Here is a 72,089-nt window from a genome sequence, read left to right as displayed (position 1 = left end):
TTTAGTTCCCAGTTCGCTATTTCATAAAGGCTTGGTTAGAGTCCCTTCAAGTCGCTTCCTGAGCTGGGCAGGCGGGGCCTTTCGCCTTGCAGGCGGGGCTGTTCACAGACCTGGGAGGGTGGGGGCCGTTTGCCAGGCCGGGCGTGGACCCTTCTCGCCACGCCGGGCCGCGGGGGCCATTTGCAGAGCCCGGCAGGCGGCGGCCGGCAGGACTGGACCTCTGCGCCACGTGGCTGAGATTCTCCCGTCTGGGACAAGCTGTCACCTCTAATAAACTTACTAATTCCCGGCAGGTCTCCTTTTAGCGGAATTTTGCTAGAAATTCCTCAGCAGGTAGAATCTAGGCATATTAATGGGTCTTTCTGATCCCGTTCATGTGGAGATACTGAAAGTGTTGCTTCCTCGCCGGCTGCCATGTTGGGTCCCTCCCTTCTATTTTCATGAGGTTACTTGTTTCCCTTCTTCCCCTCTGACAGACACTTAGATGTCTTCCAAAAAGCTCATGTGTGAGACATTGCAAGATAGTGAAATATTTGATTTATGAGCCTTAACCCACTCAGTGCATTCACCCCCTGATAGGTATTAAGTGGCTGGTATGTAGGGTGTGGATGCAGGAAGTGGGTCTTGTGTGTGGGGGGGGTCTTTTAGGGTATATATTTTGTTCCTGGTGAGCTCCAGCTGCTTTCCTCTGCCACATTCTCTCACCATGATGTTCTGCCTCACCTTGAACTCTAAGGAATGGAGTCCACTGACTATGTACTGAGACCTCTGAAACCATGAACCTCAAAATAAGCTGGCAAAAAAGTTGTCTACATTTTCCCTATGTCCTGAGACTTTGTGGGCTGAATTTAAAGATGATGGACTTCTGAATCTGGTGGAAAAAAATTTCTAGGCTAATAATATTCAGGCAGTGGCAAGGATGTAAGGTCAGGCAGCAGCAACCAAAAGGAGGCAGATTTATAAAGGCTACTGAAGGAGGCTTTATTGAGATTTTGCTTCTGGGAGGAACTCTTAGATCCACAGAGTGGATAAGAAGAGGGTCTGAGGAGAAACTGTGCCAGGGCTGGACCAGACTGGAATTTTTTTATTTTTCCTTTTACCAGCCAGTTAATACCTTTTAAATTTTTCTTTGGGCTTAGGGCAGGAAGTGAGAGCTTGGGACAGGAAAGGGGGTTTTTAGAGTCCCTTGTGTTACTGGGGTAGGTCTGGGGTAGCTGGCTGAGATCCAGGATTGGCCAGGAGCCCCCAGCTCTTTGACAGGTGGTTCTGTAGGTGCCTGATTGGTGGTTCTTTCATAACAGTGGGTTACTTGGTGCTTTGTTCCTCAGCCAAATCCTAACAAAGGATATTGCTGGCAGCTTTTAGCCAAATTTATTGTGATAATCATGATAGCAAGCAAAGCACAAATATTTGAAAACCTTGCAGTTTGGGCTGAGAACTGCAACTAAAACAGAGCAAAGGAATATGTAGCTGTTAAAGACTTTATGGCCACTAAAGAAACACCAAAGACTTTGCTCAGAGACAAAAAGAAAGATGGCTTGAGAGCATCTCAGGAATTGATAAGACCACACACATCTCAAGGATGTAAAAGGAAAAATTCCCTTGTCCAGAGAGAAGTGGGGTACTCGCCTTGCACAAAGAGGACCTAGAAAGTTGTTTCACCATATTCAGCCACTTAGGCACTTGGAGGCTGCTGAAACCATGGTGTCTGGAAATTTGGCTACTGCTGGAGACGGGGGCAAACCTTGGCATCTACTATGTGGTGGTGCTGGTTCTTCAGGATTGCATTATGCTGGATGGGGTTTGGCAGTCATGGAGGCTTCCAACAAGATTTCAAAGGCCTGGGAGGCCAAGCAAAGTGCATCAGGCACAGGAACTGTTGAGACTATTAGGACTCTTGGAAATGGACTAAAGGTAACTTGCATTGCAAGATGGGCATGAGCTTTTGGGACTAGGGGTAGAATATTGTGATTTTGATATTTAGGTGTCCCCCAAGAGCTCCTGTGTTAGAGATGATTCAAGAAAGTTCAGAGGTGAAATTAATGGATTATGAAGGCCATAACTCAATCAGCATATTACTCTTCTGATAAGGATTAACTGGGTGGTAACTATCAGTAGTAGGATGTGAGTGGAGGATGTGGTCATTGGCGGGGTGTGTCCCTGATGATGAGGGGTCTCTATCTCTCTCTTTCTCTCTCTGTCTACCTTTCCTGGTGCCACACCCCCATCTCCAGCTGTTTTCCTCTTCCACACTCTTCCACCATGATATTCTCTCTCACCTTGAGTTCCAAAGAATGGAGCCAGCTCACTATGGACTGAGACCTGTGAAACCATGAGCCCCAAATGAACTTTTCCTCCTATTCAATTGTTCTTGTCAGGTCTTTTGGTCACAGCAACAAAAAAGCTGACCAAAACCAAGAGAAAACATAACATTTGTCTTTACAAGTCTGACTTATTTTACTTAATATAGTGTTTTGCATTTCCAAGCATGCAAATTGCACAATTTTATTCTTCTTTGTGACTTAATAAAACCCTACTCTGTGTGTGTGTGAGTGTCTGTGTGTAATTTTCTCTATCCATTCACCTGTTGCTTAAACACTCCTAAGCCTATTTCATAAATAGACTATTGAGAATTGTGCTACAGTAAAGATGAAAATACATGCATTTTTAAAATATATTGCCTTGATAAATTCTTAGGAGTGGTATATATCTGGATAATATAGTAGTTTCATTTTTATTTTTGAGAAACCTCCATAGTTATTTGCATAGTGGCTATACTAATTCACAAAACAGTACATAGAGGTTTCCCCCTCCTCCTCCTTCTTCTTCTTCTTCTTCTTCTCCTCCTCCTCCTCCTCCTCCTCCTTCTTCTTCTTCTTCTTCTTCTTCTTCTTATTATTATTATTATTATTATTATTATTATTATTATTATTAGGGCATACTGGGGATTTAACTTAGGGGCACTTGCCCACTGAGCCACATCCCCAGTCTTATTTTATATTTTATTTAGAAAGAGTGTCTTACTGAGTTGCTTAGTGCTTTACTTTTGCTGAAGCTGGCTTTGAACTCATGATCCTCCTGCCTCAGCCTCCTAATCCACTGGGATTACAGGTATGCTTCCCCATACCTGGTTATGAAAAACCAGCCTCTATCTCAGAGCAAAGCCTGTCCAAGGAAGGGACATGACCTTAGTCCTTGGAAAGACCCACAGAGCACTCCTAAGCACATTCCCACCCTGCTGAGTTGTTTACCTACAAATAACAGGAGAGATCTGCTGTGCTGGTTGTCCCTGACTCAGTCAGGCTAGGTGGGGATCCATAGCAGCCCCCTAACAGCCACCAATCAGCATGAGACAGGGAAATACCTGGGATGCCAGAGGTTTATGGTAATTGATAACAAGTTGGGAAACCATGTAGTTCAGCAGGTACACCCCTCTTGGCTCAAACCAATCAGTTCAAATGAATACCACTTTTGTACTGAACAATCACCCCTACCCAACTTGTTCCCGCCAGTGAATGTGCTAATCATGTTTTAGAGTTGTTATTTGATTTTCCTGCGGTGTGTGATGATTTGCTAAGGGATGCTATGATGTATGTAAAGTCCCTGCCCTCTCCAAAGAATGTATAAAACTGCTGCAAACCCTGGGCTCGGGGCCTCTCAGTGTCACCAGTTGTTGTATGTGCGTGAGGAGGACCAAGCTAGCTTGCAATAAACACCTCTTTGCTGCTTACATAGATCTTGGGTCTCTGGTGGTCTTTGGGGGTCCCGAATTTGAGCATAACAGTTATTATTTTTAGCAGTTGCAAAAATCTCTAATATTACCAATAAACATTCAAAAACACATTAAGAATATTTTTAAGCCCACTATCTCAGACACTTCTCTCTTTCCAAAAATGAGAGAAAATATTTCTCCAGCTGACACTTCCTCTTTGGCTCTTTTTGTCAGTGTGGAGTATCACATCATTTTCTATTTTAAACTTGTTTTCATGAGAATTTAGAAGGCAGAGGAAACACATTTTTTTTGTGGATAGTTTACCATGTTTCACAAATATTCCAATTCCTAAAGCATACATTTATTAGTTTTTTTTCACAGTACAATTAAATAAAAAGAAGAAAATAATAAAGCACATAATATCATCTCCAGATTATCTATTTGCATAAAATTATAAAGGACCACATTGCTGTAGAAGAATGGGGAACTGAAGCTCCAAACCTCTCTTCTTGTTTCACAGTGAGAGAAATTTTAATTTAATTTCAAGTCTGACAGTAAAGTGAAAGTAAAGTAAGTCTTGAGCAAAGAACGCTCAAGAGGCCAGGTAGTCTCCCAGCAGAGAACAACACAGGAAACAGAGATGCTTCCAGATTTATTACTGTTTGGTGTTTGTCAGGAGAACTGAGCTCCACCTTCTGTGGTGTTCAGCACAGATATTTATCTCCTTCTCTATGTTGGGCCAGGGAGTTTTTGACCCCTGCTGGTCCTTTAGGAACTGTCATGGTGGACATTCTATTCAGGAGTGCTTCATCTATATGTCAATCAATCCTATGTTTGTTAGGGTCTATAAACAAGTCTGGATGGCACCTGGCATTTTGCAGAGGGAGTGGTTTGTGAAGTAACACCAGTGAGCCACTAAGTGTGGAGATTCCTTATTGGTTGACTGCTGTATCTAGTTTATGTTAATTAAGATAAGCTGTGTGTAATGTATATATACCCCTCCTGTCCTACAATAAAGGGCTCCCACTCCTGCTGTATCACTGTACACAAATTGTTTGTCACTCCCCCCCCATTATTTTGCCCAGCCAGCTGGGTTGTGGCACATGTTAATATGGCTTCTGGGGTCCGTGGCCAGGTAAACATCATCCTGATGCATCTGAACTATTAATTAATTAAAGTTCAGAGACATAAAGAAACCTATGGCCATAAATCCAGACTTCACAATGACCTTAGTAGATCCTGTCAGGAGTTAGCCTCATTGATCTTTCCTTCTTGATATGTTTCCTAATTGCCCCCCCTTTGTTTCTCATTGTTTATTTTACTTGCTATTTTTTTCTGTTACTCAATCATTCATTATCCTTCAAAGCCATTTAAAGAAATCCTGTGACCCTGCCATACTATTGGTTTGTGTTCCACTGCTCATTCCTACTACCTTACAACATGCATAAGTTTTGAAAATTCAAACATTTAAAAAATGTGCCAAATGAAAAAGAATCTAATCAACATTTTTGTTCTTTGTTAACTTCTTAGAATTTCTCAATTATAAATAATATAATGCTGATATATACATATATATCTATTTCATAGGATGCTTAAATTGCAGAAAAAAATGACATAAATGCTGCTATATAACTTTCTCTTTTACAGAGTTAATACCTTGATTGTTCTCCCATAACAGCATTTACATATGAAGTTTCATGGTGTGAGCCCTCAGGAGTTGAGTGTTCTCAGCATAGAAATTAAAATGGAGACCACACCAGAAATTCATCTTTCAGGGAAGGTTAAAGCAGCTGGCAGTGTGAGAAGATGAGAGGAATGTGGTGATAGCCAATGGTGCAATTGAGCATGTGGCCAAAAGTTTGGGTGATAGTGAAGCCAGATTTAAAGTTAGGTAGTCAGTGTAGTTAGGTAAATAGGGTCTAATATCGAGTAAGATCCAAAATGGAGGCCATGTTGAGAATGAATTCCGGGAAAAGCTGAACAACTTTTGGAATGTTAATGAAGTCCAGAAACGCAGGATAACTCATTGAATGTTAATGTCCCCAAGGCCCAGAGCCCATCCCAAAGAAGTGTTAATGAAATAGCTCCCAGCAAACTTAAGATGCTGACTCAAAAGTCCTTCCTGCCCAGATTACTCCTTTGGCCCACCTGTGCCCCAAGCTTAATAGAACAAAGGACAGGAATGTGACAGGAATGCAAGAAGGCCTTAACTATAAAACAAACTGGGAGACAACTGCACTTCCCCGGATTCCATCTCTTGGGTCCCCTTCTTCCTCTGGGAGAAGTCTTTTCTGCTGTCTTTTAATAAACTTCTACTTTGCACTCTGACCTTGCCTCGGCGTGCTTCTCTGGTGTTATACTTCAACATTGGGGAAGCAAGGACTAGTCACCGGTCAACAGTGGTAACAATAGTAACTCAGAATACCCTTAGACTGTGACCAGTTTTCCCAAATGAGATGTAAAGAAGAACTCAAAACTTGGATACGTTCCTCACCATCATGGCAAATCTCAGAACCATAGATGACACAAAAGATTTCCTTCTTCTACCACCCATTCCAGATTTTTCCTTCATCCTTGCCAGCATTTCAATTGGTTTGGGTTATTTGCCTTGTGGGGTTTGAAAGGTTATAGAAAATAACATTTCTATAGAAGACAGTGGGTGGGGACAGATAAACAGTGCAGCTCAGGAGGAGGGAGGAGAAATTAGCCAAGCATTAACCTATCCCAATAACAATGGGCCTCAAACAATGGGCCCTGAAGGAAGGGGGCCATTGCTGAATGCTGAGCTCTGGACTTTGATTTTCTCTGTTACAAATTAGTCCTAAATGGAGACATAGTAAATATCAAAACTCTGGGAAACAATGAATCCCAGAGGAAAAAAAAGCAATTGGGAGAGATTTGAGTATTCATCCCTCTCCAGGTAACAATGAATTTCAACCTTTTCAGTACTGCCTTCCTGAGTTCAAGTTGTAACTCTCATGATCAGCCCCTGACTGAATGGCACGTCCACAGTTTCCAATGATTAAATCACCCTCACTGTACTCTATAAAACTAAAATCCTCTCTGTAACCTCTGGCCATTTTAAAGTCCAGAGAAACATGGATAAACCTATGGCCTATGGCTTCTCAAAAAGCCTATAATCCTTTAAGCCACAGGTCTGGTAAACAAAAAGGATCAAAAGAATGTTCACTTTCAGTGCAGTAGAGCTTACTCAAGTTGACTCAACCTTCCATTCAATTATTGGGCTCTAGGTCTGAAAATTTATTTAATTCTTAAACCATTGTGGGAGTGTAAGTGTCCGGCGAATGTCGGAGGAAGAGACCACCAAGAGACCGCGGCTCATGCAACAGGAAAAGGGGTTTATTGAGGATCCAATCCAGCAAGCTGGGGCTCCGTGCTCACTCAAGAAAGGAGAGCAGCCCAGAGCCCAGAGCAGGGGCTGAGCACTGCTTAAGTACACTTTTGGGGGAGGGCGGGGACTTTACATACATCACAGTCTCCTTCAACAAATCATCATACACCGCGGGAAAATCAAACAACAACTCCTAAACATGATTAGTTCATTCATTGGCGGGAACAGGTTGGGCGGGAGTGATAGGTCAGTTCTAAGGTGGGAGGTACATTTAAACTGATTGGTTTAGGCCCTGTGATGTCTACGTGCAAGGTCACACAGAGGGTCCTAGGTTATCAAACAACCAGGCGATCAGGGGAAATATTTACTGGGTGGTTTCCAAGCATTGTCTTAACAGCTACAGGAATTTCAGGTTTTGCGTGTAGCCTAGGAACTTAACAATACTTGGTCCTTTACATTTTAACTCAGGCCTTGCAGCTTAGAAACTTTACAATGCCTTGTCTTTTACACTTTAACTTCAATTTCTTTTACCCTTACAGCAAGAACCAATATTTGCTAATCCTTCTTGCCTTACCCCCCAAATACTATGATCTATTTGTTATTATCTTAGAGCTCTTTTGGAAAAGGCACTTGATTGCATTTCAGTCTTTCTGTCATTACTATGATCATACCCACCTCAACTCTTGAGAAACTGATGTGACTCTATTTTTGAGAAAACAGCCTCTAGCTCCGAGCAAAGCCTGTCCAAAGAAGAGGGCGTGGACCTTGTCCTTGGAAAAACCCACAGAGCACTCCTAGGCACATACCCATTCTGCTGAGTTGTTTGTCTGCAAATAACAGGAGAGATCTCTGGTGCCAGGTGCCCCTAACTCAGTCAGGCTAGGTGAGGACCCATAGCAACCCCCTAGCAACCACCAATCAGCATGAGACAGAAAAATACCTGGGATGCCAGATGACCCTCCCAGTGGTTGATAACATGTTGGAAAACCATGTAGTTCAGCACGTAATCCTCTCGTGGCTTAAACCAATCAGTTCAAATGAGTCCCTCTCTTCTACTAACCAATCACCTTACCCAACTTGTTCCCACCAGTGAATGTGCTAATCATGTTTAAGAGTTGTTTTATGATTTTCCTTTGGTGTGTGATAATTTGCTAAGAGATGCTATGATGTATGTAAAGTCCCTGCCTTCCACAAAGAGTGTATAAGACTGCTGCAAACCCTGGGCTCAGGGCCTCTCAGCATCACCAGTTGCTGTGTGCACAGAGGACTGAGCTAGCTCACAATAAATACCTCTTTGCTGCTTACATCGATCTTGGTCTCTGGTGGTCTTTTGGGGGTCCTGAACTCGAGCATATCACTGTAACAGGTTCAACCCTTCTATACCTGCTCTCCTAAAATGCCATGATTACCATTGATACCACAGAGCAAAGTTACAGGTGAGTATCATCATTTTTCATTCCCACCAAGCTTCTCAAAATCCTATAATTCTTTAATCAGTACATTTCATTCTATAAAGGAGGGTACAGAAGAATCTTCAAGAAAAGAGTCAACTTGTGGGGTTTCTGGTCTTAGATACATTCTCACAACTGTGCACCTTAGAATCTCTTTCTCAGCACTATGTCAGGGAAGCCCAGCATCTTCACTTCATTGAGTGGGGTTACTTGGGTAAGCGAAATAATAGTCCCAATGGTGGGTGTGTGTTCCTGATCTAAATCCTGGTAGCTGTGAATTAACCTGAAAATGAGATTTGCCCACAGTATTAGGTAGGTCCAACCTAATTGTGAGGTTCTTGTGTAAGGGTCCCGCGAAATGTCGGAGAAAGAGACCACCAAGTGACCACTCATGCAATTGGCAGAAGGGGGATTTATTGAACCAGCATGCTGGGGCTCCATGCCCACTCAAGAAGGGAAAGCAGCCCAGAGCCCCGAGCAGGGGCTGAGCACTGCTTAAGTACACTTTTGGGGGAGGGTGGAGGGCTTTGTATACATCAGAACAAATCATCATTAGGCACGGGAAAATTGAACAACAACTCCTAAACATGATTAGTTCATTCATTGGCGGGAACAGGTCAGGCTGGAGTGATAGGTCATTCCTAAGGAGGGGGTTACATTTAAACTGATTGGTCCAGGCCCTGCAATGCCTACGTGCGACCACACAGAGCCCTTATTAAACAACCAAATAGTCAGGGGAAATATTTACTGGGCAGTTCCAAGCATTGTCTTAACAGCTACAGAAATTTCAGGTTTTGCAGGTAGCATAGAAACCTAACAATACCTAATCCTTTACATTTTAACTGAGACCTTGCAGCTTAGAAACTTTACAACACCCGGTCTTTTACCCTTTAACTTTTACACTTTAACTTCAATTTCTTTTACCCTTACATTCCCCACTCCTTTTTCTGACTACTTTTAATCTTAAAAGTAATGCATCACAATTATTGAAGGGTTTCACATTTCATGAGTTGTTTTGTGTTCCCTGGGATCATTTTCAGCATGGCCTCCATTATAGATTCCACTTGGTATTAGACCCCGATTTATCTAACTACACTGACTACCTAACTTAAAATCTGGCTTCATTTCCCCCTCTAATTTGGGAACTCCTTATTGCTGTAAGGAAGGGGGGTCGAAGAGAATATTTCTGGCTTCTTCAGGCTGAAAAGGGACGGTGTGAGGCAAGCAGTTTGGAGTCCCCCTTTAAAAATATCGGGTCTATTGAGTGGTCCATGATAAAAGTCCAATTGAGAAGTATTAGGCTGGAGGGCCATTTGAGTGATAGGTGGTCTATAAGAGAAACAAGAATTCATTAATTTACTGGAACCATATTGATGCAGCAATAAATGTCACAGCACAGGAATATGCCAATGAGTATAATGGCCAAGACAGAGACTAACAATGTTTTCCACCAGGAAGTACCAAGAACCAGAAGCTAAGATATTGTTTCCACTACAAAGTTACTGAGGACTTGGCTTCTATCTAAGCATGTAAATCTTTAAGGATACTTGTCACCTTGCCAGAAATGTCAGGGATGTAAACACAACAACTAACATTTAGGTTTACAGATGTCCTTTTTACTAGTATGACCTATGTCTAATAGAGAAACCTTTAATTTTGCTACTTAGGGCTGGATAACCATACTAGCAAACACCAAGCCTACCTGTGTAGGTTAGGAATATCTGTGGGCCTTAAACTAAAAACTACTCTGGCAGTTCCTTTTAATAGTTATCAGGCATTCCTGTCTGAGAATCTCTTTTGTAGCCTCTAGTTTACTTATTTTTGGAAGTTACATTTAACTATTATTATCATTTAAAATGTCCAGGAACAGCTGTGCTTTGGCTTTAACTATCTTTGCTAAGTGTTTAAGATGAAGCAAGTCAAACTGACTTTTGTTCTTATCTATTGTCAATAGTCAGCTGAGTTTCCCTGGGAGTCCTCGGGGAACTTCATAGCAGCTTCTCAGTTCTGTTAGTGCCATTTACCTTAGGATGGGTCCAGGCCTTGCTTGACCATGTGGCTTCCCTCGGAAGCATCAGGGATGTCTCCCCTTTTTAATGACCCTCCTCTTTACAGCAAATGCACCGATTGGCTTTCTGTCCTCCACTGATCTCATTAATCTCCCTGCTCAGGAGGTTATGTGGCCTAGAGTTGCAGAGCCCTTTGGAGAAGTCCCCTACTCCCTGATTCAGACTGACTCAGAGGGCAAGAGCCAAATTTTTAATTTTAAAACTTAATCTTAAACATCCAGCAAATAAGTTAACAGCCTTCTATTAAGAGCACTGGGCTTTGATGTCTATCTCTCTATCCTGTAGGTGATAACTCCTTATCTTAAGTTGACCCAGGTTGTGAGTTCTTAAAGCAGTACCTCTTTAAAACATTAACAGGCAATCCTTAAACCATCTATAAGCAAACTACAAAACAAAACTAACTAGGGTAAAAACATATTTAGCTTACATAATGGCTACCTTGAATTCTGGCAGGGTTATACATCATAATTCCCTATTTGAGATCCTAGTAATCTTGGCAAAAACCTACTTTTGGACGCAACTTTAACTGTACTGAAATCTGGCTTACTTCTTTCATAGCCACTTTCACATGTAGTGAGATGGGACAGAGCCTTATCTCAAGTAAGGCAGGGCTCTTTATAAATCTCAAGTACTATAGTTCTGAAGCTGATCATTTTACAAAGTTTACATAAATTGTTGTTCAAGTTTACATGAACATTAGCTAACACAACATAATATCACATTTAAAACATGAATTAAAGGCTGAAAGCTTTTAACCTCTTGTAGAAAAGTAGTAATGTACTTTTGTGTTTTGCAATAAAACCTTCACACAGATTAGGCTCTCATTAACTTAAAAATACATAAATTGTATCTCAGAGTAGAAAGTAACATGGAACCGTACATATCTTATTGATAACAAGTCCAGTTGTAGAACACAAATGATATGAATAAATCTCCAACATGTTTTTTTTTTTCTTTTAAGCCTAAAATTACCATACAACTTTAGAACACCAGCTCGATATAATGTTCTTTTGAAGCTTCTACCTTACAGACTTGTATACCTGGAAGATATGAACACATTAACAGCACCATAATTAACCTTGTAAAAAGCTGTGTGCTTGTATAGAACTAAGGGGGAGATGGTAGGGCTTAGATAAGTGGCAGGCAACCCGTTTATTAGTAAGTTCTTCCAGATAGGAGCCAAGTTGGCGTTACCAGCACCTGAAGAAAATCAGAGCGAATAAAAACAGAATGAAGATAAAGATTAAAGCAAATGTCAATTTTTGGCAGAAGTTCCATGCTGGGGGACTGACAGAAAAGAGACCAAGGGCCATGAGGAAGCTCAGAAGGACATAAAGACTCATGAATCCAGGATGGCAGATTATGAGATTCTCCGAACTTGTTGTCTCCCACTGTCTGATGTCCGTTGCATTCCATCATGCTTGGTAGTGAGCTTCAGCACTGAGTGAACTGTTCTCTTGAAGATGCTAGGGGTTCATCGGTCGTCAGAGGCTGGTAGTGCCTAAGCAGAAGCTGGTTGAAAGTCTAATTAGAAACTTTCTGCAATTGGTTTTGGAAGAACATTATGCAGAGTAAGAGAGCACAAGAAAAGTACTGAAAAATAACAGTTGTTGTTTAACCATAGTTGTATAATATTTAATTTCTTTAAGATTACTTGCTCAAAAACTTACACATATAACCAACTTACGCAGACCTTTTTATCACTTATTTAAACCCTCTTAATTACTTAATCACATAGACTCTCTTATCCAGAAACACATTTTCCCTCTATTAAATCCATACCTAAAACTTTCTAGTTTTTCTTTTCCATCTGTTAACCTCCTTTTGTTCACACTTTAAAACAATATCTGTAAATTTCTGAATTTAAGCAGATTATTTTATAGACACCATCATTTTATCTGTTTACCCAATTTAAATTGAACCATTTGAGTCACGTGAATCAAAGATATTTGGATCCATTTTTAATTTTTTTTTTTTTTATGAGCGCTCCTCATCTGTCAATTGTCATATCACTGCAGGATATATGGACATACACACATAGAGACATACCGACATACAACACATAACACAAGTGTAACACCCTAGTAGTTTTTTCAGGTGAAATCTCCATTGCAATGTTTCAAAATTCCACAGTTGATCAGAAAAAACATTAACCTAGGTCTGTAGGACCAAAATCATGAGCTCAAAAAAATACAGAATCTAAGAAAAAGCAAGAGTCCTAAAAAAAAAAAAAAAAAAAAAAAAGATGACTGGCCAGTAATTAATAAACACCATATAATTTACTTTTTGGTTGGGGTCTAGTTTGAGTTCAGGTAAAAAGACACTTTTAACTCTTTTTTTCCCCTTGGGCCTGAAATCTGTCTCCTGCTGAGTGCCCCAAGCTTCTTCTATTTGCATATCAGCTTAAGTCCTGGCTGAGGTCTGGAAGGAACTGGGAAAACTGGAATTCTGAGCAGAAACCTCATGCCTAAGGCATTTTAGCTATAAGTCATAATTTTCAGGTTTAAGATGCAATTCTCAAAATTTTATATCTTTATATCTCTTTACATTACAAACACTTGCCCACACAAAACTGAAAAATAGGATCTTTTTCTGATAATATAAAGGCCACCATCAGAGGAAATTTCCTCAGGATCATTAAGCTGCTTCCTTTGTTCTGAAGTTCCTAAAGTAGTATTAAGTTTTATCATGTATATCCAAAATTAAGCCTTAAAAATTTCCAAGACTGTTGCTAATTAATGTCATTTCAATAAGCCAGACCAACGTTTTAATTTAGCACCCCCCTTTTTTCCCCCTGAATCTTACACACTGAGGGGAACAGATATCATATCATAATTTGTTATCTTTGCCCAAGTTAATACACTGGAATACCTAGTGAAATTTTCTCAGGCTACCCAGTTCAAAATTGAAACTTTCTAATTTTTTTACCCTAAGTATTTAAGTTTTCTAGCATGAACTATCTGAACTCAAACTAAACAATTGCTTAAACCCAACTTTTAACTGCAAGATAGTGCAATGCTTTAGAAACCCATTCAGATACCAGATTGTTACAATAAAAAAATTTATCTTTTAGATACACATTTAGCCAAGATCATCCCCAAGAAACAATCTATAACATCAACACATTACTGCATTTATTGTCTCATTAGTTAAGCAAACAGAGGTGGGGTAATCCCTAAAGTGCAGGTAAGGAAGGAGGAGACTCCCCAAAGCAAAATGGCTTTGGCAGCTGCTGGGAGCCCCTTAGTTCCACCTTTTATTTATAGGATTAGTTCCTCTGGCTTAGTCTGACCCCAGGCACTAGGCATTACTCACATCTCCTAACTTTTCAGTAGTCAGCTTCCCAAAAAGTTCATCTTCTGCTTGCAGTTGTTTCGAGTTTGAGAAAAGTTTAAGTGAGATATCAAAGTTTTTAGACCCCAGGCATTTCCCTCTGCAGTGGGCATGCTCAAGCCAACTACGGGAAGAAAAGAAAACACTGCTTCCCTAATCTCGCTCAACAAAGGGGGGTAAAGTTTATCAAAGTTCTTTAAAACACAGCTAAGAGAGGTGTAAAAGGTGAGAACAGAAAAGCTGGCGGTTCTATTGACTTTTGGTCCCTCACAGGAGAAGCATTAGGTTAAAATTTAGCTAAAGTTACTTCCACACATCTAAGGCCATTTGGAATTTGGGACTCTGCATCGGTCCAAAGTAAAACAATGCCATCACACTTAACAGAGACACAGACAAAATGACACACAAAGATCATCATGCAGCTCCCGTTCCTTCACAACCCCAAGATCTACAATCTTGTGACTCAAGGAGAATGGAGGGAAAAGGGGGAGGAGCAGAAGGATTGAGTGATAGGATCTTGGGGGAAGGGGTCGGAGTGGAGGCAGGGACCAAGAAAGGCTTCAGGGACAGAGGCGTGGAGTGGCTTTGTCCCATACTGGGAGTTACTCAGGCAGAGACAGGGACAATACAAACGTGACACAGAGACAAGGACAAACAGTAAAAGGTTAACACAAGTTTAGAGGCAAAGATTAAAGACAGACTGTGAATCCAATCTGAGAGAAAGAATTGCCGGCGAAACCAAACGGGTTGGCAGCAGAGTACAAACGAGGGCACTCTTGTCCCTCTACCACCTGGGGGCACTTTCGCCCCCCCCCCCCCCCCCGAATCCTCTAAGGTGTCCCTTAAGAGGAGTGGCCTGTGGATTAGGACATGTCTGTCACCACTGCCAGGGAGAATTTACACTCTCCGCTGACGGCCACGCTGCCAACCCAACCAAACCAATCCAAGCCAAAAACCAAACCTGAACCAAAAAGCTCTGAGAACTTACGCTCTCCACCGAGCCAAAAACCAAAAAGCTCTGAGAACTTACACTCTGCATCGAGCCAAAAACCAAAAAGCTCTAAGTGATCGCAAAGGAAAAACAAGAAGGAGAACAAGGAGCAGAAGAGAAGGAGGAAGAAGAAGAGGAAGAGGCGCCTTACTTACCCCCTAAAGGAGTCAGTTGGAGGTCTCCTTGTCCAGCAATGCGCTTTTCCCGGCCAACGCACCAAATGTAAGGGTCCCGCGAAATGTCGGAGAAAGAGACCACCAAGTGACCACTCATGCAATTGGCAGAAGGGGGATTTATTGAACCAGCATGCTGGGGCTCCATGCCCACTCAAGAAGGGAAAGCAGCCCAGAGCCCCGAGCAGGGGCTGAGCACTGCTTAAGTACACTTTTGGGGGAGGGTGGAGGGCTTTGTATACATCAGAACAAATCATCATGAGGCGCGGGAAAATTGAACAACAACTCCTAAACATGATTAGTTCATTCATTGGCGGGAACAGGTCAGGCTGGAGTGATAGGTCATTCCTAAGGAGGGGGTTACATTTAAACTGATTGGTCCAGGCCCTGCAATGCCTACGTGCGACCACACAGAGCCCTTATTAAACAACCAAATAGTCAGGGGAAATATTTACTGGGCAGTTCCAAGCATTGTCTTAACAGCTACAGAAATTTCAGGTTTTGCAGGTAGCATAGAAACCTAACAATACCTAATCCTTTACATTTTAACTGAGACCTTGCAGCTTAGAAACTTTACAACACCCGGTCTTTTACCCTTTAACTTTTACACTTTAACTTCAATTTCTTTTACCCTTACACTTGAAAGTGAAACAAGGATGTCCTGAGTTAAGTTCAGCGTGATCTCATAGACCTTCAAATTTTCCTAACCTCCTATATATATAAACTTTATCTGTTTGTTTTTGTATGATTATGAGTTATCATCTGTATGATTTTTAGAGGTTAGCTGAAATATGAATTGATTTTGGGTTAATTGTTCACAAAGAAAGGAATGCATTGTTGCTGTGTTTATTACTGCCCTAGCATGATCTCACACTGGTGTATGCCTTGTCCATTTGCCAGCATATATATAACCCTTGCTTCTCTGTCATTGCTACTTATTTTTAAAAAGACATGTTTCTTTCTCTTTCTCTCTCCCTCCCCCTCCCTAATCCCTGGGTAAAGAGGTTACCTTCCTGTTCTATTATAGGCGGAGTTATCTGTCCTTGAGCACACACCCATCATAGAAATGAAGTAATTCAGACTTGGGAATGTCACCAGAAGATCTCAGAAATGACTATCTCCCTGATTAACAAGTGAGTTACAACTCCAACAGAGAACATGTAAAATATAGCCTTCAAATCACCTTCCCCCCACCATAGGCAGAATGCCAGCCTGTGGAATAGTAGAAGATTAGTTCCCTGTGTTTCTCCTTTTCTAGCAAAGCAATAAACCTTCTTTTTCCTTTTTCTCAAAACTGTGTCTTCGTTATTGGATTGGCATTGGGATAAAAGACCAAGCTTCCTGCAACACTTTTTCTTGATCAACACAACAACCAATCTCAAGTCATGAGAGAATAACTCAATGTCAAAAATTCTTCAGTCTTTAGACTTACATTCATTCAATCTCTGTTAACACCTTCAAGATCCACTCCCAAGGTGAATCTCTCTTCTGGTACATGCCAGGACATATTGGCTAACTCCTACACTGTTCTCATATATATCACTTCCTCCTAGAACAAGGTTGTACTTTCCTGTTTCAACTTTCCTGAGACTTTTCCTGGTAGACTGTTTGGAAGCAATAAGTGGCATAGAAAGATGCTTGGAAGTAGACCAAATACTGCATTACAAGTTCTTCCAATAAGGCAATAGCACTGTCTAGGCAATGGAAGACATTTTTTTTTTTTTTCTTGAGGGAAAAAGGCCTGCTCTTCTTGCATCCAGAGGATGGAAGATAATTTCTCAGGTCATGGTTCTTACTCTTCTCCATTTTTATTCTTCCACTTTAGCTCTCAGATTCCCATTATTTCTCTATCAGAACACATTTTGATATTTCAATCAAAATATATGTTGAGGTTGCACATCCAGTCTTCCTGGCATCTTTATTACAAAATACTGTACTTGTTGGAGTGCAGTATATGCTTGCAGATGATTTGACAGTAGACATGGGATCTCCATGTGAAATGTGATTCCAGAAGACATGAGATGAAGTGTATCTAGAAAATCACTTAAATTCAACATACATTCTTTGCATAGCTTCCTTGTTTTAAATAAAATAAGTTATCAAGTATAACTCTTAATTGGAATCTACTATGGTGCAAATCCTGCAACGGCAAAACCAAACTGTAGCTGCTGCTGGGCAATGATAAGCTGCTAGAGATCGATTTCATATTGAAATTCACAGAATCTGAAAAGCAGTGATCTATACATGTCACTATAGTTCACTAAAGAATATATAGCTTTCTAATCCCAAACACAGAAATGATCATTTTCTCAAGATAAAGAAGGAAGTACTGGGCACTGAGGTGGAACAAATTTTATTGTAAGCATCTATGATTATGTCAAAATGAACTCACTATTATATATAATGGGTAATACACTACCAGAAACATTTTAAAAATTAAGCCACAGTAACATAAAATTAATCCACAGTAACATAAAAAAGAAAAAAAAATCTAAAATTTCTGGAATTAAAAAATTAATAAAATTTTGTAATTTATAAATAGAAATAGAAATAGAAATAGAAATGGAAATCCCCAGTAAACAAATGTTTAATGTTCTATATGGAAATAGACAAATAGAATAAATTCAAACATTATTAGAATTCATAATTTTAGAGGATGAGGTGTTAATAAATAATAACAAAAGGTGATATCTCTGCTGGAGTAATATAGTTTTTATCTAAATATTTCTTCTTGCATGGTAAAGCTACTCTTTTGTGTTGTACTGATAACTCACTTAAATGTTCAATAAATGTAATGTAACAACTTCTGTCTCAAAACCTAAAATTGTTCTCCAGGGTTATCACATTTTTTGTCTAACCTTATAATATTTTCTTTCTTTCTTCGTCTTCTTTTTTTTTTTTTGTAACAGGAATTAAACCCAAGAGCACTCAAGCAATGAGCTACATTCCCTTCCTTTTTAAAATATTTTATTTAGAGACAGAGTCTTGCCAAATTGCTTAGAGCCTCTCTAAGTTGCTGAGGCTTCTTTGAATTCACAATCCTCGAGCCTCAGCCTCCTGAGCTGCTAGGATTATAGTTGTGGGTCACTAGGCTCAGCAACTAAACTTGAATGTACTCTTCATTTCTAGCCAACATACATATTTTTACTTTAATTAGAATTTAACCTGCTACAATAATAACTGCCAAATATTATAAACATACTATTATAATCATCATGATTCAAGAAAGTTTATGCTCCCCAAATTGGAAAAAAAAATTAGGGACAAAAAGTATATTTTACAAAAAGAATCATTGCATGACTACAACCCCAGTAAGGAGAACAGAGCATTCCTAAGATCAAAGACTCTTTCAGAAGTATGAATTTTCTCTCCATATACCATCACGGTCTTAAAAGGATCTAGGTAAACACATGTTAGGTTTTCATTGTGTGTCCTAAAATGGGAAGGGAGTTTACCTAAAGTATATGTACTGTCCCTTAGAATAGGAAAACTCAACAGTCACTTGAATTTGGTACTTTTCACTGAGTCAGGAAGGAAAACTAAGTTGATGATGATTCCTGATGAGACCAAAGCATCTTACAAAGGAAACTGTTTGGAAGAGGGAAAACACTCCAAGCTCTGGATCTAAGCTTTGGTTACAAAGAAGGGTAACTACTATCAGAGAATCCCACATAGAGACTAAAACCTACACAATAAAACCATGAGTGATGCTAGGTTGTTTAGCAAGGACTCTAATCAGCAACATCAGAGGCAATGGGTCATATATACCTGTCTGTACCTCAAGATGCCTCTCTACATAAGAAATTAATTAGTGTCTGTATAGTACACTGTCTATAGAAAGAAATAATCCACAGGAGCTAAGGTTTTAATATATTAAGCAAACAATAAAAAGATAATATTCTCCATTTACTTCTTCCAGGTCAACACAAAATAACAATGACATTCATCTCATGTCATCAGAGACCAATTTCTTGCTCCACAACTTCCTCATGGCATTTTTCACTTCTGCATTCCTCAGTGTGTAAATCAGAGGGTTGAGCAAAGGTGTTCCAATGGTGTAAAACACAGCTATCATCTTATCTATGGGGAAGGTGGTTGCAGGCCTTGTGTATATAAATATGCAAGGTCCAAAGAACAAGATGACCACGATGATGTGGGAGATGCAGGTGGAGAGGGCCTTTCTCCTCCCTTCTGCACTGTGGTTTCTCAGCGAATGCAAGATGATGACATAGGAGAACATGAGCATGACAAAACTCACTGTACAAATGGCCCCACTGTTGGACACCAGGAGGAGGTTGGTCACATATATGTCTGTGCAGGCGAGCTTCAACAAGGGTTCCAAGTCACAGAAGTAGTGATCGATCTCATTGGGACCACAGTAAGGCAAACGCAATGCAAGAAAAATCTGAGCTAAAGAATGCACACAGGACCCCACCCAGGCCAAAGCCACCAACACACTACAGACCCGACGGCTCATGATGGTCATGTAGTGCAGGGGCTTACAGATGGCTACATAGCGGTCAACAGCCATGAGGATGAGGATGAAGATCTCCAGGCAGCTAAAGAAATGGAATGTAAACACTTGGATTATGCACTCACTGAAAGAAATAGTGGTCTTCTCTGAAAGGGCATCCACAAGTGTTCTAGGAGCTATGGAAGTAGAGAAGCAGGTGTCAGATAAGGATAAATAGAAAAGGAAGAAGTACATTGGACTGCCAAGTGCCCGACTGGTCTTGATGGTGGTGATAATCAGCAAGTTACCCAGCAATGTCCCCAAATAGAAAAGCAAAAATGTGACAAAAACTATTTTCTTCCTAAATGGATCTTGTGTCAATCCAAGTAGGATGAACTCAGTCACATTATTGTTTAACTTCATGATTCCATGAATTTGGAGAAGGGGTGAGTGTGAGATGGTTTTTCTGCAAAAATAAAGGAATTATTAATGATGTACTATGTGATGTTATGAAATATTTTAAGATATATATATATATATATATATATATATATATATATATATATTTTTTTTTTTTTTCCTCATCAGGGAAAGTCTGTGCTTCTCCCTTCTTTCCTTCATTTCTTCCCTCCTTCCTTCCTTTTGCTTTTCCATTGAGCTACACCCCCATTTTTTTTAATTTTGAGACAGGGTCTCATTAAATTGTTGAGGGTCTAACTAAGTTGCTGAGGCTAGCTTCAAACTTGTGATCCTCCTGTCTCAGCTTCCAGAGTCTCCGGAATTACCGGCCTACACCACCATGTCCAGCTGTCTAGGGTTTCTTAATAACTCACTTAAACACATGTTCCTCAATTTTAATGACTAATTCACTATATTAAAAATCTCAAATATTCTTATCTATCTAATGCTTTTCTATAACCTTCTTCAAATACAAATGCTGTTTAGTTCTGACACAATTCTGATCCATTTTTTGCCAATTGGATTAATGTAAAATTAAGAGGTAGGGATCAATGTAATAATGCCTTCATTTTTTCCATTGTCAGTAAACATCAGGACCAATGTTATACAGATATACCACTCAATACTGACTTGGGGTTTCATAATATGAATATAAAGCACACATCATTGTCCCCCTATATAAAAATTTCATTTGTGTTATATATTTTGTATATCATTATGCACATTTATATAAACATATTATTTGTGAATAGATAATATTTTCTACTCTTTGCACAACCTCTCCCAGGTACTTCAACTGGAAAAGTGAAATAGGAAACACAATCTCTTAGTAAGTTTTTTTCTATCCTTGAAATGTCCTTAAAATGTGTGCTACTTGATGTATAATGATTATTATATATGAAAGTTCTTTGTAATATCCAAATTTCTTATACTATTTTATTAGAAACTGCTTTGAGGATTTGGAGTCTTGATTACATTTAAATGACTACTCCATTTTTCATATTGTCCTCATTTAAATTTTTAACATATGAAGTTTCAAACTGGGGTGGTTTGGAAGGACATCACCTGGCAGCTGGTATAGGACCAGATCATGATTATAATACCCCCAGTAGAGTTTTTAATATTGAATCTGAATACTCCATGTTCTTGGAATAGAGCAGAAATCCAGAAAAGGAAAAAATGTGTTGTTATTCCGGTCTCTTGGTAATTTTTTTTTTCCTTCTCAATAGACTTGAAATGTCCAAAATCAAAAGTTTTTACTTTTGACTCCAAGGTCTTTGGAAAGGATCTTAAACTATAAAGGATCTGAGTTGATTATTACTCTTGCACTGTGTTAATCATCATAAGAAGCTAATTTTTTCTTGTATTCTTTTGAAAGATGTTTCCATCATGAAATTATTGTACTTGAAAAGTGTTAGGCCTTGGGGACATGAAAATGTAAAAGACTTTTGAACCTCCAATAGTCCATGATTTTATCCACTCCTTTGAATATAGCTTTTGGTTTATTTATTATCAATCCTATTAGAATATAAATTGTAGAAAAAGTTTGTTTACCTTATACAATTAGTCATGGATTTTGAAGATTAATTAAGAATCATAAACATGTATTGTTTAATTAATTTAGTAAAAGTTGTAGATCCTCATCATATATTTAATCAACAATTTAATCAATAATCAATAGACATCTTTCTTTCTGGAACTCTATTTCTAGCTATTTCAACCATCTTGAATTTACAAGATTCAACTTTAGAAAACTTTTTTTTTCAATGATGGCCTTATGATAAAGGAAAAATATTTTTGCTCTCAAAAGTTTTTACTCATATCTTTTCTTTTTTTTTCTTACACATAATTATGTATGTGCATCTCATTCATGGAATGAATATATTATAAATCTATGTGTTCTCAGGATATTATCTCCATTGTATCAAACTCAATATCTTGTCCAATGTTTTGTTTAAGTAGGTGTTCATTAGTGTTTCTAAATTGAACAGTCTTAATTTTTAAAATGTAATATGTATCTGATTATTTTAGTACTTCTCTGATTTCAAAACATCTTCACATCATTAATTTACTGTGGCTTTCTAACCACTATGCATGATAGAAAAAAAAAAAATAAGGTTCTATTTTTTTTTTTTTTTTAACAGCTTGAGAGCCAAATAACATGGTGAATCATCCTCACAACCTAGAGCAGAAGATGTGGTCTGTACAGTACCACATTTTATGAATGGCATTGGGACTCTGACACCCACAAAATGATCATTCATCTTCAGAATTTGTTGTCATTTTTTTATGAACCCATAGTCCTTAAGAGATGCAAGAAGAGAGGTGACATTTTTCATAAACTCTTGCTATTGAGGCACAGTTTCTCCCCACTCCCAGAAAATAGTGGTAACACCTTTCATCAGATTCTTGAAACAAACACAAAATGGATTACAAAGGTCTGAAGACAAAACAGCACCAGGGACATAACATATCTTCTAGTAACTACTGCACTTACCTCAATCCTTCAAATAAGATTATCCAAGTGTAGAGTGGCTACACTGTTCAAAACAGTCAATAGACAATGTGTTGATGTTGGAGATCATAAATGGTCAGGAGCTGAAACAAAGCCATCAAGAAAAGGCAGATTAGGGTGGGAAACCCATTTTATCCCTTCCAAAGCAAAAATTAGTGAGTGACATAATCTATCCTCCTCCAGCTCCTCCCTCTGTAACTCAGTCCCATTATTCCTGCTCTCTGGTCAAGTGATGCCCACCTGAGGATCAAGTTCCATCATAAATTCAGTGCCATCACCTACACTTTGTATATCTGGTGGCCATAACTGTCATGAAATTAACATTTAATGGTTCTTCTTTCCAAATCTTACCAGACAGAGAACAGGAGCATTATGGAGGGTGAGGGTAGATAAAGTGACATGTTAAACAAGTTGGGCAGGAGAAAATATTGAAGAATAGGGAAGAATTTTAGTCTAAGTATTTTCAGGATCACCTGTATTACATTTGTGGCATATTTTCTTTCACTTTCAGTATGTGTGTATGTGTGTGTGTGTGTGTGTGTGTGTATACATATGTAAGTCATATATATTTACATAAAGTATTATGCTATTATATATTGGGTTGTTATTATAATAAACTAAATTTATATTCTTATATTCATTACATGTAGTGTGTATTGTATTTAATCTCATTTTCGTATTTGCTCCAAACATTCTGAGTATTTAGCTTCTCAAAGTAAATCTTATATGTAAACCAATTACAAATTATGTCCTTATGTTGTCATTTAAGAAACATGCAAGGAGTAATATTTCTGTGGTGTGAGATACAGCACTGTTTTCAACTTTATTGGTTGTTATTTAAAAAGTGTGCATCTTCCAGAAAACTTGGCAAGGTCACTACTCTCTGTTAACCTTTTCTTTAATTGTTTATCAGGCACAATCATTTCCAAGATTCTGGTGCCCATAGTGCTAATTGAGGAGTTATTTTGCCCAGTTGCCTTACATTGAAAAGCATCTGGGCAATTTTGTAAGCTCTGCCATCTCAGGAAGCAGGAAGTTATGATAAATTTTAGCACATGGAATATATACTTCTCTTCCCATACAATCATGATATTTTTAATCTACCTTGTGCCTACAAAGTATTTGTTGAGTTCAAAGGATGATTTTTATCCTAATGCTTGTATTTCATTAGTTCACTTCCTTCATTAACAGTAGACCTGTAAAAGTTTCGGTTATTCTTTTTTCTTTCCTGTCTTACTCATGTGTGAATGATATGATTACAAGACTATGAAAATGCATTAAAATTGTATTAAATTAACATGTAGTAATGACTTTCTCAGCTCAAAAAGTAGAAATAATGTAATACTTACCAGTTAGAGGATTTCTACATCTGTCCATCCCCTTTTGAAAGCAACCTTTACACAGAATACTAAAAAATTTAAAAAAAAACAAATTTCTTTCTGCATTCCAGAGGGAATCATTAACCCATAATAATGTAATATATTACCATCTTAAAAAACATTATTCCTTAAAGTTTCTCTTATTTTGCTAATTAAAAGCATCTTAGACGCTATCATAAATTAACTTTTGTTTTGTCTAGCCTGTTAAGAAAAGCAATTCCATCCTCCTCATACCCAGTAACCACATGGAAAGAAGGATGTGAGGTGCCTCAGGCATATCAAAGATACCAGGGAAAGAAGAAGAATGGAAAGTGTGTGGAGGAGAGGGTGATGGAGCACGGGAAGATGAAAAAGTAATGCTATTGGCAAAAGAGAAATTGGCTCACCAAGAAATATGTCTTCTCCCCCAAGTGCCCTAAGTTACCATTGGCTGTGTCAGGAAACCATCTGTTCTAGATCCTGTAACACACTTGGAGCATATTGGCAAAGTTTCAACAAACAAAGGAAAGCCAGGTGGTGCCCCTAATTCAGAGGCTCTATTCCCTAAGCTACAAACACATCCTTCCATGGATTCTTAGACTTATATATAACCCATGGTCTGAGTATTAATATATATGCCAAGTTAGCACTGAATCTCATATTTTTAAAAAATTCATTTCACTCATTTTATTAACTCCTGTTAGTAAAGAAGAAAACATTTAAGGAATACATCCAATTGAGATAATTTTACTTCAACAAATATGTATTGACTACCTTTTATAAAATAGGCTTAGTGTTTTTGACATAAATTACATTTTTTTAATTTGTATAAATATCTCATGAGGTAGATATTAACAATAACATTTCATATAAGAGCAACTAAAATTTACTGACGATAATCAGGTCCCTCAGGTCACATGTTAATGAATTCAGTACTGATAGCTCTGCTACTGAGTGTTTTAATCTGTATTTTTGCCTCTTAACCTCACATTTTGCTTCTACCAGAATAACTTGACAACCAGAGAGTTCTAGATGGCAATGATGATAAGGCTCTTTCTGGCTGAATAGTGGTATCTCAGACTGAGGAACTTAGAATTAATAGTAAGGCTGCAAGGGCAGGTTGAAATTCAGCTAGCTACAAGAAACACAAGTGAAAATGTTTAGCAGACAGTTCAATATTTTTAATATTATTAAAAGTGTGAATTTAAAGTCAATACTGGAAAAAAATAGATTTGGAAACCATTATTTGTGCAGGATATATGTACAAATGATATATGTTATTTAATTGTTCTTGAACACTCCTTTTTAAATCATGATATATGTTTTTTGATTGTTCTTGAACACTCCTTTTTTATTTCAATATTTTAAACTCTCAAAACCTTTACCATTTAAGGATGCGAAGTAACACGATATACCCTTCCCTCAGCACCACCATTCAAGCACATTTGTCTAAACTTTACCATGTTCATGATATTTTATACTAGGAGATTAAATGAGGTCACTCAAAGAAAACAGAGATCAGCAAAGTGAGTCAACAATGAAACAAAGGGTTATGCCAACATTTAAAAGAATCCCTGAAGGAGCTCAAGAGTCATGATAAGACCATGAAAGTACAGCCACATGGAACCTAGAGAACTAGATTCTCAGGAAGGAGTACAGGAATTTTCTGTATAACACCACATAAGTTCTAGTGTCTAAAACACGCATGCAAGTCCTGACTGAAGTTGACCAATGGCTAGCAAACTTTAAAGCAGGACAATGCTGTGTAATGGCTAGAAATTAGGAAAGCATTCTTATTTCATTCCTCAAATTCTTCAGAAATTCTGTAAACTATAAATACTTATTTTTTCCAGCACCAAATTTACCATAGTATGCATTTATAAACTATAACTTACAGTAGGAAATTAACCAATTGTTTAGTCAGTGGAGGAATCAATAAAACCTATAAACCAAATTAAAACAAATTTACTGATAATTTACAATTACTTCTTTAGAAAAACTACTTTTGTAATGGTAAATGAAATAAACTCTTCTGACTCCAAATGGCACTAAGAATACTAATTTCGAAAGCAGCACAATGAAATGAGCTCATTTTTGGGAGACACCACAAATATTGCCCTTGAAATCCCTTTCAGATTTTTGACTTAGAAGCAAAATGAACAGCACTTGGTAATATAAAATGGGATATTGAAAGAGTTAGGTTGTTCCCATAGTAAAGTGTGATATTTTTCATGATGTCGTGTGGAAATGCAGAATCAATAAGGAAGACGAATTCAAATATCTGAACACTTTTGTAGAGGCAATCAATCTGCTTCACAGAGATGGGTAAAGACAAAGTGTTAAAACTCTCTTGGGCTGGGGATGTGGCTCAAGTGGTAGTGCGCCCGCCTGGCATGTGTGCTACCCGGGTTCGATCCTCAGTACCACATACAAACAAAGATGTTGTGTCCGCCAAAAACTGAAAAATAAATATTGAAATTCTCTCTCTCTCTCTCTCTCTCTCTCTCTCTCTCTCTCTCTCAAATAAAATAAAACTCTCTCACTGGTGTTTCCTTATAGTTTACATTTAATAGAAGTCCAGTTTCTTCTTCAATGGATGAAATCTGACTTTCCACTAAGAAACCACAATTTGTTCATATTCACTATATAGGTTAGGATCATATTATCTCAAAGGGTGGGAATATGACTCCTAATGACTCAATCAGAAAACATTTTTCCCAAGACTGTAAATCTAGTAGCAAAGGAGAATCAATCTCGATATTTGGTTTATTATGGAGAAAAGTCAAAAAGTCATTCTGGTCTCCCTCATTAATAGAGTTTCTGAGAGGACAGAGCAGAACTTCTGCCTACACTCTTACCATGAGCAGAAAGAGCTGATCACATGTGAAACCTCATGAGGAAGTAGAGCAACAAACCATCAGAAGAAACAGTGCTAACTTTTACATGTCTGTAAATATCAGTCATTTTCAAACTATTTTAACATCTTTATTTTACTTACTTGATATTGTTGATTTTTGTACATGTATTTAAATAATATAAAGAACATTTGTAAACTTAACTACCTATCCTAAAAATTAAAATATTACCAATTAAATCTGCATTTAGTCCTTTTTCTATCCTGCTCTGACTTCATCCTAAAAGGAACCAATACCATGATTTTTAATGCATAACCTTGATTCTCACAACAAGTTATCATATATTTATATCTTTTGAACTTTACCTAACTTCAAATGTTAATCAATTGAACATGCAGCATGCAGAATTAGGGGAATTTTTTTTCCACTCAAGATTAAGTTGTAAGGTCTGTATCAGAACCTCTGTATTGTTGAATGTAATTCTAGAATGTAGTTCTAGAATCACTTTCTCGGTAGTACCTCATGCCATTGTGTGATCATGTCAGCAAGTGTTTATCCAGTATCTTCTTAGTGAATATTTAACTACAAACTGCAATTACAAACATTTTAAACATCTCCTAGGAATGCAACTGATGGCTTGCAGGATATGCCAATATTCAGCTTTCCAAGACAATATACTATTTCCACAATTTATGAAATGTAATCTATGTACTAAACGAGGGGAGAGGGGGAGAGAGAGAGAATATTTGTGAAACAATTTAGTAACAGCTACACCATGAGAAGATAATTAATATGAAGAATCCTCTATATTTTGTTGTTTTAGTTAGATATATGGACAAAGCAGTAATCCCCCAAAACTTGAGCTTTTATTTCGAATGTCAGTTTCTAAATGTTGTTTGTTCTGTCTTATATTTGGCAGAAAATATTTGAACACTAAAATAAACTGATGTCCTTTATTTGTGTCATAAAGACTTACATCTTTTAAATACACTGAAATATGCAACCTAGAAAGTTAGACTTAGGGTTTATAATTATTCTATTACTTACATGCACATTTATAAGAAATTTCCTTCCACTCCTTCCATAACAATGAAACGTAACAAGGAAAAATATTAGAATATCATTTGAGACCTTAGTGTTCTTTCTTTCCTGAGCAAAACTTAGAATCAAAAGTCTAGCCAAATAGAATTATATCTCCCATTTGGAAAATGATAATGAGATGTATTGTCTTTACTCTTTTACTGATTTGTTATACAACTAAAAAAAAAATTAGATGAACTTTCAGAACCTTGAGTCTTACCTGCTACTTTCTAATAGAGGACTCTGTATGCAGATATTTTTGCTCATAAGAAATGACTTAAAGTGAATATTCAAAGTGGTTTTCTAATCAAAGATTTATCTTTATCCTGTTTCATAATTTAAAAGACCAAAATGATTAATTTGCTGATATATAGAGACTTGCAGGCATATGTCAAGTGTTCCTCTAGGGTGTAATTTCTTAGGGATATGAGCTATTCTGAGGGCATGACAATGATCCATTCTTTAGATCAGCCTGCTTACAGATCCCTTGAAACTCCAGCTTCTGCTGCTGGCTTGAGAAGCTGGGAAGGGAAAGGAGCATTCCCTGAGGGACATGGGAAGCTGTGGTCAATAGCTCCTTCCAACACAGTCCCTTGGTCTCCAAGGCTGATGCAATGCTCTAATTATTCAGAATATTTGCTGCCAGAACCATTTCTACACTAATGGGCATTGTTGTTTATCAATTCCCCAATGATAACTTCTAGCAGCCAACAGTTTTTGGCAAGAAGTTTTGGAGCCGAATCTGACTACTGAACTACTGAAAATGGCTCCTACTAGCAGACTCCAATTCCCTCAACCCAGGAAAAGATTCTCTGGAGTCATTACATCAGTGATGTCTAGCAGGACGTTTCTGCCTCCAGTGTCTGGTCTCTTCAAGAACTGTCACTAGGACATTGCTTTCCATTCTTCCTGACCATAAATTCATGTCAATTCTCTGCCTCTGCAAGAGTGTCTTCTTGAGATGACTTTTATTTTCTCACACCTTTATCCTCACTTAAGACTTATGTGTCCCTTGGGATTTTCCATTGTTTATATACATGACCTCAGAGAGCACCTTTGTAATAAGTAAACATTTTTTTTCTCAAATTTAAGTATTCAATGAAGGATTATAAATAGGGATGCTCTGAAGTTCAAGTTCATCTGTTTTTTTCCAATGAATCACTTTGACCTCAATATTTGACAGGCCAAAGAGATAAATGCCTACATGAGAGTTATTATTGTTATTTCTGCTCTGCAGTAATACAACTATATAGGTCACCATCATATCCAAGGTGCATAATGTCACTATTACTACTAGTCCTGGACATAAGATTCATTGGCAATATTCTCTCTCAAATACTGGTGAACATTCAAGATGTAACTTACAGAGAATATTTCCCTTTTTGTCTTATTTTCTCTGCTTCAATTTTCTTTTGAATATAAAACATTAATGAAAGGGACACTCCTATAATGTGAATAGTTACAACATGAACCTCTTTCTTGCAATGCAAAACCAGGCAGCATAGGATAGCCACAGCCACAACTGATGGTACATCACTTCAGGAGCAAATATTAACAGTCTCACACACAAAAAGAAACTGTGCAATCTTTTCTTCCTCCCCCCACCTTTTTTTTTTTAACTTAACACCGATTGCTACAGAATGGAAGCCTGTTTTATCTTTCTGTAATAAACTAATAAGATTATCTAGTAAGGCTTGCATAGTTCTGTTGTATCTCTGTGTGTGCTGCAAGTTGGAGCTGGTGACTCCCTCAAAGTCAGGTTTTAAGATTTGCTGGCAAGTCTGTGGCATTATTGGGAGGTGCTGGAACTTTTAGGAGGAGGAGCCTTGTGGAAATAAATTAGGTCAATGGGGATGCGCCCTTCAATGGAGTGTTGGGACTTAAGCACATTCCTCTCTTTCTTTCCTTTTGCTTTCCAGATACCACAAAATGCCTCATGTGCTCCTCCAGCACATGTTCCCACCATGACTTACCATGTCACCACAGGCTCAAAGCAACAGAACCAAGAAAACATTGACTGAAACCTCCAAAACTGTAAGCCAAAATAAAACTCTCCTTTGAATTTTTTTTAAGAGAGAGAGAGAGAGAGAGAGAGAGAGAGAGAGAGAATTTTTTAAATATTTATTTATTTTTTTTAGTTTTCGGCAGACACAACATCTTTGTTTGTATGTGGTGCTGAGGATCCAACCCAGGCAGCACGCATGCCAGGCAAGCGCGCTACAGCTTGAGCCACATCCCCAGCCCCAAAACTCTCCTTTTAAGTTGATTATCTCAGGTATTTCATCAAAGTAATGCAAAGCAGAAAGACAAAGTGCATGCACATATACCCATATGCACACACATACACCAATCCCCTAAAGCTTACAGATTTTTTAATATGAATAATATTTCATTTTTTTGCTTGGTTTGAACATATATAAAGAATGTTGACCATCAGAAGGAATTTAGAAAAATTATTCTAATGAGATATTGAAGTAATGTTTCCAGAATAGAACAGGGAAGATGAAGAGGAGAAAGAAAAGGTAGAAATATGATACTTGATGCTATAACAATATACCTGATACTAGGTATTTTATACTATAAAGAGGTTTGTCCAAGATTGGGTGGCTTTATTTTTTTGGCCTTTGATAAGGGCCTTATGCTAGATGGCATCACAATGGCAGAAGCCTATGCAGAAGAGATTATGTAATGAAACAAGAAAATAAAACGATTCATGTATCAGGCTTGTTCTCTTCCTAATAACTCATTCTCACATGATCTAACTCACTCTTCAAGATCAGCATTACACTTTGTAATGGTGGCATCACCATAACCTAATAACTTTGCTCCAGGCATTATCTCTTCAAGGCTTCACCACCTTCCAATACCTCCACAGTGAGGACCTAGTTTCTAGTTTGTTTGAGAGACAAACTCAAACCATGTACTGGATCAACATAAAAATGTACAGTCACTGGGAAGCTAGAAAATAAGCTCTTCATCCCTGGGATTTGTGGATGCTTGAAGTACCAGTTTTTACACAGTATCATTTTCAAAGTTATCTCTTTGGATTATTTTGCAGCAGAGGATGTGCAATATAAATTGATCTAGGCTTTTCAGCTATTGAGAAACTAAAAGTCTTCAAGAGTTCTGTTCTTGCTGTGTAGCAGAAGGGATAGGTGCTTGAGTACATAGGGAGATAACTGTAATATCAAAGGTATATGGTGACCCAACACAGTGTGTCTGGAGTCAGTCTGTGGAGCACATTGTGTAGACACTTACCCTCTGAGAACATGGGATCAGTGTCCCTCGTTAGGTCATAGGAACATATGGTAAAATACACTGTCAGTCTGAAGAGGACTTTGGATAGATACCCCTTCATCATCAAAGCTGTCAAAGAAAATAAGTTTGACTGGTTATCCAGATGTAAACCAAAACCACTTTGTCTTCAGAGTCATCATATTATTTATTTTGTTGAATTTATTAAAAAAATACAATTCACCATGTATTTTTTCATATATACTTTGAGTACTTTCTTGTTGCTGATATTTTTAGATGAAAGAGTAGATATTCTGTTTTTAAAATTCATCACTTCCCAATGATGGAAACTTCCAAATTGTGCTTGAAGGATTCCCAACACAAGTGAATTAAATAAATAAAATAACACTATTAAGGGTCAATTTTGTTGATTTTATAACTGCTACAAATAAAACTTATTTAAATATTTTTTACTTGTTCTAGCCACTATTATTCCCCTTGATTAAAAATATTTAAAAACAGTTTTCTTTCCCTTTTAAACTAAATAAAATTATTGGAATCCCTGCTGGGACCAGCAGCTGACACAAATGACCACTTCTGCACCTCAATTTTGCAACCCAACCTAAAATAAGATACATTCTATCCTAAAGTTTCAAGGAGGAAAAGTTACCTCTGAACAATGAAATTATTAAACACCTTGCATCATAGGAGGCTGAGCTCCTCTGAAAACATGAGGACTACTAACTTGATCTTTCATGTCTTCCTATAAAAACTCCTATGATGAAAATAAAGTGCTAAAATATAAAGCTGAGATCCTTCCTTTCATCACAATTTAAAGAAATTTTCACTTTGCTATGGTCTTTTTCTTTGTATCTGTCCTCGGTCTTTAACTTTCCCTTTCCTATAATGAAATATTCACTCCTAGAAGTCATCAGTAAAATCTTCTCTATTGCAAGGTTGTAAACTGAATTTGCTATGATCTCCTCTACTACACTTGTACATATTTTCCATTTATATTTGTATCTATTTTTTATTTGCCATGGTATGAAGAATATTTTCCTGGATAACAATACACCATTCTAACAAAATTTTTGAATAATGTATTCTTACAGCAATTTGAGATATCATCTGAACTTTATTCCAAAATACAATATCTACTTTTTCTGTTTTAGTGGTTTGTGTTCAGGTTCACTGTTATGTCTATCTGAGGGCTAATACCTGTGGTAATCATTGTAGCTTTTTTTTTTAATACAACAGAAAGACCTGTCTGCATTTTTTTTTTTTTGGTCCAAAGTTACCTGATCATATTTTGCAAATTTATTTTTCATTTTGAAAAAAATTATGTAGTTAAAAAGCATATGTTTGGTCATTTTACTGGAGAAATTTTAATGCATACGTTGACTTGTGGAGAGTTGGATGTTGATGTCTTTGAACACAAGGCAGGATTAGTGGCATGAAATGGAACAATGCTGGAGCTCACAAAGGACCTGGACCAGCCTGGGTTTCCAACCTACCAGGATAGAAAACCTCGTAATTCACAGTGCAGCAGGTAGAGCACTGAGACACGCTTGCCTTAGCTGCAGAACAAATAGTTGCCCTAAAATAAATACTGCTCTATCGCTGCTTAACAGAGCTTAAGAACACTTATAGGAATGAAAAATCTCCAGCAAGCGAACAGGGCAATATTCATCATACCTGAGATCCTAAAAAAACTAACAAGTATGTAAAGAAGCAAGAATATACAATCTAAAAAATCAACCAAGCAAACCAAACAATGATGATAAGGATTATAGAACTGGCAAACAGGAACATTAAAGGGCTTGTGATAACTATGTTACATATTTGCTTTTTCCCTGAGGATGGTATGTGGGGATACAGAAAATGCAAAATGTACTGAAGTTGAAATACTAATGATTAAAAATACAACTGAGATGAAAAACGTGCTGGACCACAGAGAGACAATTGGACACTGCAAAGGTTGATCACTGCAGCAGAAAAAAATGGTGAACATGAAGACAGCAATAGGAACCCTCTAAACTGAAGAACAAAGAGGTTAGAAGAGAAGGCTGTGGGAAAACTTTAAATATTCTAACACATGAGTAGTGGAGTTCTCAAGAATAGGATGAGAGAAGGGATAAAGAATATATTTAAAGAGACAATGGCTACTTGTATTCTTGATAATTGCCATTTTAACTAGAGATGAAATCTCATGTTTATAGCAGCTCAATTCAAAATCGCTAAGCTATGGAACCAACCTAGATGTCCTTCAACAGATGAATGGATAAAGGAAAGGTGGTAGATGTACACAATGGAATATTTCTCAGCCATAAAGAACTTTTGAAAACAACACAGTGAATCCTGCCATCATGGACTTCTACAGAAACAGGTCCAAACTAGAATCAGATGTATTCATGATCAAAATGGATTATGTTGTCCTATGTAACTGAAAAGAACCAATAAATAAAAACTTTGACATAATCTAGGAGAAAGAGAGGGGACACCAAATTACTTAAGATTAAAGTTTTGGTGGATGGGACAGATTCAATATAGAAGTTAAGTTGAATGATAGAAGAGTAAAGTTCCATATGTTGCATACCTGAAAACAAAAGGAGAAAGAATGGATAATTTTTTTTACCCCAAATTTGATGACAACTATAATTCCATGTATCCAAGAATCTAACAAATCCCAGCCCCTCCCCCCAAAAAAGACCAATAATGAAAACTACACTAAAAGAGATAGTGAAATAAATTGGTCAAACATGATGATAAAGACAAAATTTGAGAAGTATTAAAAAAGTAAAGACACCATATGTACCAAGGAAGAAAAAATAAGAATTAAGCAGACTTTTACCATAAAAAAACATACATGAGAATACAGTAGAGCAACATTTCTCTCTCTCTCTCTCTCTCTCTCTCTCTCTCTCTCTCACACACACACACACACACACACACACACACACACACACACACACTCACACACACACAATACTACAGGATCTTATGTGTGGAAATTAAGAGGAAAAAATGTTGAATGTACAAAGATGGAGAATAAAATGTACCAGGTGTGAGATTGTGCCTGGAGGAAATGGGGCCCTGAAGGAGAAAGGATACAAAGTTGCAGAGATGTAAGAAGAACAAGTCCAGAGAGCTACTGTGACATGAGGACCAGATTTCATAATATCTCATTATATTCAGGAGTTTTGTAAAGAGAAGAAATTTTAGGTGTTTTGGAAAAAAAGGGGAGGGGTAATTATGTGAAATTATGAATGTAAATTTGCTTGATTATACTAACCATTTTACAATAATTAACAAAGCATCCTGTTGTACATCTCAAATGTGGGAAGTAAATATTTTTTAAAAGTACTAAAAATCATCAACCTAGCATTAACAGCAAAAATATCTTTCAAAACAAAGGTGAAGTAAAAAGACTTTGCCATATGCAAAGGTCCAGGAATGTATCAATACCAGATTTTGCCATAAAAATATCAACAAGTTACTTTAGTGAGAAGAAAAATCATTCCAGAAGAAAAACAGAATCTATTGGATAGAATAAAAGACACCAACAGTAAATTGATGTGTAAATATAATAAATAAGCTAAAAAACTGACTTTGTTGTAAATTTTTAGGCCTCATGGGATATGAGAAATATCAGAAATTTATCAAAAAGAAACATCAGAAAAAAAAGGTAGTTGGTTTTAAGGATTAGCATCATACTATAGAATTTTGCTTTGGCAGATCTCTATCGGCTTAGGTGACTACTCTGTTCTCTGAGCTTGAAACTGTACTTCACAGAGCAAAAACTAATGAGCCTGCTGGGGTCCCAGAGTGTAAGTGACTTTAGCAATCTACTCCATGAAAACTGACTGGACCCACATTTGGAATGACAGAGAGGATTCAGTAGATTTCTACTAGTTGTAAAAACAGCTAGAAACAAATATTTGGGATAAAACCAAGAACAAATGATATTCAAGTCTATTCCTAGAGCAGCAGCAGCCCCCACCCGTACCTAGATTGCCTCCAAATTTAAGATGTTTTAAAATCCACATGGAAATAGTGAAAAATAGATCATCTGCAGACCTCCTGACCAAAGCCCAACAGTGTTCCGATCTCCCAGAGAAAAACAAGGAGTCAAAGCCTCTCAATCTGGAAGGAAAAGGAAAAGCTGTTTTTAAGAGATGACTCTGTGTGTGTGTGTGTGTGTGTGTGTGTATTTACATGTGAAAATTGTCACACCTGTGGACACCAAAGCTATTCCAATGTGATGATGAAGGTTCAGGTATAAATCAGCCTTGAGAACAATTTGATTTCATAAATAGTTACAGGAATAGACACATGCCTCTTAGACCCTGCTGGGTTCTGCAACTCTACCACCTCTATCAACTTGCCATGATGTGATTTGCCCACAGGGTGGCCCAAAAGGCAAACAGTTGGCCTGGTCACTGTCCTTCCAACTAATAAAGCTTTTCTTAACCTAATCACAGAAGATTTCATAGATTTCCCCTTGTCCTCAGAAAACGATAATGGATTGTAGAAAGGTTTCATCAACTTGTGCTTCAGTCTTCCAGTGTGCTACTGTGTTGATAAGCTTAATTTAAAAAATAAAAAAAAGGAGGAGAGAACGAAGGAAAGAAAGGAGGAGAATAACCAAACAGGATTTTTTGAATCCTGAAGTGATCTGTAAACCCCCCACTTGGCTACCTCTTTAGTGATTGTTCTTAATTGGAGACAGTGTAAGTCCCTTGGTAAATCAGAAAGGTTACTTCTTTATTAGGCTCATAGGTTCTTAAATCTTCTACTTTAAACCTTTGTATGAAAACAGTAGAAACTCTAATTCTACAAATTTAACCAGGATCACATAACTGGGTGACTCTTCCCCCATTTATATCCCAAGCAGCTTGTTTCCACAGTTAGGAGCAAGAAGTTTCAATAATTTCATGGAGTTCATGGACTCTCTGAATAAGTTTACTTCATGTGAATGAATCATGTGTGTCATAAGATCTCAGGTTGTACTGCAGATGACCTGAGAATCTTCAAACGTGCTTCACTTTTAAATGGCTGTGAAAACTAATCTCTCAGAATTATCTTTATTATTCGGTGAAATCCTTAATACATAGACTTTAGTAGTTGAATAGAATTATACTGTAGAAAATTACCCTCAGAAAAATATGGCAATTATTAATTGGTTTAATTATATTAATTGGCTGAGTACATACATATTGATTGGCATTAAACTATACCAATGATTTGCCTTCAATACTTGTTGACATTATCTACAAGCAACAATTAATCTCCAAATAAATGACTTAGCATGATGAACCAGAGTTTATGCTTGAGTTCTGACATGAGGTAGATCAAATTTTTGTTGATTTATGTTTGCACTATTCTGAGATTTTTTTTTTTTTTTAATTAAAGATATCAGTCTGTAGGTCTGCATGGAACTGTGGACCTGGGTCTCTGTTTTGCAGGATGGGGCTTGTTAAAGTTGTCAGGAACAAGAGCTACTTTAAGAAATATCAAGTGAAATTTAGAAGAAAAGGAGAGGGCAAAACTGATTCCTATGCTTGAAAACGTTTGTTGATCCAGGACAAGAAAAGTACAACACACACAAATACAGAATGATAATTTGTGTAACAGAGATATCATTTTCCAGATTGTTTATGCCCATATAGAAGGGGATATGATAGCCCAGCAGCATATGCACATGAATTGCTTAAATATGGTGTGAAAGTTGGCCTAACAAATTATGCTGCAGCATATTGAACTGGCCTGCTGCTGGCTGCAGGCTTCTCAATAAGTTTCGCATGGACCATATCTATGAAGGCCAAATGGAGGTGACTGGAGATGAACATAATGTGGAAAACATTAATGGTCAACTTGGTGCCTTCACCTGCTATTTGGATGCAGGCCTTGATAGAACTACAACTGGCAATAAAGTTTTTGGTGCCCAGAAGGGAGCTGTGGGTGGGGGCTTGTCTATCCCTCATAGTACCAAATGATTCCCTGGTTACGATTCTGAAAGGCAGGAGTTCAATACTGAAGTACATCGGAAGTGCATCATGGGTCAGAACTTTGCAGATTATATGTGTTATCTAATAGAAGAAGATGAATATGCTTATAAGAAACAATCCTCTCAGTATATAAAGAACAATGTTACCCCCAGCATGATGGAGGAGATGTATAAGAAAGCTCATTCTGCTATATGAGAGAATCCAGTCTATGAGAAGAAGCCCAAGAGAAGTTTAAAAGAAGAAGTGGAACTGTCCTAAAATGTCCCTTGCCCAGAAGAAAGATTACATTTGTAGTGCAAAAGAAGGCAAGCTTCCTCAGAGCTCAGGAATAGGCTGCTGAGAGCTAAACCAAACAAGTTTTTTTTCCCTGTATTTTTTTTCAGATAAAGATAATAAACTTATTTAACAACACCCCCCCCCCAAAAAAAAAATACAAGAAGAAAAACAATGCAATTTGGACATCTCCCAAGGTATGGCTAAGGGGAGATGTAATGAGGACTTTCAGTAAGGTCACCATTCCAGTAGGGTCACTTGGAGGGGCAGAGCATTTTGAAGATAGCCACTGGCTGTTTGAAGAGCAGAAAAGACATCACTGATGATCCTAAGAAATGGACATGTTCCTCCTACATCAAGGATTCTACAATTAGAAAAGTTAGAGATAATCTTGAAGAAGCTTGTGAAAAGGTCTCAAAGGGAAGAAAAATATAAATCTTTCAATATCTGCCAGTTTCAGAGACAGTATGCCAGTTTGTTAAGATACAAAGTCAAGTAGGATTTTTCTTCCTTGTCCCCCAGACTGTGCTGTCTGCTTTTCTGCTTTAGGCTCCCTGATTTCAGCTGAAGGTGAAGTGGGGAGGGATTTTTGACTGTTTGGTTAATGTCATGCACTGGAGATTTTACTTTTTGGCCTTGCCTCACATTGAGGGGAAATTGGGTTCTGTGTTATACAAAAGTGAGAAGAAAAAAGTAAGGAGAAAGTTTTGTGAGTTTTCAGTCAGGCAGATTAAAAAAAATCTCTCCACTGTAGTGAGTTTGAAAAAGTAAAAAGAGACAAGAATCAAATTTTTATTTCCATTATGCCTTGCTTACATAAGATCCAATTACACTTTAAACTCCATAGAATGAAATTCCAATGCTTTTAAAAAAATCATAAGCCAGAAAATAAGGAGAATTGTGAGTACTCATCTGAAGTGAGTGTAAACAAATGTGTCACTTGTGAATAGATCTGACAGCTTTGATGATATCCTTTTTGAATGCTGATACTTACTCTCCCTCTTCTGTAAACAAGTATTTGTAATTGTTGGTACAGTGTTGTGACATTTTGTGTTTGGTGGATGGAGCTCATGCACATAACAAAGTACATAATGTTTTCTTCTATTAACCTGTATCAATTCCAGGTATTACTTGGTGCCAGTGTAAGTAAACTCATAAGTTCAGGTACTGATACTCAAGTGTCTGTGAAATTATGAAGTGGGGAGTGGTTAGCATACATTCTATGTATAGATAGAATTATTTTCAAAGGAAAATAGTGGTGTTAAACATTCCCCATAAAACTAAAATCCAAAGTTAGGAAACACTAGACCATCTTTTCAGGCCATGCAACAAAAACTAAACTGAGAGGATGTATGCATTACAATACACATAATATTAATCAATTTAAGTCATACTTTGCTACACCATATTTTTTTCATGGCATTTTTCACTTCTGCATTCCTTAGTGTATAGATCAAAGGATTCAGTAAAGGTGTTCCAATTGTATAAAATGCAGCCACCATCTTGTCCACTGGAAATGTGGTTGGTGGACGAGTGTATATAAATATACATGGACCAAAAAATATGACCACAACAATAAAGTGGGAGGTGCATGTGGAAAGAGCTTTGCGCCTTCCTTCTGCACTGTGGTTTCTCAGAGAGTATAGGATGACAATATAGGAGATAAGTAAGACTGTGAAACTCACCATGCATATGGCCCCACTATTAAACACTATGAGTAGATTGATGACATATGTGTCCATGCAGGCAAGTTTCAACAAAGGTTGCATATCACAGAAATAGTGATCAATAACATTGGGGCCACAGAAGGGCAATCTCAAAGCCAGAGAAATCTGTGCTGAAGAATGCATGCAAGATCCCACCCAAGGCCCAGCGGCCTGCTGAGGGGCAGAGCCGCCCCCCACCCCCCTCGCCTGCCAGGTAGGGGAAGGGTGACCACCGACAGAAAAGGCCCAGTGGCCCGCGTCGGGACAGAGCTTCCAATCACTCCTGCAAGGTAGGCGGGCCTGCGACCCACTGGCAGAAGAGGAGCAGCCGCCTGCTGAGAGGCTGAGCCGCCCCCTCCCCCTGCGCCAGCATAGTAGAGGGAACTGGGACCAAAGACAGAGCAGGCCCAGCGGCCTGCTGAGGGGCAGAGCCGCCCCCCACCCCCCTCGCCTGCCAGGTAGGGGAAGGTTGACCACCGACAGAAAAGGCCCAGTGGCCCAGGGCGGGACAGAGCTTCCAATCACTCCTGCAAGGTAGGCGGGCCTGCGACCCACCGGCAGAAGAGGAGCAGTCGCCTGCTGAGAGGCTGAGCCGCCCCCTCCCCCTGCGCCGGCATAGTAGAGGGAACTGGGAACAAAGACAGAGCAGGCCCAGCGGCCTGCTGAGGGGCAGAGCCGCCCCCCACCCCCCTCGCCTGCCAGGTAGGGGAAGGGTGACCACCGACAGAAAAGGCCCAGTGGCCCAGGGCGGGACAGAGCTTCCAATCACTCCTGCAAGGTAGGCGGGCCTGCGACCCACCGGCAGAAAAGGAGCAGTCGCCTGCTGAGAGGTTGAGCCGCCCCCTCCCCCTGCGCCGGCATAGTAGAGGGAACTGGGACCAAAGACAGAGCAGGCCCAGCGACCTGCTGAGAGGCAGAGCCGCCCCCCACCCCCCTCGCCTGCCAGGTAGGGGAAGGGTGACCACCGACAGAAAAGGCCCAGTGGCCCAGGGCGGGACAGAGCTTCCAATCACGCCTGCAAGGTAGGCGGGCCTGCGACCCACTGGCAGAAGAGGAGCAGCCGCCTGCTGAGAGGCTGAGCCGCCCCCTCCCCCTGCGCCGGCATAGTAGAGGGAACTGGGACCAAAGACAGAGCAGGCCCAGCGGCCTGCTGAGGGGCAGAGCCGCCCCCCACCCCCCTCGCCTGCCAGGTAGGGGAAGGGTGACCACCGACAGAAAAGGCCCAGTGGCCCGCGGCGGGACAGAGCTTCCAATCACTCCTGCAAGGTAGGCGGGCCTGCGACCCACCGGCAGAAGAGGAGCAGCGGCCTGCTGGGAGGCAGAGCCGCCCCCTCCCCCCCGCACCTGCAAGGTAGTCGGAACTGAGACCACCATCAGAACACGTCAGACCTGCAACCGAGAGACAGAACAGGCCCAGTGGCCTGAGGAAGGGTAGAGCCGCCCCCCCCCCCACACGCCTGCAAAGTAGGCGGACCTGCGACCCACTGGCAGTACAGCCCCAGAGGCCTGCAGAGGGGCAGTGCCGCTGCCTGCGCCTGCAAAGTAGGCAGAACTGCGACCACCGACAGAACAAGCCTAGCGGCCCGCAGAGGGACAGAGCCGCCGCCCGCGCCTGCAAGGACGGCGGACCTGCTACCGACTGGCAGAGCAGGCCCAGCGGCCTGCCGGCGTGGTAGGCACATTGCCCCAATTGGCGGAGGGGCAGAGCCGCCGCCCGTGCCTGCGAGGGAGACTTTGCAACTATACAAGACCAATATAAATATATAGGGGGAAAATTCAATAGCACAACAGTTTCACCAAGAAGAAAGGAACGCGAACAGTATGAAGAGACAAGGAAAGAAAGGACCACAAGCATTGCAGGTCAACTCAACTTTAGAAGAGGTAATAGCTGCAGCTGATGGAATGTCAGATAAAGAATTCAGGATATACATGCTTCAGATGATCTGGAGTCTCAAGGAAGACATCAGACAGCAAAATCAGACAATGAAAGATCACTTCAACAATGAATTACATAAACAAATCCAAGAAGCAAAAGATCAACTATACAGGGAAATAGAGGTTATAAAAAACAAACAAACAGAAATCCTAGAAATGCAGGAAGCAATAAGCCAACTTAAAAACTCAATTGAGAATACTACCAGCAGAGTAGAACACTTAGAAGACAGAACATCAGACAATGAAGATAAAGTATATCAACTTGAAAAGAACATAGACAGCTCAGCAAGACTGTTAAGAAACCATGAGCAGAACATCCAAGAAATATGGGATAACATCAAGAGACCAAATTTAAGAGTCATTGGGATACAGGAAGGAACAGAGTTTCAAACCAAAGGAATGAGCAATCTATTCAATGAAATAATTCGAGAAAACTTCCCAGATTTGAAGAATGAGACAGAACCCCAAATCCTAGAAGCCTACAGGACGCCGAATGTGCAAAATCATAAGAGACCCACACCTAGACACATTATAATGAAGATGCCCAACATACAGAACAAGGAGAGAATTTTAAAAGCTACAAGAGAAAGGAAGCAGATCACATTTAGGGGTAAGCCAATCAGGATAACAGCTGATCTTTCAACACAGACTCTGAAAGCTAGAAGATCCTGGAATAACATATTTCAAACACTGAAAGAAAATGGGTTCCAACCAAGAATTGTGTTTCCAGCGAAATTAAGCTTCAGGATGGAAGATGAAATTAAAACCTTCCACGATAAACAAAAGTTAAAAGAATTTGCAGCTAGAAAACCATCTCTTCAAAACATCCTTGGCAAAACATTACAGGAAGAGGAAATGGAAAATAACAATGAAAACCAACAGTGGGAGGTAGGACACTAAAGGGGGGAAAATAATCAAAGTGGAAAACAAACCATGTTTAGTAACATAAATAAACAAATATGGCTGGAAGAACAACACATATCTCAATAATAACCCTAAATGTTAATGGCTTAAACTCACCAATTAAGAGACACAGGCTAGTAGAATGGATCACAAAACAAGACCCAACAATATGCTGCCTACAGGAGACGCATTTGATAGGAAAAGACATACATAGGCTGAAGGTGAAAGGTTGGGAAAAATCATATCACTCATATGGACTTCGGAAACAAGCAGGAGTATCCATACTCATATCAAATAAAATAGATTTTAAGCCAAAGTTAATCAAAAGGGATAAAGAGGGACACTACATACTGCTCAAGGGAACCATACACCAACAAGACATAACAATCATAAATATATATGCCCCAAACAATGGTGCAGCTATGTTCATCAAACAAACTCTTCTCAAGTTCAAGAGTCTAATAGACCACCATACAATAATCATGGGAGACTTCAACACACCTCTCTCACCACTGGACAGATCTTCCAAACAAAAGTTGAATAAGGAAACTATAGAACTCAATAACACAATTAATAACCTAGATTTAATTGACATATATAGAATATACCACCCAACATCAAACAGTTACACTTTTTTCTCAGCAGCACATGGATCCTTCTCAAAAATAGATCATATATTATGTCACAGGGAAACTCTTAGACAATACAAAGGAGTAGAGATAATACCATGCATCCTATCTGATCATAATGGAATGGAACTGAAAATCAACGATAAAAGAAGGAAGGAAAAAGAATATATCACTTGGAGAATGAACAATAGGTTACTGAATGATCAATGGGTTATAGAAGACATCAAGGAGGAAATTAAAAAATTCTTAGAGATTAATGAAAACACAGACACAACATATCGGAATCTATGGGACACATTGAAAGCAGTTCTAAGAGGAAAATTCATTGCTTGGAGTTCATTCCTTAAAAAAAGAAAAAACCAACAAATAAATGATCTCATACTTCATCTCAAAATCCTAGAAAAAGAAGAGCAAAACAACAGCAAAAGAAGTAGAAGGCAAGAAATAATTAAAATCAGAGCTGAAATCAATGAAATCGAAACAAAAGAAACAATTGAAAAAATTGACAAAACTAAAAGTTGGTTCTTTGAAAAAATAAACAAAATCGACAGACCCTTAGCCATGCTAGCGAAGAGAAGAAGAGAGAGAACTCAAATCACTAACATACGAGATGAAAGAGGCAATATCACAACAGACACTTCAGAAATACAGAAGATAATCAAAAATTATTTTGAATCCTTATACTCCAATAAATTAGAAGATAGTGAAGGCATAGATAAATTTCTTAAGTCATATGATCTGCCCAGATTGAGTCAGGAGGATATAGACAACCTAAACAGACCAATATCAATTGAGGAAATAGAAGAAACCATCAAAAGACTACCAACTAAGAAAAGCCCAGGACCGGATGGGTATACAGCAGAGTTTTACAAAACCTTTAAAGAGGAACTAATACCAATACTTTTCAAGCTACTTCGGGAAATAGAAAAAGAGGGAGAACTTCCAAATTCATTCTACGAGGCCAACATCACCCTGATACCTAAACCAGACAAAGACACTTCAAAGAAAGAAAACTACAGACCAATATCTCTAATGAACCTAGATGCAAAAATCCTCAATAAAATTCTGGCCACTCGGATACAAAGGCACATCAAAAAAATTGTGCACCATGATCAAGTAGGATTCATCCCTGGGATGCAAGGCTGGTTCAATATAAGGAAATCAATAAATGTTATTCACCACATCAATAGACTTAAAAATAAGAACCATATGATCATCTCGATAGATGCGGAAAAAGCATTCGACAAAGTACAGCATCCCTTTATGTTCAAAACTCTAGAAAAACTAGGGATAACAGGAACATACCTCAATATTGTAAAAGCAATCTATGCTAAGCCTCAGGCTAGCATCATTCTCAATGGAGAAAAACTGAAGGCATTCCCTCTAAAATCTGGAACAAGACAGGGATGCCCTCTCTCACCACTTCTGTTCAACATAGTTCTCGAAACACTGGCCAGAGCAATTAGACAGACGAAAGAAATTAAAGGCATCAAAATAGGAAAAGAAGAACTTAAATTATCACTATTTGCAGATGACATGATTCTATACCTAGCAGACCCAAAAGGGTCTACAAAGAAACTATTAGAGCTAATAAATGAATTCAGCAAAGTGGCAGGATATAAAATCAACACGCATAAATCAAAGGCATTCCTGTATATCAGCAACAAATCCTCTGAAATGGAAATGAGGACAACCACTCCATTCACAATATCTTCAAAAAAAATAAAATACTTGGGAATCAACCTAACAAAAGAGGTGAAAGACTTATACAATGAAAACTACAGAACCCTAAAGAGAGAACTAGAAGAAGATCTTAGAAGATGGAAAAATATACCCTGTTCATGGATAGGCAGAACTAACATCATCAAAATGGCGATATTACCAAAAGTTCTCTATAGGTTTAATGCAATGCCAATCAAAATCCCAACGGCATTTCTTGTAGAAATAGAGAAAGCAATCATGAAATTCATATGGAAAAATAAAAGACCCAGAATAGCAAAAACAATGCTAAGCAGGAAGTGTGAATCAGGCGGTATAGCGATACCAGACTTCAAACTATATTACAGAGCAATAGTAACAAAAACAGCATGGTACTGGTACCAAAACAGGCGGGTGGACCAATGGTACAGAATAGAGGACACAGAAACCAATCCACAAAACTACAACTACCTTATATTTGATAAAGGGTCTAAAAGCATGCATTGGAGGAAGGATAGCATCTTCAACAAATGGTGCTGGGAAAACTGGAAATCCATATGCAACAAAATGAAACTGAATCCCTTTCTCTCGCCATGCACAAAAGTTAATTCAAAATGGATCAAGGAGCTTGATATCAAATCAGAGACGCGCCGTCTGATAGAAGAAAAAGTTGGCTACGATCTACAGTCGGTGGGGTCGGGCTCCAAATTCCTCAATAGGACACCCATAGCACAAAAGTTAATAACTAGAATCAACAAATGGGACTTACTCAAACTAAAAAGTTTTTTCTCAGCAAAAGATACAATAAGAGAGGTAAATAGAGAGCCTACATCCTGGGAACAAATCTTTACTCCTCACACTTCAGATAGAGCCCTAATATCCAGAGTATACAAAGAGCTCAAAAAATTAGACAATAAGAGAACAAACAACCCAATCAACAAATGGGCCAAGGACCTGAACAGACACTTCTCAGAGGAGGACATACAGTCAATCAACAAGTACATGAAAAAATGCTCACCATCTCTAGCAGTCAGAGAAATGCAAATCAAAACCACCCTAAGATACCATCTCACTCCAGTTAGATTGGCAGCCATTATGAAGTCAAACAACAACAAGTGCTGGCGAGGATGTGGGGAAAAGGGTACACTTGTACATTGCTGGTGGGACTGCAAATTGGTGCAGCCAATTTGGAAAGCAGTATGGAGATTTCTTGGAAAGCTGGGAATGGAGCCACCATTTGACCCAGCTATTCCCCTTCTCGGTCTATTCCCTAAAGACCTAAAAAGAGCATGCTACAGGGACACTGCTACATCGATGTTCATAGCAGCACAATTCACAATAGCTAGACTGTGGAACCAACCTAGATGCCCTTCAATGGATGAATGGATAAAAAAAATGTGGCATTTATACACAATGGAGTATTACTCTGCATTAAAAAATGACAAAATCATAGAATTTACAGGGAAATGGATGGCATTAGAGCAGATTATGCTAAGTGAAGCTAGCCAATCCCTAAAAAACAAATGTCAAATGTCTTCTTTGATATAAGGAGAGTAGCTAAGAACAGAGTAGGGTCGAAGAGCATGAGAAGAAGATTAACATTAAACAGGGATGAGAGGTGGGAGGGAAAGGGAGAGAGAAGGGAAAATGCATGGAAATGGAAGGAGACCCTCAGAGGTATACAAAAGTACATACAAGAGGAAGTGAGGGGAAGGGGAAAAATAATACAAGGGGGACAAACGAATGTCAGTAAAGGGGGCAGAGAGAGAAGAGGGGAGGGGAGGGGAGGGGAGGGGAGGGGGGATAGTAGAGGATAGGAAAGACAGCAGAATACAACAGACACTAGTATGGCAAGATGTAAATCAATGGATGTGTAACTGACGTGATTCTGCAATCTGTATATGGGGTAAAAAGGGGAGCTCATAACCCACTTGAATCAAATTGTGAAATATGATATATCAAGAACTATGTAATGTTTTGAACAGCCAACAATAAAAAATTAAAAAAAAAAAAAAAAAATCAAAAAAAAAAAAAAAAAAAAAAAAAAAAAAAAAAAGATCCCACCCAGGCCAGAATCACTAATGCATGACAGACCCGCTGGCTCATGATGGTTGAGTATCGCAGGGGCTTACAAATGGCCACATAGCGATCAAAGGCCATGAGGATGAGCACAAATATCTCCATGCAGCCAAAGAAATGGGCTGCAAAAACTTGAGTCATGCACTCATTGTAGGAAATGGTCTTCTTCTGAGAAAGGTCATCCACAATCATTCTGGGAGCTGTGGTTGTAGAGAAGCAAGCATCTGCAAAAGACAGGTAGAAGAGGAAATAGTACATGGGACTCCCAAGGGTCTGGCTTGTTTTAATGGTCACCACAATGAGAAAGTTCCCCAACAGGGTCATGAGGTAAAGAATCAAGAAGATCCCAAATATTGCCTTCTGCTTGCCAGGGTCTTGTGTCAGGCCAAATAAAATGAATTCAGTTACGCTGCCGTTTTGCATCACCCTGTCAGTGCAGCATGTAGTTGACAAATGTTTAATCTACAGAAGAAAGAAATTACATCTTGAGGAGACTGTGGTCTTACTTCTGAATTCTTAGTTCTGTTTAATATTGTGCTATCTGCAACGGCCTATGTCTCTTTGTAAGCTGATGCCCAGATCTCTGTAACATTTATCTGTTGACTCAGAAACCCACTGGATTGAACCAAAGCTTTTGGTTTTGTGGAATAAAAATGTATATATATCCTTCAAATATTTTATTCTTACCTAGATTGACAATTGCAGAACTTATTCTTTCCTTGGGTAAGTCACTTAAATTCTTAGAAACCTATTTCTTGTGCATCAAAATGAATTGTAAGCAGTTGCTCTATGATTTCTGAGCTTTCAGAAGAATAGTGCTATGCCTACATATCTGCACACATAATCATATATATATATATATATATATATATATATATATATATATATAGTGTATTAATGCACTTTATCTCTATATTGTGACATTTGAAAAAAAATCAACAACACTATTCCAATACAACTAGGCATTAATATTGTTGGAAAATCCCACTTGATAAGAATGCTCTCAGTTTAGTTCACTCATTTTGCTGTCTGTGATCTCTCACTCTATACGTATAGTTTATATGATTGAAATAATATCATGCCATTTTATATTATTATTTTGACTTATAATTGTTTAGTAACCCATCTTGATTTATTTTTCATAGATTAATTGCTAATTTAAATGTGGGATAGCATATCAATCTTTACATGTATTTGATCATTTGCTCATTGAGATATTTATGACATATCCAAGTTTTACTCTCATAATGATTCTACAATTAAGTTTAGAATGATTTCCCAAGTGCAATATTATTACTCAAATTTAAGAGGTTACCAATGTTATTAACAACTATTCAAAATTATTTTCAATATTTTGTGCGCCATTATTAACTGTATAATTGTTATAGAATAATTCATGATCATGATGTTACATACATAACGTAAGAGAAAAATTAAGACTGCTCTTTAGATTATTTGAGTCTGCTTTTCTAATCTCTAGAAATAATCACCCTTATTTCCTATAAGTAAATCCTGAAGTACTATAGACATTGTTGTATATGTTTATCTCTCTATTTTTTTCTCATGTACAAGTATGACCACTATATCAGTCTTGATAATTTTTCTAGAAAAATTGAGGCATTTGCAAAAGAAAAGTTGTGATGTTAGTTTATTATTATGCCAAAATTGTCTCTTAAGATATAAATTATATGATGTTTATAAAATTGAATCTTATCATATTCACATATTATCAACCATGGTTACATTTTTTGTAGATTTTTTTCCTGAAAATACTGCCCTTATCATATATCATTTTTGGGGAGTCAAATCTCTTTAGCAAACTTGGTATTTTAGTAGGATGCATATTAATCTCCCCAAATCATCACTATATTTTTAGATGAAAAACAAGGTTTGGCTTTTCTTCTATGTATATTTCTTTTTTTCTGTGACTTTGCTTCCTTTTTATTCAATCTGTCGATTTTTTCAATCTTAATTATTCCAGTGTTTAAAATCATTTTTAAAATAATATTTATTTTCTACTATGATTTCATAATTCTATTTTGCTTCAAATACTGAAAAATTATCAGAAAAAAAATGGTCACTTTTTAAACAACTTATCTGAGCTTTAAGACAAATATGGATAGTTTTGGGTGACTGTATGTGATTGATTTTTAAAACAGTACAAACCATCTTTAGAGAATACGAAATCCTTTAGAATGGATTCATTAGTGTAGAATTTAAAATTATGGAAGAACATAATCTGTAACTTTCATTGAAGAAAATCAAATTCCCAACCTGATTCTCTGAGATGAAACCATTGAAAACCAGACTTAGATGTGTTTTAGTTCGGTGGCCTGGCTTGATCTGAATCCACACTGCCTAATTTGAAGCCCCAGCCACTGCCCAACAGTGATGTGACACACTTAGAAAATCCCTTGATATAGACATGTAAAACATACATAATAAGATAATCCACCTTTTAGCATTGCTTACAAAGCTTCTGCCACTATACAGGAGATGTGCTATGGACTATGTTCCATTGGAGTAGTCTCATTATGACCATTACTCCTGGTTTTCCAGGATATATTGCCCAATGTTCATAAGCAATCCCAACTTTTCATTTACTCACAATACAGCTGTACAACAGTTTAAAAACATGAATTTGTTTGGGTTGGAGTTGTGGCTCATCGGTAGAGCACTCACCTAGCACCTGCAAGGCCCTGGGTTCTGTCCTCAGCACCACATAAAAATAAAGGAAATAAAGGTATTGTGTTCAACTATAACTAAAAATTAAATATTTTAAAAAACCATGAAGTTCTTTTGTTGAGTGTCTGAAATTATGCTTATATAAGGGATCATATCTGTTTTATCACTATGGTCAGAAGGTAGGAATGACTGTTCCAAATATCATAAAATGAATAAAAGTACTTCATATTTTTAATGTACAGGGCCTTGGATGAGAGAGAGAAAATAAAATCAGGCTTTAGTTGTAAAAAGAGTTTGGATCCAAAGATACAAAAATCAGAGGAGAGAGAACATTTAGGATGAGAGAAATGAAGCCACATTTTAATGGAAATGAGAAGGAAAATGCTTCCTATAGCAAATAGATCAATGTAGACTTTCTAGTTAGTCTGACTCCAAATACATCACAGAAAAGTTTGGAAAAGTAACTTTTCCCCCAGCAAAGTACCCTGAAAGCCAGATTGTAATGTTTGGACATCTTTTCATTGGCAAAGTATAAAACTTGGAGTCATAAAATATGTAATATCAGATTTTTGTAAGATGAATTCATCACTTAAGAATAAAAATTACTCCAAGTAATTTACCTGGATTCAACCATTAGTTGTTATTGCTAAAGTTTGTACAATTGTGACATAGAGCTCATCTGTCCTAAAGTCTCTACCTCCTTCAAGATGCTACAGGTCCACTGAAGACATCTGGTTTTCTATTCCCTGCATTTAGAAACTCAGGGCAAAATACAAGTTTATTTACCCATAATCTAAAGACAGCCCGAAGGCATTTCAAATACAACATGCCAGAGGCTTAAGATTTTTTGATTGCTTTCCTAGAGGCAGATCAGAGGTGCCCACTATCAACCATTGCCTGTGAAGAATAACAACATTAAACATCCTCTTCAGCTTTAACAGAACAATTTTTATGCTTCCAAAACGTAAAACATAATTCCTTTTGTACAATATTTAGCACTCATTAAATTCTAAATAAAATGGTTCACATAATTTAGTGGAATAAAAATAATATCAAGCTTTGGGTAACATAAAAGTTTCCATTGCAAGAATTATTATATTCTAGAATTTTAGTCCTAGACTACATGCATGTCAATATTATCAATGGCCAATTCTAGAATCATTTAAGTAGATCTTCCAGGAATTCATTGAGATCCTATTCTATGTCTCTAAATGGGATGAAGGACCGAAATTTGGTATTCCTTCCTCTCCTCATTTCACCCATCTCTTTCTCTTTTAGCTTTCTTTCTATTACTTGGAAAGAAAGAGTGGGCAGTTTAGAAATACAGTGATTGATAAATACAAATAAAAGCATTACTATAGTTTCCAATGCAATGGTTGATACACTCACCTTGGCTTTCAATACCCTTTCCCAGTGCTCCCATCTTATTGTCCTCCCAGTGTTCTGCTCATCCAAGATCCAGGCACACCTGACACTTTCTGACCTTCATGTATAAACCTAAATAGCCTCATTCCCTGAATATTCCATACCTTACAGTCAGATGACATTTCCTCTGCTCTAACCTCCATTCTCCATTCCCATCTCTGTGTGTGTGTGTGTGTGTGTGTGTGTTAATTGAGATGTATATTTCCTAAATATACACTTCGGTATCTTTTAACCTCAATATCCTTTGTTCATTTTATCTGATATCTTGTAAGATGAGTTACCTCATTGTGCTGTGTGTACTTTGGTCTATGCTAGAGATGGAATTGAGCAAAATTTTCAGGCAGAGAAAATCCAGGACCAGAATCCAAGATTTGTGCTCCATCGAATCTGTCCTTAATACTGCATTGCCATTTCCGTGCAAAGTATCATATTTCAACCATACAGGTGGAGCCAAAATAAACCCCCAAAACCATACACAGGAAATGAAGAAAACCACCCATATACTCTGAATATGTCCTTTCCAATGGACTCAATCTTCAGAAATCAGCATTTTGAAAGTGCATTTGAAAAACAATAGTGAGGAAGGGATAGAAAGTTAAGCAAAGGCTATGAAGAGTCAATCCAAAGGGGGAAAAATGTGCTGTGAACAATAATTAAAGAAAGAGTTTTCAGAGGATGCAATAGGGGAAATCCTATATGCAAGTATAAGCAAATAAGCATGGTAAAGATAAAGAATATTTTCTCCTAGGATTTCACTGAAGAGTCTTGCTTCCCTCTCCTCCTCTCATCACACTATTTTACACCTCACTCCCTCTAAAAGAATGCATTAATAAAGGGAGACGATAAGTAAAATAGCCAACACTAGTATCCTCTCCATCAGGACACTTAGTGCCATTAGCATCAATGCAAACTGACTGCATATGATTTGTGTACAAACCTATCCTTATCCTGATGTCAGACTCTGCAAATAAAGTAGTTCACAAGTATTGGGTAATACACCATTGCTCCCTTCACTGTGTCCCCTTTTTAGATTGCAACTGAGCTTGAGACACTATTTCATCTGGAAATATTGGATATTTTCATCATTGGAGAAAATATGTCCCTGGAATTTTTCTCTTCTTAGGAAACAGAACCAGAAAACAGCAACTGCCCTAAAACCTGGACCCAATGGGAGGCAAGAAAATTTCAGTCTCTCGAAATTCCCTCCCCAAGCTCCTATAGTCCCTGTCCCATACCTTTCCTCTGGAATTCGCCCTGCACCAGTGCAGATCCCAGATTCTTCACCTTTTGTTTAGGCCCAGAATCAGCAACTGCTCCCAAGGGTAAAATAACTCACTTTTTTTCTGTTGCAGAATTAAACTCACTTTATTGAAAGTGTTGTCTCTCTAGAACCCTTCCCTTCAGTTCTGCTTTATTTAGCAGGTTGCCAGTACCCCATACAGGTGATTTACCCATTGTGTGGGGATTTTCCAGTTGTTCACAACTCGGCCACAAGTTATTTCTCTATCAATTGCAAAAGCTCACTCATATATTATAAACAATTTAACAAGTACTTGTCAACCATTTACTGTGTGCCAGGCACTATTTTAGGGACTGGGAATTTAATAGTAAAGATTAAAAAAGAAAAAAGAAAGAAAGAAATCCCTATATTTTTTTATAAATTTTATTCTGTTTTCTACATAATAAACACAATAAATAAATTGTGTAACATGATGGTATATGGTGATGTGTTATGTAAACACATAACAAAATAATTGAAATAAATAATAAAATAGGAGAAACAGGAGACACAAAATGGATGAATTTGCTTTTTTTTTTTTTTTTTTTTTTTTTGGTACCAGGGATTGAACTCAGGAGCAGTCAACCATGAGCCATATTCCCAAACTCTTTTTGTATTTTATTTAGAGACTGGGTCTCACTGAGTTGCTTATTGCCTCATTGTTGTTGAGGCTGGTTTAAAACTTGCAATCCTCCTGCCTCAGCCTCCCTAGCCACTGGAATTTCAGGTGTGTGCCACCACACCTGGAAAATTTGCATTTATTTAAGATAAAATATTCATAATTAGGGAAACACATTTGTTTGACCAACCAAAAGAAGGAAGCAAACTATGTAGACATCTGTAGGGGGAATAACTGAGACAGAAAATGACCATTCAAGGTCCCTCAGGCAGAAACATAAAAAGTTGGCAGTGGCAGCAACAATGACTTGTATGTTGTGATGAGCTTAAAGAATGCAGTTAGAGGCACTAGTACAAAGGAGCAGAAAATGGCTGAGATGTGGTTGAAAATTAATGGGTATGGAATTTGATGGTTATGTAAAGGTCTTGGTTATGACTCTGGAAGTAAGGAGCTGGGATAGGTCAAAGGACAATATTCTTGAAAGGAACATGATCAATTGGTCAACTTAGGAGCCAATACATGGGAAGGATCTTCTCTGTGATATTAAAATCACCATGATACATAGCAGGTTCATGTTGAGTGATGGTGAGCAGAGACCAGCACCTTCAAGGTGCAATGGCCCTAGAAGCACTTGATGATTTTTCTAAGGGAGAGTGGAGTTTGGGATAATCAGAGTAAGATGAAAAAGTAACTAGAGAAGAGGTGTGAGCTAGAAGTGGTGATTAAAAGCACTCACAAAGTCTCACCTCTAAGATGTTGGCATGAGACATGTGGAGAGAAAACATCCCTCACTTAAGGAGAGACAGAAGGCCAGGAGAACCAGGGAGGCAAGAAAGCAAATGTTCACAAAGAGATTGAAAAGTTAGGGGATTCTGTCCATTGCTGACCTGAGATCTAGGAGTTGTAATGAAAGAGGCTCTTAAGGAATGAGAGCTATTATTTTAAAAGGAGGAATCTGTAGTTCTGTAGGAGACTTAAAACATGAATTTAATATATTCTCCTAAAAATGATAGTTTATTCTCTCTTGTTGGAGAAATATTAATGTAATTTCTTCAAATCCTGGGAACTCATAAAATTTGTGGACTTGCTATTAGGCTTTTACAAAAAGCATAATCCACTAGAATGTTAACCGTGAATATGGGATTTTTTTCAATGCTTCTTAGAATAACACTTAAAAATAATGAGTCAACCAAATTGAATTTGATTTTTGAACAGAAATGTTTATTGGATGCTCCTGGTGCCAGGTGCCTATGAAAGACTGTCCACTGAAATAAAATGTTCCCCTTTGCAGTAACAGAATAGTATCAGCATTCATGGCCACCAAAGGAGAGTCTACATTCACCAGCCCTGCTTTACACATAGGGGTAGTTCTGTGGCTGAGTTTTTGTCAATTGGACATAAGCAGAAGAGATACGTGTAACTTCCAGGCTGAAATCTAAAATGTTAGACTTCTGTTCTTGGATTTATCTCCCCTTCTGGACAGATGGTGACACAAATGCAGTGCTCTGTGGCAGTGCTTCTTAATCTGCAACATATACTTGAAACACTTCATGTTAAACTCAAATACTTCATCAGTTCAAGGCTGAAGCTTGGGATTCTACATTTTTAATGAGCTCCCAGGAAATGTTAGTGGTTCCAGCTATGATCACATTTTGAACATGAAGGTACAGCTTCACAGGTGATCAAGCAACAGACTGAGAGATAGCTGGATCTGTAAATTAAGAAGAGGAAATGCTCTGCCAAGTTGGATTATTTCTATGGGACTGTTACATAAAAAGAATAATTTCCTATTTAAAAAATATTTTAGTTATAGATAGACACATTATCTTTATTTTTATTTATTTATGTTTATGTGGTGCTGAGGATTGAACCCAAGGCCTCATGCATGTGAGGCAAGCGCTCTACCACTGAGCTACAACACCAGCCCAACTTCTTATTTTTTAAAGCATAATATCATTGTATGTCTCTTTGATAGAAGTTTATCCTTACTCTAAGTATTTATGGAACTCAAAAATATACATGAGGGCTTTTTCCTCTTTATATTATAACTCTACTCCTGAGAGGGTTCCTGAATTACTGATATGGTCTTATGCAGAGATGGCATTCCTTCTGTGACATTTTAAATTACTTTTCCCTTAAGAACATGGATTTGTATTAACCATGAGAATTCAAAATGTTAGAGTTTAAAACTCTTCAAAAAGGATATATGGAAAGAAAAGTTAAGGCAATATAAGACATTGCTTAATCTTCAGAATTCAGAGATTCATTCTTGTTGCACTACTATAAAGTAACTCTGGCCTTCAGAATTGGGCAGCAAAAATCAGATCTTTTAAATAAATACCTAGTTGTATCAGTGGAATAGAGGAAGGGGATTAATGGGGATTCTGGAGGGATGGGCAAATAAATAAATAAATAAATAAATAGTCCAGTTGTGAACAATCTCTCATGCTCTTGCTCACTGTAACCAGATAAAAAGGGCCCATCATTAGAAGACAGAACACGTGTTTAATACTTTCCAGGGAAAATTCAATTGGAGAACATGACTCAATGCTCACAGTGTTAGTTACTTAATATTGTGCAAAAAATGACCTCAAATTTAGCAGCTGAAAATAACTCACATTTATTTTTTCAGTTTCTATAGGTCAGGAGTTGAGTACGACTTATCTGGATCTGTCAGGGGTCTTTCACGACAATATAACCAAGATTCAAACAATGCTATGGTCTCATCTTAAGATTCAGCTGGACAAGGTCTACTCCAAAGCCTGTGTGTGCCTGTTTGCAGAACTCGGTTCCTCTCTGGACACTGACATGAAGGCCTCATTTTCTCACTGGATATTGGCCTAGAGACAGGTCTTAGTTCCTGGCTGTGTGATACACTGAATAATAGTTTACTACCTGGCAGCTTACTTTATTGAAGCCATCAAGTGGAGAATCATGAGAAAGATGGAAATTTCTTGCAATAATAACAGAAAAGTAAATTGCCATCTAAATATTTATGGGTGGAAAGAGAACCCTAGAAATTGAGAGAATAGGGGTTACCAGAGAATGGGGAGTGCGTGGAGACAGGCAGAGGTGGATCATTGGGAAATGTTATTGTTTGATAAGAATAAGTTTTGGTGTTCTATGGCATAGCAGGTAAACATAATTAACAATAAAACATCATGTATTTCAAAATACTAAGAAGAGTTTAATTTGAATGTACTCACCACAGAGAAATGGCAAATGTGATAAATATGCTAATTATACAAACTTGATCACTACCCAATGTATACACAATACATAAATAAATTATCACATTGTATCTCATAAATATGTACACATATTTGTGTTGTTACATACATAATATGTAACAATACATAATAAAAAGAACAATTAATAAAGATGATCTTGTTTCTACCCAGTGATTATGGGGCTATAGATAATCACTACACACTAGGCCAGAGAGCTTCTTACTGCCCAGGTCATCACATGAAGACATAATTCTTATCTATCATTTATATTTTTCTATCTGCGTACACATTTTTATTAATCAAATTATTTTTCTATTGCATATAGTTTTATTTTGTAGGGATCATATTTTGTTCCTTTTGAGTAACATGTAGAATTCTAGGGAAAAAAAGAACTTCTTATAAACCCCAGGTCTAACTTAAGTGATTAGCACAAATGATTGCAATAATACATTTGGAAACATGAAAATAATTATAAATGCTATATGATTATAACTCTTAAAAATATAAAAATTAAAAATAACTACAACAGTAAATTGTTTAAAATTAAGAAAACAAATGTTATTTAAATTAAGTAATGCTAAGTTAATATAATTTTGTTTTGTAAACCCTGCTCATCATTTGCCCTCCAATCACAAAGTAACAGTGTTTGACACCTTTTAACAATGATCACGTTCAGGCACTCAAATTATGTGATTATACCTGGGTATGAGGTATTCATCAGATGACCCAAACCATGCCTTTATATATTTTGAAATTATCAACTCAATCAACTCAAAACATAAAATCAGAATTTAAAAATCCTTATGGAAATTAGCAGAAATCTAGGTAGAGCCAATGGGAGCTTACTTTTATCAGGGTGGTAGGAGAGTTGGTAAGAAAATATACCACACCCTGGATATATATTGAAGGTGAACTATTTTTTTCTAAGACATTTGGTGTCAACTGTTAGAACTTCATTTCATCTATTTATTTTTTACTTCAATGCTTTGGCAACAAAAAGAACAGATTTCCTGGGGAAAACTGTAGGAGTAAGAGTGAGGCAGGAAAAGTTAGGCAGCAGCTGTGAAGGCACTAATAAGTCTACAGAGGAAGATGTCACAGAAATGTGACATTCAGATGAGAGCCATCAACACAGAGATAGTGCATGAAGCCTTATGAACCCTCATTTTAAATGTGGGAACTTTAATATACAGGATGGAAATGCTTCTCTGAGGTATTGTTGCCTTCAACACAGCTTCAGAATAATCTCAGCTAATCTTAATTAATCCAGGAAGGAGGAGCTTCCCAATCATCCCACAAATGTTTGTGCTAAAAGCAGCTTATACAAATATCAGGAAACCTCCTCTGCTGTGTCATTTCAATTACTACATCTTCTTTCTCCTGTTTTCAACTCCTAAGCTTTCCTTCTATTTATATCATAAAACTAAACCTTGGCAAGGCAAGCGGTTTGCTGATAGTCAATGTCATAATCCAAAAATTGCTGCCTGCTGTCAATAAAATTTGGACTTTGAGGTTTTCCAGCAAATAATACGTAAATCTTCCAAACTTCTATTAATGGAGTTTGAATATCCATGAGGAAGCATGTCATGATTCATGGGAAGAATCCCAAAGTGGTACTGTGTAGGTTCATCTGCTACAGTTTAGGGGACAGTTCTCAGATTTGTAGGAAAGCACTTATTTTCATTCTGGCTCCCCAAAATGGCCTTTTATTGTCCAGACATGATTGAACTGATTCTTTTTGTCTAAACCCAGTTGAAAGTATCTGAACCAAAATGTTTATTGAATGAGAAACTACAAAATATGTAAATTAATGCACCAAATGTTTATTCTGGCCATTAGTAACGATCCTTCTCTCTCTAGATGACTGTTCATAGGAAGCCCAATTACTATATGAAACTGACTTCATACCAGCAGAATTTGACAAACAGGCATTATTGGCTATGGGCTTCAGTAAAATGTTCAGTTGTTCAAATGTTCTTCAGTTTGAAATGTTCATTCTGAAATGATATGTCTGCCAGTCATACTGACCAAAGGGAAAAATTTTTCTTGCACTAGGACTGTACCTCAGAACTAATCCAAATTGTGCTCCCACGATGTACTTTGTGTGGTATTTTAAAGTGGACATCTTACTCTTTGGATTAATAATAATGACACCAGCTCTTTTTCTCTACTGTGACTCTTTTTATAATTATACCTCATTTGTGATAGTGGTAGTTTTTATGACTCAAAATTTTACAAAAGATTCTCAATTCATCAACCAAAAAATATGGGCAGTGAAGATTAGTTATAAAAAAAAATCACCATAAATAATAGAAATCATGGTTCAATACTCAATGTGTGCCTTATAACAAGTTTTAATTTTATTTGAATGGAACATGTTGTCAGTCTATATATCTTCATGAGAGGAATAAAAGACCATTTTTTAAAGTTTTTTACAAAAATAATGAAGTATCAAATAGGTGTCAACTATACAATACTTAAGATCCTTGGGGAACATACATTTCTTGGAGTAACTTTGGTTATTGACTGTTAAGCCAGATAATGTATGACACAGATCTAAGAGTACCAGATCTCATTTCCCCCCCCAAAAAAAGAATGTTAAAAATAGATGTTCAGAAAGAAAATAAAGAAGAAAATCCCAATTACAATAGTGCGTTAAAGAAATAAAATTATAGAAACAACAAGATCTGGCTCATAAAGCTTCAAAAAGGCAGGGGAATCAATTCAGAGAGCAAAAGTCAGAGGGCTGGTGCACCTCAAATATGGCTGCACTTGGTAGTCTGTCATTTTAAGTAATATTGTCCTAAAATAAAATGGGTACATCCTCATTCTGCCTATTTTGCCAAATATCCTACTGGAATAGAATTATACAATAACATTGGGATGAGGACTTTATTCTTCTCCATTGTGCAATTTTACGTAAGTTATTGTAGAATTCTACAATAAGTCTTCCATTTTTGGCTGCCTTGAGTCACAGTTTGTTGAACCATAACTTTCTGATGGCATTTTTGACTTCTGCATTCCTCAGAGTGTAAATCAGAGGATTGAGCAAGGGTGTTCCAATTGTATAAAAGACAGCCACCATCTTGTCCATTGGAAATGTGATTGGAGGGCGAGTGTATGTGAATATACATGGAACAAAGAATAAGATGATCACAATGATGTGGGAGGTGCACGTAGAGAGGGCTTTCCTTCTTCCTTCAGCACTCTTATTGCTCAGAGAGTGTAAAATGAAAGTGTAGGAGATAAGAAGGATTATGAAACTCACCATGCATATGGCCCCACTATTAAACACTATGAGTAGATTGATGACATAAGTGTCCATACAGGCAAGTTTCAACAAAGGTTGCAAATCACAGAAGTAGTGATCAATCACATTGGGGCCACAAAAGGGTAACTTCAAAGCCAGGAAAATCTGTGCTGAAGAATGAATACAAGAACCAACCCAGGCCAGAATCACCAATGCACCACAGACCTGTTGGTTCATGATGATTGTATATCGCAGGGGCTTACAAATGGCCACATAGCGATCAAAGGACATGAGGATGAGAACCAAGGTTGCCATGCAGCCAAAAAAGTGAACAACAAAGATCTGTGTCATGCACTCATTGTAAGAGATGACTTTGTTCCCAGATATAGCATTGATAATCAATCTGGGGGCTGTACTTGTTGAAAAGCAGGAATCAGCCAAGGATAAGTAGAAAAGGAAGAAGTACATGGGACTCCCAAGTGTCCGGCTGAACCGAACGGTTATCAAAATGAGTGAGTTTGCCAACAGAGTTGCAAGATAGAGAAACAAGAAGACCACAAACACTATTTTCTCCTTTAGAATATCCTGTGTTAACCCAAATAGAATGAACTCATTCACACTGTGATTCAGCTCCATGGGTAGAGTGAGTAGATAAAAGAAAGACACAGCTGAGAAATGATTTATCTGCAAATAAAATTGATACAATGATAATTTGGCAGTAGATGTGAACTGTACTCAATGAGAACTTTGTAGTTTCAAACAACATAATACAGTGATTCTCCCATTTTTTCATGTATTATAAAGAGTAGGATTTTTTTTTAATTGAATCCCTTACTTTAACCATAGGCATTGATGCAAGCTCTTCTTAGGTGGGACAAAGAATATTTGGGGGGGAAGAAGAAAACCTACAAGTGATTGTGCTCTCTGCCAGTCTGAGAACTAATGACTATGTAATAGTGCCTTACTTGTGTCATCTTAATGTCTTAAAATTTTCATTTCTATAAAAATTTAAGATTTTAATGGACACATATTTGTACACAAATGTGTATGATATATATGTGTAAATACTGGGAATGCATCACAATTATGGAAACTAAATAATATCAAAGTGTACATTGGGGATGTCCTCTTGAGAAAACATGTTTTTTGATATGGACCTCAGTTTTTGCCCATTTTTCCTCTTCAATGTCTTGACCAAATTATGTTTTCATATGAAATTATTTCTTCAACTTTTGAGTTAACCCAGTCCTAATTTTAGTTTCATTTTCAGTCAGCACACATATGAGAATATGATATATGAATAAATCATTAAGGTTGAAATTATTAAGGAAAGTTACTATATACTTAAAACAATCCACTACACATGTTGGATATATGATATTGAGTCTCACACCGTAAATTTGATGTGCCACTCTGCCTAGAACCTGAATAAGGACTTTACTTATAAATGACTTTTCCTAACATATTTATCAGAATTTTTTTGCATTTGACCATTTTTGTTTCTTCCAAATCATAATTTTAAAGTTATATTGCAAAATTTCACTAGATGAATAATCCCCATTATTTTGCTCTATCCTGCTTTATATGCACACATATTTATACAATTTAAATCATCCTATAAAACTTTATTTTCTAGTTTTCACAGAGTATTCACAATACAATTATCCCTTTTTTTTGATTATACATTAACATTTGAAATTTCACAACATAAATTTTACTATTTAATTTTAACATTGTTTTTATATTTTAACTCTCATATATAAACATTTGACCAAATCTCTTCTTATTTATATACTTTATTTTTAATAATTTCATCAATATATATTACAAACTTCTGAGGCATAAAATGTATAAATTTTCATAATTACTGATAATCTTTGTCTAATGCCTTTCCAATTTTGTTGTATTAATATTTATTAGAAATATTTTCATCATGGTATAGGAGTATTTTCACAATAAAATATCCAAAGTTTACATTGAATTACAAAATTCATAATTTTCCATCTCACTCTCCAGAGGTAACATACCATTCCTTATGTATTCTCCTAGATTTTTTATAGTTATATATGTATATGTATATATGTGTGTGTATGTGTATATATATATATATATATATATATATATATATATATATATATATATATATATTTGGCTAAATATCCCTTTTATGAACACACTGGATCATTATTTACCATAGTTTATAAAACTGTAGCAAAATAGCATTTTTTAAAAATAAAATTCTAAAATTAAGCATTATCTTATTTGGTTGGCTAATAGAATAAAAATTAGAATAAACATTTATTTGTTTACTGAGGACAGTATGATATTTTTGTATATTTTCATTTCTTATATTTCATATGTCTGAATTATGTATGTCTTTTAAAATTGTTTTTGATATCTTGCTTTGAGCTCTTTCCTGTTTTGAATGTTATACCATTGAATCTATGAATTTTCCCCTTTATGATTTAACAAGTTATCTAACTTTGGGAGTTATCATCTTTATTCTGTCTCATAATATTCCTAGCACTTATTTTAGTATGAATTTTGAGGTAGTCTACCTGTGTCTGATTAATTGCCAGTCCATCAATGAATTAAAGAGCACTATCACATCTGTCACCAGACCCCCTCAGATCTGCAGCCACTATAGTAGGGCATGGAAAGATGTTCTCAAGCACTTTGCCATCATGATGGAGGGATTACACACTTCCAGAAAAGATAAATAATTACATAAAAATTACACACAGCTTTGTGCAATTCTATCAAATATCCTTTTCCCAAGTCTAAGTAGCCTTAGAGAATGAGTTAATTGGGTAGTAAAATTTCAAACATTAGAAATAGTGGTAAAGCTTTGTCTTAAAAATCTATGTTCTCATTCAATACAAAGGCTGTTAGAAAGTCCTGGGGAAATGGTGGACAACCACGCTGTCCAGGGCATGCTATTTTGATTTATTTTAAATAAGAGGAAAAAAAAAAAAGATTTGGAAGGCAGCACTTTGACAGGCTGTGTGCATAAGCTCAGATCAATACTGCCTCAGGTTTTTTATTGAAACCAGTCATTATTTCATAAAACTCCTGAACTATCCTTCCTCTCTGATAATACCTTTGGGGTATTACAACAGTAGTGGAGCATACCATTTACTCTTCTTTAATTTTAAATTTTTATTTCTACCCATTAAAATTTTAACAAGTTTAAATCATATCTGGACCCAAGACCCTTCTTTATTTTTGTCTAGAAATAAACATCTACCTCTATTCCCTTTGCTTTGATATTACTATTCACTTTGTGTTGATGTGAATAAAATACCTCATATTACCTATTTTCCTTGTTTCATTACCTTATAGCTTAAACAGAGATTCACTTATGTTATTTCCTTTGACACGAACATTTTCTTGCAAGAAAAGTATGTCCATTAGCCTTGTTATTTTCTGGGTATGAAATGTGACCTGTAACCCAGAGAGTTTTATTGAGGTAAAACAATAATGAAATGCTGCTACTAAATAGCTATTCTCTTTCCCATCCACCTTACCTGTCATATAAAACAGCAAATCCCAAGCATTCATGTCATTGTATCCTCAAAAAAGAGAAAACTTGAGCTGTCAGAAGATGCCAGTTGATTTTTAAAAAAATTTTCTGACTTGATCCCAAAGTCAAGTTCTGCAAATTCATGATGAAAAAAAATATCAAAATACAAATTAGATAGCTAATGAATGATAGTGAAAGGGAAAAGGGCAGAGACTCAATGAATTAGAGTAGGAGACAGGAGACTGATAGTGAATAGACAGCCGCAGAGTTGTGAGGTAGGAGAAAGAAGATCTGGAGAGGGGAGGTAAAAGGGGTTTGTGACCCAAAATTTCTCCATAAATCTCAGCCTCTTTCTCTCCAACCCACTTGATCCCAAATCAGGGAGGTAAGGTGTGGTCCATTTTGAACAAGGATGACCAAGTTTCCTGAAACTCCAAGTGTATGGAGAGTGGAGTCCTATTACATACTTTGTTCCAGAAACCACACCGCTGACATTAAACTCTTCAAGTGAGATGATCCCAAGATCAAAAGTTCTGCCATGCTGGGCTCAATGTTATGGTGCTATATAATTCCACCCTCTGTGAGCAGAGAGTTGCTGAAGAAATAGTCTATGTTCCTGCTGAAGCTAGGAAGGTTTTTAAGAACCCTGGAACACCATCACTCTTGTTTGGGAAAATACTCTCTAGAAGTTCTACCTTTCATAGAAGACACAGCATTCCTGACAGTCTTGAGAAGGCAATGTGAAGAGAGCATTTCAGATAGATTAAAATCCTTACCTTTTTTTCTGTTAAGCAAACAGATGCTTCCCAAAGAACTTCACTTTTCATTTATAGGAAGCTGAATCACATGAAGCCTTGGTACAGCTTTCTATCATAGAGGTTATGGGATGTGGAGAGAGTATGTGGAGAAGGGACTCTACATGTGGACATATTACACGTGGTTCCTCCCAAAGCACTGTGTCAGATGAAAACAACAATTTCTACACTGGAGCATTGAAGAAAGTTGTAAAACATAGAGGAAGTTTCTAATTTGTCTCTTGAAAACAGGATGAGAGAAACTACCCCTGTGCTCTGAGAAACCCTCTGAAACCAGCTATTTTTTTTTTTTTTACCAGTTTGTCTTTGGTAAAAGTGTAAGTAAACACATTTCTTTTTATTACACTGGAAATTTATAGTAATTCCACAAAGGTTTTAGATGTGTAAGGCTTTTATCCTCAGGAGCTCTAAGAAAGCCCTACTCCCAAGGAGTCCCAAAGGATGTCAGTGAGTTACCTCATTGACTGTAGAAGGCAGGCACTGTAGAAAAGTAGTTAAATTTCAACTTGATATGAATTGCAACTGAGAAAACAATGCTCAACTTTTTATGATTGGCTTAAGTTAGTCTCTTTTGGAAAAAATGAAATTCATTGAAGCCAGTTAGATGTTGGTGGACATGAGACCTGGCCCCAACACATCCATTATCTAAATTTAATTAACTACATTAATAGTTTCAATTTCAAATTTTATCTTTTGTAAAGGTCAACTAACAATAATATTATTTTCCCCATTTCTCATCCCATCTATATTTTAAGCCAGTGTAGAGAGAAAAAAGGGATGAGAATTATTGAATACTTTTCTTATGCATTTTTCTCTTATTTCTAAAGATATATTCTCTTCTACACAAGGAAGAAAAACAGGTCTTTTAATTTGAATGTAATCATAAACTATTAAAGTTTGGACATTATGAAATTAGTTTCCTAAGGTGGATGGAGACAAGGATTTGCTACCTTGTTATGCCATTGCCTTTGAGATTGCTATTATGAGGTTTACACCAGAAATCCAGAGTGAAGGTAGTAGAAAGAAGCAGGAGACAGATTGCAAAACACTTCGCACTTCAGCTCATGTGTCTGAGCACCAACCAGCAAGCAAGTGTCTGAGAGAAACGTCTTAGGGAAAAGGATGCTGCCAACCTGGACTTTTTTTTTTTTTTAATTACAAACAGGCTGGAAGAATTTTTAGAATATTTTTTTTGTTGTGTCACTTAAAGCTTTTAGACCACAGCTTCTGCACCAGTTTAATGGGAGCCTGAAGACAAATTTATAATTTTATCATTTTCTACTATACAATTTTATAAAGACTTAAAGATATAACATAAAACTAGTAATCTCTGACTCAGAAAAAGTGCAGAATAAATTATTTTGTTCTTATTAATCTTTCTTCAACATGAGGAATTGAGGTGAAAAAGTGAGAGAAGACTCACTCAAGGTGACAAAACCCATTAATAACAAAACATGCTTAGAATCTGAATCTCACAACTCTGAGTCCAAAGCATTTTTTTAAATTATTATTATTTCAATAATGTATCAATATTAATGGCATAAGGTTTCTTGTCTGGCAAAACAAAATCAGTCAATTAGGCAAGAGCCTGGGTCAATGATCTCACCAAGGCCCTTCAATCTCTGAGTGAATTCTGTGAAGACTAAATATTTCTTGTGGAGAGAAAGGTTGAGGTACCTAACGACTCCACATAAAGCCAAACCAGGGTACCCAAGGTTTGTCTGAGGGCAGTGAACTCTGGTCATTCAGTCATGAAAACTATGCAATTCAGTATAGATGACAACTGATGCTTGTACTCTTTTGTATTATTATTATTATTATTATTATTATTATTATTATTATTATTATGTTATTACTATTTGGTACTAGGGATTAAACACAGGTGTGTCTCTTTACCTCTGAGCCACACCCCTAGCCATTTTTTTTTATTGCAAGTTTTATTTTTAAACAACATCTCACTAAATTGCTGAGACTGGCCTTGAACTTGGCCTCCTTCCTCAGATTCCCAAGCCACTGAGTTTACAGGTGTATGTCACCATGCCCAGCACTCTTTTGTCTTTGATCCATGTGTATCTCATGTAAAATCTCAGAGTGAATTAGGACCTTACTTTAAAATTCATTTACTTAAAGTTATATCTTACTAAAGTTAGTGTTCCAATGAATAATAAAGAAATTATTCAGATCAAACCTAATCAATAAAATGGAAGTTTGAAGCAATATATTATTTTACTGAGATATGAAATAGCTAAAGATCACTGAGAAAAACTTTTTTTTCAAGTGATGAATGGAGAATGAAAAAATATTATAGAAAATAATTTAACATAGATAGAGGAAATAACTAAAAGTAGAATTTATTTGAAATATCCCCTTCTAAACTATGTCAAAGGGTGAATTGTAGCTTGTATCAACATCTGCATGATAATGCCAGCAATGTCTATATTCACTTTGCAAACATTTCATTAGGTTAATATTAGAGACGGATTAAACTTTACTAAGTAAAGATATATCATCCATTCATTCAGTCAATTTAGCAATAAAAATGACTTTGTTTATCTACATTTAAATTATCTCTTTATTGATAATTATACCAATAGAATAATTTTCACTTGGTAGTCAAAGTCAAGAAAATTAAAAACATAAAATTAAAATGTTATTCTTTTTTTAAAATTGATGTTTTACTCTCTGGTGCCTCTGGCTACTATTTCTTCAGAAAGGGGAGGAAGTCACAGCCCTATGTACACATCTTTAGGAAGGCATTGCTGGTATAGTGGTGTCCCAAGAGTTTCCTTTGACTGCATTTGAATAAGAAATACTGATTGCTGACTCCCATATGGAGTGTGCTCCACTGTCTCCCCACAACAGCTAATTGGTAGCTGTCTCATATCTGAGAAGAGCTATCCACAGGCAGAACTGGACCAATCAAGTCCTATCTCCCAGGAAATGCAAGAAGGGACTCAAATTTTGCAGCCCACACTGAATGTTGAAGTCACCTGACAAAGGAAATCCTTCAGTAGAAGTTTGATGAATCTCTACTCTCTGCCAGACTTGAGTCCTGGTTGCTCTTCAACAGTCACTAAGATCATTGTCATCAATCTTTTATAACATGAAATAGTGTGAGTAAATTTCGGTTACTAACAGGCAGAATATTTTTGTCTTTTTTCTGCAAAGATTTTACAAATAGAGTGATTGGAGATTAATCAGTAGGTAATTTCTCTTTTTATTCTTTATTTCTTTTATTATTAGACTCTAAGGAAGCATACAATTCAATTATTTTTAACTTACATACGAAATATCAAGTTTCCAGCTCAGCTCTGATACCTGATGTGAAAGTAAATGCTGCAGTCCGGCTGCAGCAAAATAACCGGGGGGTGACGAACAACTTGTGTAGATTGATACAGCAGGAGTAGGAGCCGTTTATTGTAGGACAGGAGAGGTATTTATACATTCCACACAGCTTATCTAATGAACATAAACTAGATACAGCAGTCAACCAATAAGAAATCTCCACACTTAATGGCTCGCTGGCGTTACTTCACAAACCACTCCCTCTGGCAAAATGCCAGGCGCCATCCTGACTTGTTTACAGACCTTAACATTATCTGATACCTGATGTGAAAGTAAAGATCATTTTCTGACCCCTACATGAAGGTTTTTCTATAATTGTATATTACCATATTTCTATACAAAGGAAATCCTATAAAGTTTTTTAATCAGAAAAAAATTTACTTATTAGGTCATAAATTTATTTTTTAAAATGTTTAATGTCTACCTTCATCAGAAACTACTACCAGCCTCTTCCACACTTTCCTCATGGAATTTTTTACTTCCTTATTCCTGAAAGTATAAATCAAAGGATTAAGGAAGGGAGTTAGGATGGTGTAAAATATGGCCACCATTTTGTCATAGGGGAAGGCAGAAGGAGGTCTTGCATATACAAATATGCATGGTACAAAAAACAAAACCACAACAGTAATGTGAGATCCACAGGTGGACAGAGCTTTCCTCCGCCCCTCAGCACTGTGATTTCTCAGGGAGAACAAGATGACACCATAGGAGACCAGCAACAAGGAGAAGTTGATGATGCAGATTAATCCACTGTTGGCAATCACCAGAAGGCCTAGGACATGAGTGTCAGTGCAGGCCAGCTCCAGTAATGGGTACAAGTCACACATGAAATGATCAATGACATTAGGTCCACAGAAGGGCAGCTGGAAAGTAAAGAGAATCTGTATGATGGAATGCAAGAAGCCCCCTGTCCAGGACACACCCACCAGAATGCCACAGAGCCTCCAGTTCATGATGGAAGAGTAGTGCAAGGGCTTGCAAATGGCCACATAGCGGTTGTAGGCCATGGCTGTGAGGACAATTACCTCTGCTCCAGCAAGGAAGTGCTCAGCAAAAAGTTGAATCATGCATCCTTTATAGGAGATGGTTTTTCTCTCATAAAGAGAGTCCACAACCATCTTTGGTGTGATGACAGAGGAGAAGCAGGCATCCAGGAAGGACAGGAATGCCAAGAAAAAGTACATGGGGGAGCTCAGCAGTGCAGGGCTACAGAGGATGGTCACTAGAATCAGCATGTTGCCTCCAACAGTTGCAATGTAGACCAACAAAAACACAATAAATACTATTTTCTGAATTCTTGGATTATTAGAAGGGCCCAGGAGAACAAACTCAGTTACAGTGCTCTGGTTTTGCATGATTTCCAAGGAAAAGGTGAAGGTAAAACTGTGATCATGTAAACATATAATTTGGATAAAAAAATTGCTTCAAGTTATTTGTAATATTACAGTCATCAACTAGTTGCTGCAACATTAGGTGGACTTATCTTGAGTGCTTTCGTTATCACTGAGAACATATTATTAGATATTTATTGAAGGCTGTTGTACATCAGGCAATATTGAGGTATAGATAAATTCTTGTATATTTTAAGAAAACCAGATTTTCAACGTGGTGGAGGAGTTACTTTGTAAAAATCCAGCTTTAACCATTATGTAGTAGCTGCCTTGTGTATTTGATGAAAGGCATTCTAAAACCACTCTCAATTTGCAAACAAAGAAAGACTATTATTTATTAATTAGACCTTCCATAGGCGTAGGATGAGGCAGGTATGAGTAGCCTGCCATGCTTGATTAGGGGACTGCTTCATCTACCATTAGAAGAAGAAATAAGAGGCAGTTGAGGTGGCTCCTGACAACCATGGATGCTCCTCAAAAATTTCTTAAAATCATTGGAAATAATTGGTCCTGAGAATGAGAGGATTCATTCTTTATAAAACCAAAAGATGTATAATACAGCGCATAGCTCTACTATATTTGATCTATGAATATACACAAAGTTTTGAGATTTTACTTGCCATTTATCATTTAAAAATGTGAACAAAGTTAACAAAAATAACACCTGTTTTATGCTGAATAAATGGAACAGTGCAGGGAAAGCAATTGCATAGGACCCACAATCTGTGTGAGGTTTTATTATCCATATTTGTTGTAGAGGAATATGTACTTAAAGCTTAATTTGAAGCAAACGACAGATGCTTGATTTAGACTTTTACACTGATTCTCTAGCTCCAAAATTCAGTTTTCTCCCAGAAGATTAGCAGAGAAAGGACTAAGATGTTTTCTTTTCCAGCAGTAAGTTCAGGGAAGCCATGGTCTCTCTACAGTTTTGGTCCACCTTGAAATTTAAAACATATTATTCCTTTGCTCATGTTTGAATGAAGAATTTTGAGAAAGGAATCAGAGCGCATTATGAAGAGTCAGCAGGCACTTGTCCAGCCACCTACAAATGCGTATTGGCAAAATGTAGGTGAGGAAAGGAATAACTGGGTGAATAAAACTTAGAGTCTTGAGACTTTATTATTATATATTAATTATTTATACAATGTGACCCTACCTGAGCAGATATAATCCTTCAAAACACATGGTTCCAAATTTATTTATTGTAAATGACTTTATTGTAACATAGAAATGTTCATAAGCAGCTTATGTACTCATCTCCAAGGATTATAATGATGGTTAAATTTGGTAACATATAAATATTAATTATAAAAGGTCCTTACTTGAAAACCAGGTGTTTTTACCCACAGGAAGCTTTTCCATGATTCTCCAGATAAATACTCCCAACTCTTAAAATCATTTGCTTCTGGTTGACACAGCTTCAAAAGGTGACTGTATTCACACCTGTGCATATGACAGAATCACAAATAGCATTTGTGTCTGTCAATATTTATATACATATATGCATACATATGTATTTTTTGTTGTTAAAATACGGAATTGAACCCTAATTGGGCTTATTCGAGAATGAAAAATGGGCCTATATGTATGACTTTCCCTTACAGCCAACAGAAACAAATTGGAATATTAATAAAGCTAACATGCACAACTGTGTGCCTTAGTGTATGTCATCTGCTAGTTTGACAGCAGCCACTATCACTGTGATTTCAATTCATTCTTCACTGAGGTCTGCAACATGAGCCCTGTTTCCACTGTGAGCTCTCTGTCCACCCCTCACATCTTATCACCAAGGAAAGGACAGAATAAAGTAAACCCTATAAGGTCACTGACTCAGACAACAGCCCTAGAAGATCAATATATAATTTAGCAGGAGTCAGTTTAGCCAAACTTATGAAGACCTGGCTTCCAAACTTTCTGAGACTAGGTTAATCATAGCTCTCAAAACATCTAAAAGCCTCAAGTTTATGCTCTGTGAATGAGTTTAATAGGAAGGGCTACTCACCTGGTTCTTGTGAGAGTCCAATGAGGCCATCCACTAGAAACATCAATGCAGTCAGAAATGCAGATAGTGGGGAGGGGCCAGAATGTCCTGCCATAGCCAGGGACACAGCGCACAAATGACAACCTTTGCTCCTGACTCCTGCCTCACCCAAGGCTAATCAGTGCTTTTCCTCTTGTTGATTTACAAAGGTCAAATATTTGATTGTTGTTTGCAGTGAAGAAATGATACTTTTTAAATACACAACACCTTTAAATGTCTTTAGCTTTCTTTGAATGCATTACTGTGACCCTGAGACCCACCTGGTTCCATTCCTATTTCCTGTACAAAGAAATCCAAACTGAGTAAAAAGTTAAAAGGAAGACAGGTCCCTATGTTAGTAGGATACTTAAGGAACTCTTATTTATTCATTGTCTCATCATCTTTATCTGGAAGTGTTTTAAGAAAAAATACCATTTTGGGATTAAAGATTCATCAGATACAAACAAACCAATACTTTCTTTTTTCAAGTACAGAATTTCCAGAATTAGTGCTAAAACTTCAACAACAAAGAGTATAGTGTGCTCATGTTTTTTGACCACAAATTTTATGATTTTAGATCATTAAAAGGTAATGTCTTAAATGTACTGTACTTTTCTGGACTGAATCCTACTATGGATAGTAGTGGAAAATTATTTAAATATAGATAAAGTTTTGTATTATTACTATTATTATTATTATTATTATTATTAAGTGGTACCAGGGATTGAATCTGGGGCACTTAACCACTGAGCCACATCCCCACCCCCCTTTTTTTGAGACTGTTTCGCTGTGTTGCTTAGGGTCTCAATAAGTTGCTAAGGCTGCCCTCAAACTTGTAATCCTCCTTCCTCAGCCTCCTGAGTAGCTGAGATTACAGGCATGCGCCACCATGTCAGGAAAAGTCTTGTATTATTTGCTGACATCTCTTAGGCTTGACAAATGTGCCCATGGTAACATAAAAAAAAAAAGAAAAACAGTATTAAAGGAAATTAAGTGAGTAACATATTAGAACCCTCTATACCATCTTATTTCTGTTAGTTTAAAATTATTCCAAATAAATACTTGAGCACAAAGAAAAAAATCTGTTCAGTTTTCTGTCAAAAAGGTAGCAATCCCAACTTCATGGTTAATAGCTGTGTGCTACTAAATGACTATCATGCCTAAGCTTTCTGATCCATAGAAAGCATAAATCTAAAGGAAGATGTGAGTATTTATATCAGCAATATTTTAAGCAATGTCTGCATAAACAAAGTGAGATAAAACTGAACCAGTCATAAGAATAAAATACATTTATTAAAATCATACTTTAAATGACTCCTGCTCTAAAATGTAAACAAAATTTATTAATTCATTTAATACTGCTAAAAAATTATAAATGATTCCAAATTATAGGTATGTTTGTATTGCTTATACTAGTAACAACAGACATATAAACTTATTATATTAATGAAAAGAGATGTAGAAATTTTACATTGGAAATTTATACAGTGTTAATATTGGCAATTAAGAAATGTCTAAAATATTCAGCAATTAAGATGTCCATATAAATGAAATTATTACAACTTATCATAACTTGATACTATCAATAAAACATTAATAACATGAAAAAATATAAACCATTTTATAAGTGAGAAATGCAGACAAAAAGCAAACACTGATTATTTATAAATATTTTAAATATAATTTTATAATTTAGAAGGGAACACATAACAATGAAAGATATTTTATTTGGAAAATGTGTTTTTTTACTATTGTAGGAATATTTAGAATTAAGCATCAAGATTAAAAACTGAAACATCAATTTTCTTTAAAGTTCAGAGATAAAATATGAGCTTTATGGTTAATTTATATGCACAGGTGGAACTATTACGCTAACATACCATAGCGTCTTATATTAAAATTTTAAACTATTAAAAACTTTCCAAAAATGACCACATTATGGACCCAACCCTCTCAAACCTATATATATTCTTCAATATCAAATTTAATTCTATATTATGATGTAGGTAACAGGTTTCACTGTCCATATTTCTCCTAGAACACTCCTTGTTCTCTCCTTCATTGATACCATATTCTTGAATATGCTGGCACTGTTCCTGAGATTGCACAGGGGTCCCTCAAATCATGACTTGTGGCTAGTAGCCACCTTCTTGGGCAGTGACCTTGGAAGTTGGCCTCTCTGTGCCCCATTATTCATACTACTCACTTTTTTTCTTCCTAACAAAACTAATTATTTAG

At 37.2% G+C, this 72,089-nt stretch overlaps 4 protein-coding genes and 1 pseudogene across 4 annotated transcripts; 1 reads left to right on the top strand and 4 right to left on the bottom strand.

Annotated features, from left to right (window-relative positions):
* Window positions 1-19,024: 19,024 nt before the first annotated feature.
* Window positions 19,025-19,957, bottom strand: LOC139707091 (olfactory receptor 4C16-like). The gene has a single exon (XM_071617085.1). It carries the CDS (start codon window positions 19,955-19,957, stop codon window positions 19,025-19,027), a length of 933 nt encoding a protein of 310 aa, XP_071473186.1.
* Window positions 19,958-36,501: 16,544 nt separating this feature from the next.
* Window positions 36,502-37,390, top strand: LOC139707090 (large ribosomal subunit protein uL18-like; annotated as a pseudogene).
* A 1,314-nt stretch (window positions 37,391-38,704) lies between these two features.
* On the bottom strand, window positions 38,705-46,689 carry LOC139707089 (olfactory receptor 4C11-like). Its single transcript, XM_071617084.1, has 2 exons — window positions 46,252-46,689; window positions 38,705-39,193 (listed from the first exon to the last, which is right to left on the bottom strand). The coding sequence occupies exons 1-2, from the start codon at window positions 46,687-46,689 to the stop codon at window positions 38,705-38,707; spliced, it is 927 nt and encodes a 308-aa protein (XP_071473185.1).
* An 11,786-nt stretch (window positions 46,690-58,475) lies between these two features.
* LOC139707088 (olfactory receptor 4C11-like) lies at window positions 58,476-59,390 on the bottom strand. The gene has a single exon (XM_071617083.1). The coding sequence runs from the start codon at window positions 59,388-59,390 to the stop codon at window positions 58,476-58,478; it is 915 nt and encodes a 304-aa protein (XP_071473184.1).
* A 7,460-nt stretch (window positions 59,391-66,850) lies between these two features.
* Window positions 66,851-67,798, bottom strand: LOC114093555 (olfactory receptor 4C15-like). The gene has a single exon (XM_071616954.1). The coding sequence runs from the start codon at window positions 67,790-67,792 to the stop codon at window positions 66,851-66,853; it is 942 nt and encodes a 313-aa protein (XP_071473055.1). The 5' UTR covers window positions 67,793-67,798.
* Window positions 67,799-72,089: the final 4,291 nt, after the last annotated feature.

The sequence above is a fragment of the Marmota flaviventris genome, chromosome 9 (assembly GCF_047511675.1).
Source record: "Marmota flaviventris isolate mMarFla1 chromosome 9, mMarFla1.hap1, whole genome shotgun sequence".
NCBI lineage: Eukaryota > Metazoa > Chordata > Mammalia > Rodentia > Sciuridae > Marmota > Marmota flaviventris.
This window is presented reverse-complemented; position numbering and strand designations above follow the sequence as displayed.

What these genes read in the sequence shown, in the direction of transcription:
- LOC139707091 (XM_071617085.1), bottom strand. Translation starts at nt 19,957, where the DNA reads ATGAAGTTAAACAATAATGTGACTGAGTTCATCCTACTTGGATTGACA.
- LOC139707089 (XM_071617084.1), bottom strand. Translation starts at nt 46,689, where the DNA reads ATGCAAAACGGCAGCGTAACTGAATTCATTTTATTTGGCCTGACACAA. An exon ending in CATTAGTGATTCTGGCCTGG is followed by an intron (nt 39,194 to 46,251) that starts GTGGGATCTTTT and finishes GCCCCTCAGCAG; the next exon opens with GCCGCTGGGCCTTGGGTGGG.
- LOC139707088 (XM_071617083.1), bottom strand. Translation starts at nt 59,390, where the DNA reads ATGGAGCTGAATCACAGTGTGAATGAGTTCATTCTATTTGGGTTAACA.
- LOC114093555 (XM_071616954.1), bottom strand. Translation starts at nt 67,792, where the DNA reads ATGCAAAACCAGAGCACTGTAACTGAGTTTGTTCTCCTGGGCCCTTCT.